A 56,954-nucleotide genomic window follows, 5' to 3' on the forward strand; every position below is an offset into this window, starting at 1 on the left:
CATATGTATTATTGATTGATTGATTGTTGGGGTTTAACGCCCAATCAGCAACATCTCACCCGTATTAAAGCGATAAACATGAACTTGATGATATAATGAACATGAAATGATGATGAAATGAAAAAAAGGGATCGGTCACAAGGATAATAGGGTCGACAAATTTTGATGCCACTACAAAAAGGGAGGGATGGGTAGGGTCGGGCAGTTTTGCCTCCTGTGGCGGAGAGCAAAGGTTCCTACTCCTATCGAATACCACCACAGCAGTGTTTTTGAACGTGCGAGGAACGTGGCATCTTTCCCAACACGGTGCACCATGATTTGCGGTCAGGTTCTCCGTATTATAACCTGACAACCCCAGCATGTAACACGCCAGGGGTACCACATTCCACCACCTGGGGCACACAACCCAGTTGCTCTGTGGGCAGAGCGCCCTAGCACCTGGCTAGGGTTCTGAGCACTACTTAGTCGCCTTTTACGACGAGCTTAGCGCTGCCGCGGGCCTATTCTTTTGACACCCGGACCCGTACGGGGCAAAAGTCATATGTAGAACAGAACGTTGGTTAATTAAAATGTAGTTCACCTGTATCACTTTTTTAGTAATAATATAATGTAATTTTAATTTGGCTTTATGTCAATATTAAAGTTAATGTTGTTAATATTGCAGGACCATATTGTATATTAGGTATGTAACTAAATATTTTATCCTGTTTAAATAAAGGATTTTATTATTATAGCTTAATAAACGTTTTTTTTAGATCATTTTTTCAGACATTAAAACAAAAATTGAAAAATCTAGTTGAAGCTTTCGAAACGAACATGCCAAAACCTTCTTTTTATTTGTTTTGTACTTGTTAATCAAATTCAAAAATGCACTTACACAAGGAACTGAAAAGAAAAATTATAGAGCATGACTTAACAATGCGTCTTTTTACCCTTAGACTTCCACAACCATTTGTGTACCGATTTCTACATGTCTGTAATAGCTGTTTCTTCACAGGATATTTTCAGATTCTAAATGGGCCCACATGTATGAAAGGAACTGCTTCAATGGACCAATTGAAGGTAATTGCTCTCTTCCAACTGAGAGAGCTTCTGTTGCAAACATTTTAGCTGGAGCAAAGGTATCTACACAATATCCTGACAACCACCACTTACTGGACACAATCCATCGCACAAGAATGTTGTGAGAAGGTAAACAATGGTTGTTACGAACCTTACCAACCTGTTGCAACGGATCGTTATCCATTTCACGGAAACTGCATAGGACTCTACCTTCCCTGCAGTGGAAGTTATCTTTCAGAAACCATTTATATGGAAATAGAATACCTATGTATTGATGGTAAGATTTCAAACTATAAATAAGATTAGTTTATTGCGTATTTTCTGTAGTCTCATAAATGCTCGTTTGTCTTGAAATCGGAAATCGTGTTTCAAATCTCTGCCGAAGCGCATACGTTACATAAATTTCATCGCCTAACACGCAGGATATAACAAATATAGCGAGAAATAGTTGTTATGGAGTCAGCCATCTATAACTGTGGGCTTTTTAGTCTAACGCATCAAAGAATTAAGTAACCGTATTGGAAAGGAAAATTAAAAAAAAAGGTCTGTTCGATTGATGAAAAGAACTAATACTGAAATCTGTCATAATTCTATTACTACAATCAACTAAAGTGTAGTCACCAAAACATGCTTCATATACATTAAATATCAAAATAAGATCAAAACATGCGCATTTTCACTTTTTATATTTACATTTATATGTGAACTGGGCAATGTTATTAATTTACCTTAAACGGACCTTTTTATATGTAAATAGCATTTTGTTTTAATATAATTATCTTATGAAGAGACTTTGATCTTCCTTTTAATATGTTCATTTTGTTAAATGTTCTTGCCGTGATATGGCCTGACAGGAAGAGTATTTTATTCTTATATTTATGATACAATTTGTACTCCAAAAATATTATTTCAAAACTTCTTACAGTGAGTAAAATAGCATCATTGAACGGTGATCCAAAGAGCAATGATGGTCAGCGTTCTACACTCTACCTATGGAGCGGTGATGCGACAACCTACCAGCCTCTCACATCAACAGATAATCAGTGTTGTGATGATACTATCAGTGATAGACCGACGAAAATTTGACATACATTCCAGAAAAACTTTTGAACACATCTGAAGATGGTCAGTCTAAACAATTTGACTGTACCACCACCAACAACTTCACGATAAAAACGTTATATAATAGTATTTCCAACTATATCATACTCTCGTGACAAAATGATGACGTCGGTGGACATTTATGGCTTGCTTTTCAATGTAAGTTTTTATCATACAATATGTTTAATGATGTTAAAATGTTTCGGAGGCAAAATGATAATACACCTTTTTCTATGTACGCGTTATGTCCTATTTGAAAATGTTTAACAAACGACTCTTTATGATTGTATACAAAACATATGTAATGACACTTCCTGAGTTTGTAAAATAAAGCCCGCGACGAATTCTAGAGGTCTTAAAGTGATATTTGTTTTAAAAAGTGAGTTCACACACAAGCTGCAGTAAGAAAAAGGAAATCGTTTTTGACAGAATCGACAAGATACAATGCATCCACCATATAAAATGTTTTAATATTTTGGTATTAATGTACATGTATTTAATAATTTAAAGTAGCAATATTTTTTTTTCATAAAATTACACAAAATTAAATAAGTGCATATCTTTCACTGATTACAAACTAGAACATTAATGAGAAATAAAAAGTTTTCGAAATTCAAGACGATTGTCTTCCTGATTTGTATTCCTTTAATTAAATCGTAATGAATAATCAGTTTCATGTTAAAAAAGGCTTTGAAGGTCTTTATCATATCATTATAACTATACGTTATATTTTTTAGCAACATCTAACGGAAATTTGACAATTGACTGTAAATCAACAAAGAGGAGAAAGATTTGTGAAGAAACAACAACAATGGAAGATACAACAACAGAACAATAACAACAACGTATGAAATGACAACAGATAATTTTACCACGGTAACCATGTCAACGCCAACAGAAGAAATGACAAACTATACAACAGGAAGTAAGGTTACAGTCAATGATACAAGTGCTGCAACCTCAAAGGCGTCAACGAATTGTACGTACAACCTTAAAGATTGACCAAAAAAACTAATATTGGTCCATTATTAAAACACGTCAAAATCAAGATATAAAATTCATGACAAAACACTGTAATGACACAAAATATAATAAATGTACTAACAGATAAAATTACTATTTATGATAACCATAAAAGTGAAATATGTAATACAAAACATCATATGAAAAACCATGGAAACGGTGCCAGAGAGCATGGTAGGATAATAAATGTCTCATTCGTTTTACCCTGTATGGAGTATAAACAAATATTTAACTTTACAAATCATAACATATAAGAAAAAATATAGCCCTTTCTCACTTTTTTCAGTATTTCTATGTTTGATTTAGCTTTTTCACTTTAGTACCTATAATTCTTGGTATTGTTATTGCCGTTATTACTACAGACATTGTGAAGTCAGCCTCATATCTTGACCTACACTTAGAAATCGATGGTAAAGGAATACTATTGACCAAACTTTACGACAAACGTGATGACTTTTCATTCATTCAGAATTGTCAACTTTCCTTTCATCTGTGGCAACATCTCTTCGGCTCCTGCATATGGAGTGTTCATATCACAACTCGTACGTTATGCCAGAGCTTGCCGAAAGTAAGCAGACTTTTTGTATCGCGCTAGAACTCTAACAAATAGGCTTCTGGAACAGGGTTATGTTGCTTCAAGATTGAAGTCATCACTACAGAAGTTTTATGGTCGTTATCATGAACTTGTGGATCGTTATGGTGTATCCATCGGCACCATGGGAGCTGATCTATTCAACGGGTCATAGTTTTCCTTCCCTTGTTTGTCTACCCCGGACTTGACTTTTTATGAGCAACTCGGCGAGTGTTTCTAGAAAAGCAGAGGACGCTTACCCAACCGGTGCACCTGGTCCATGCTCCCAGTTTTTAGTGGAGTCGAGTTGCTCATTTGCTTTTGTTACTTTGTATGTATGATTTTAGTTACTTTATGTTCTTTGTATGTCTGTTTACCATGTCTGGTCTTTGTCCCTAGATTACATTATTTTGATTACCGCTATAACCTTGGTTCCCTTGATTACTCTGTGATTGTTGTTGCTGCTATTATCGGCTTCATCATTTGTTGGAAAAGATGTAGGAAAAGAAAGCAGAAGGACCAGGTCAGTACTTCAAAATCAAAAAAGTTTTATTGCATTATTAAAGACAAAATGTATTCCAGTTTCAACGTGACAGAAATTAATCTTTCGCGAATAGAATGTGAGATACAAAGAAAAAACCCTAACAATAACAAAACAAAACAACAACAGAAAAAAAAAACAAATACAAACATACAAAAACACGGTATCAATGTGACAAAAGTTTGAATTTGCCATCATTTTCATCAGTAAATATAAGTTTATTTATTTTTTTCATGAAACTACAATCAAACATAATGTAATCCTATTTGAATTACTTCTATGATGTGGATGTTGAAAATTTTTAAATGATTTTCACATGTCTAGCTATAATTGTGCGTTTTTCATAAAGTGTTTGAACTATTTAATGAATGAAGGAACTGAATACTACGAATGTATTGACTAAGCAGGGTATCAATTACCTATTGTATTCGTAGTCCGATACCCAGGAACAGAATACTCCAATTAGCGGTGATAAAAATGTGCCTATTGTACCTCCTTCACGTCATATATTGAACAAAAACCAGGTCGGAACAACCACATATAACGATTCATCTCAATATAATCGTGACAATAGCATCATGAAAGGTAAATTACTTTCTTCGATGAATAAAATTTTTTTCTGATCAAGGCAACAAAACTGATGAAACAGTTAACACTGATAAAAAAAGAAGAAAAGGAATAAAAAGCATTTACGATATCTTTGAAGGAAATAAAGAAATTGAAAATGATCAGGAACAAAAAAAAAAAAAAAAAAAAAAAAAAAAAAAAAAAAAAAAACGGAAGAAGAACGAGCGCGATGATGGTACCGACAATGATGATCTACGAAAAACAAATGATAAAGATTCTTACGAGGTAAATGCAGACCTTGGATAGGAAACATAAAAAAAGAAAAAGGAAAAGAAAAAGTAAAACAATTAAAAATGATGTAATTGATGGAGAATTAAATTATCAAGAAACTAACGAATGAATTGGTAATTTAAACGACGAATACTGGTTAAATCTTTAGAAGGCATTAAGTAGGCAGTTCGTGTCAAACTTGTTTACCAGACTTTTATTTTTAGATATACAGTTAAGGATAAGACATGTTTAAAATCATGAGGCAGAATATTGATAAAATTGTAAAATTACGATGTTAAACAGGCTATACAGTATTTGTTTTATATATCAAATTATACATGTATGCATATCTAATGGTATCACATATTTTGAATGTTTAACCTATATATCGTATTATGCCACATGTCACAGACAATTTATATACAACTTTGAGTTTGAAGTTAAGACAAAGTTTTTTCATCATATACTTTTGTGTTTGTTTACTTGTTATTTTGGTTATTTCATGTTGTTTGTAGTGAGTGTCTATTTTCCCTATCTTGTCTTTGTGGTGTTGTGTCTATTTTCCCTATCTTGTATTTAATTTTGAATTATTCATTGATTACTGTTTGAGTCCTCGTTGATTAAATTTTCCGTCATAAGAAGTAAACAAAAATGTATCTTAACTTAAATTTTAGGACAATTGATAAGAGTTTGACATATTTCCCCCGCTAGATCGCAAGAAAAAACATTTTGCAATCTTACCTGACAGATAGATTTGTTTATTTTTTGGTCACAAAATTGGGCTATCAAATTTAATCCATACAAGACCGAATCTATGTTATTCTCTAGAAGAAATATGTTTGATCATCCTGTATATTTTGCGGGTCCGGATAATCAGGTAAAAGATGTCAAAGTACATACACACCTTGGTTTTGACTTCCAGAACAATCCAAAATGGAACAATTACATCAATAGAATTTATATGTGTATGAAAGATTGAAGTTACTTCGAATGCTGAATACTAGAATATGGGGATATTGTATGTGATAACGGTATGTTACATGAACCGAAACGTCTTGTGAGTGTTCAGATAGAAGCTGGTATAATTATCACCGGTCTAGGTGTTAACTTCTTAAAATAAATGATGCATGCTGAACACGGTTGGGAACAACTATATAAGCGCCGTGAGAATCATGGGCATATTCTGATGTATAAGATAATTAATGGACTTGCTCCAGATCACTTGTCAAATCTTATGCAACCTTATATTGTTAATATTAATGATTATAACCTAAGGCAGCAAACCAATGCTAATATGTAATACCAAATACAATGTCTTACTAATTGAGCTTTATTCCTTCTACTATCAGATTTCGGAACCAGCTTCCAACATCAACTATAATTCTTTTGATGTTTTCAAAAAGAGTGTAAAGAAATAAAGCCATGGAGTTCCTGGATACCTCAGCATTAGTAACAGAAAGGAGAATACATGGTTCTGTCAGTTAAGGTGTGAGGCTAACAATTTAAATAATCATTTGCACCATCTCCACTAGACTGAGGCAGACTATTTGCTTGGAACTACTTGTAGATTATAACGTACAAAACCTGCTTTATGGCAACGAGAGCTTCTGTCAAATAACGGCAATGTAAATATTGTAATAGCTGTAAAACATTTTATAAAAGATATGAAAAAAAATCAGCTGTACACTTTAATACTAAGCATGCACATGTAGCATCTTTCATCTATAATTTGGTGGTAATAATTTTTGTAAACTTACATATATTTTTTATTGCACTGAGATAATTAATTGATTTAATAATTTAAATTTAACAGTTTCCGCTAAATAGATGACGTATTATCTTTAAAATATTCTAATTTCGGGGTTTTGATACATTGCATCTACCCAAAAGAACTTGAGATAAAGGATACTACAGACACTGTGAAGTCAGCCTCATATCTTGACCTACACTTAAAAATCGATGGTAAAGGCAAACTATTGACCAAACTTTACGACAAACGTGATGACTTTTGATTCAGGCAACATCCCTTCAGCACCTGCGTATGGAGTATTCATATCACAACTCATACGTTATGTCACAGCTTGCCGAAACTAAGCAGACTTTTTGTACCTAACAAATAGGTTTCTGGAACAGGATTATGTTGCTACAAGATTGAAGTCATCACAACAGATCGTTATGGTGTATCCATCCGCACCATGAAAACCGATATATTTAACGGGTCATAGTTTTCCTTTCCTCGTTTGTCTACCCCGGACTTGACTTTTTATGAGCAACTCGGCGGGTGTTTCTAGAAAAGCAGAGGACGCTTACCCTACCGGTGTACCTGGTCCATGCTCCCAGTTTTTTGTGGAGTTCGAGTTGCTCATTTGCTTTTGTCACTTTGTATGTATGATTTTAGTTACTTTATATTCTTTGTTGTGTATGTCTGTTTTCCATCTCTGGTGTAAGTCCCTGGATTGCATTCTTTTGATTACCGCTATAACCTTGGTTCCATTGATTACTCTTTAATATCCGTATAAATCTTCTCGATAAAAGATTGTGCTACATTATGATTTACTTTTGCGTTCCATGTAGTATAAAAATGAGAAGCTTTAAATAAGCTCGTATAAGCATTGGTGTATAGAAACCTGTAGCTCGCTGTCTATAGATAATTTTGTTTGTAATAAATGTCGCAACGCATGTTTTTTTTCTTTAAACTTCGACTAAGTTTGAATCACTGTTATAAAATCAAGCGCGAATAAAGCTTTTTACTCACTCCTGTGTTTATTCTGAAAGTATGAAAATTAAAAGCCATTTGCTTTGTTTGCCTGTAAAAAATCTCTGTGTATATATCTATTGTAATTATTAAGCACAGTTTTACATTAGAAAGGTCTTTCGACTGCTTTCTCTATCCGGGAAAAAATCTTCAATACATAAACATTTACAACCAAACATGTCTCTACATGTACAAGTGTTCTATATTGCAAAGGTAATATAAGCAAATTGTTTGTTCAATTTAATGCATTTTTGTGTGTATAAAATCCTGTTGCTTTAGTTTCTTGTATATAAACTAAATTTTCCAACATTTCTTTCATATTTAGTGAATACGTACGCCAAAAAAAAAAAAACAAAACAAAAACAAAGAAAAAAACATATAGACACTTAGAATAACCGTATTTATATGCACCGTTCTGGAGGAGCATGGATGTACATGTAATTTCTTCTTGTTCAGGTGTAAATATCTTTGTTTAATAGCTTACATTTAGTTTTAATATTTGTTATGACTGGTCTAATATAATATTTGTGCCAAGCGGTCCTGTTGTGTTAATTGTTGTTCATCTTTTTATCATTTTTTCGAATATTTAATGAAAAGTTTTATTTCAGTCAGCTGCATCATGTATTACGTTTGTATGTCCACTTCTCCAAAATTTTGTTATCCGACTCTTGAAAAAACAACAAACAAAAAACAAAAGCAGACGCGTCCTGGGTGGTGGATTAGATGGGGTGCAATAATGACTTATAGGTTGTCAGGGTATACAAATATGGCCTTACCGTTATATATCTGAGGTTTAGTGGTATGAACATCCACGTGACATTTATTGAAATTAGTTTTTGAACTTGAATTTTAGATATACTAAGCTTTCATGCATTTTAGCGGAGATATGGTTTACATTGGTGTTAATCTTCGGAAACTACAAAAGGAGATCCCCTGTTATTTTGATCAAAAATTGAAGTTGGTTACTTCTGGGCTTCTTAACTTCCTTTTTCATTCCCATCATTATGACTGTTGAATAGCGAAAATTTCGAAAATGACAGTTTTTAAGCTGCCACCTGGAGACGGATAAGACCGTTGGAGATTTCGGAATGTATGATGAAATGTGGGGAAGCTCATGCCGAGGGCAGCCGAAAGCAGGAGAGTTTATACCTATATAGATGCATTATTTCAAACTTTCCCACATTAATTTGTTACTATTCGTAATAAAAAATTCTAACGAAAAAGTTTCATTTTTATTTTTCTCATTTATTGTTTGAAAAGTTTGCAAATATTTTAGGAATTGTTGATTTAACTAAAAGATACTGATTAACAATGATTTGTGCATGTACGAGCTTATAATGTTTCAGCTATAATTTTTCTCTAAAAACATTTAAAACATTGCGCAGGGATCTTTCTGTTTTTCTATATGTCTGTATTTAAGCACGAGAAACATTAGTGACTATTAACTGGTTATGAAGATATGTATATAGTCACTCATGCAATGTTATCATGTAGTTGAGGAAACGGCAACACATGATTTGTATATTTGCTCAAACTCTGTTTTCAGAGGAACATCCTCTGAGACTCGATGATCACCGAATTTTATATAAGTTTGATTCAATAAAAAAAGTAAAAGTGAAGTTACGAATGCAGATATTCTTTACAGGGCTAAGTGGCGACTGCACCAATTCGACACCACACAGCGAATTATTACATCAGGCACTGAAGACATAATCACTACATAAAACATTTCTCTGGTCGATTCTAGAACGGAAAACTATGAAATATTAACATTACATGTATGATATGGTAAAATATTGTTTTATAGGAAGTCTATTCATATCACATAGTAATAAAAAAAAACACACACACACTGACATAACAGATCAGCACTAAACAGAAGAGAAAGAAATAAACCCTCATACTCTTTTGCCTCTATGACCAGGTTTCCCTTTACTCCTTGTTTCTTGAAATGTAAAACAAATAGTGTAAAACGTAACACTAAGGTGTAATTGTTTTTTACTTTATTTAACATATACCGACTGAATATGTACATAACTTTATTTATTTCTTTTATAAACGAAAATATTTTTTCTTTCGATTGTGTTTAAACGAAGATGAAACAAGTTGTTTTAATTTAAAAATGGAACAATTTCGAATTTTAAAGGGAGATCATTTTATTTCGTCTGGTAGTCATTGTACTAGGCGCTACAGCAAAAGAAAAGAAAAAAATATCTTAAAATGTAATCATTAAATTTATTGATATTTGCAACCTAACCTTAAAGGAGCCAGATAGAAGACTAAACACATTAGAGGTTAAATTGGTCGTACTGACTGACCTTTAGCCATATATGGGAACGTCGTAATTTTAGTTATGACGATCAATTTAACACCAATATTTTTCTGCCAAATCAAAAACTCCAAAATTAACGTGAAATGAGCAGTTAAAAACTGTAAAGTACTACAGATATTTTATGGTCATCATAATGAACTCATATCGCGCCTGTTCCATGCTTCCAATTCAGTGAATTCCGGGTTGATAATTTACTTTTACCTGTCTTGTCTTTGTCCCAGAATAGCGTTCTTTAGATTTCCCCTAGAAATTGTGTTCCCTCGATTTCTCTTTTAAATTATGGAAAATTATTTGCGCTTTGCGAACATACTATAAAATTAGCAAAAATAATATAAAGTTGTAATTAGTTAAAAATAAAATTAATGCCCTTTGTAGTTTTAAAATTGAAGAAGAGTTCAAGAAGATAATAACGAAGTTGATTTGGAAATTTATTTGGACAACAATCAAATTTAAAAAAGGGTTTTTTTGTTTACAAATAATAGAGTGGAAGTGGGCATGATCGACTTAGAAATATATGTCCAGAGTCAACAAACAAAACTTATTTATCGTATAAATGAACCAATTGATAGCTGGAATGCTACTGGCTACGTAAACTAGACGCATAATATAGCGACCGAAATATACGTAGATACTGTACGGATTTAGCCAATATACAAGAGTGTTTATAAATATACAAAAAATAGAAACAAATTTGAGTTAAATGTCTTAAAGAAAGTTAATTATATTGATGGTAATTTACGAACCATAATGAAAAGGGCATTAGATTATTGATAGACTTTCATATTAATACATCATTACATGTACAAGTATGTTGGGTGGTTCTTGTTCGTTTTTACTTGTTTATTTAGATAATATCTACAGGTATATATGTATGTTTATTTTATATGACATGTATTATGAAAACATTGTTGCAGTTATGAAATGAGTGTAAACACTTTAGCTTCATATACATTATGTGAAACATGAATGGTGAACGGGTATTTAAACTTTATATGTCTACAAATTAGAGTGTAAATGTGTTTAGAATAGTTTTTTTTTTATTATGTGTGTAACCTCATTTTCCCTGTAAATGCGGATTGTTATTTTTTACAGGGACACCTAATTACTTTTCCTTGGACTACTAGGGGAGATTGACACAGCATGAAACGTAATGAAATGTAAATATTTGAAAAAAAATATGATAATATAAAGTTTGTGCCGGTGCACCTTCTCCATAATCCAGGTTGCTCATTTACATTTATTTCCATGTGCGTGTTATTATTTTTTTATTTATGTTTTTGAAATATGTGTATTGTCATTATACTTGTATTAGACTTTTTAAGGTTTCTGTCCGTATCCCTGATGGTATAGATAAAAAATCAGGAAAAGAGTAATCAATGGAACCAAGGTTATAGCAGTAATCGAAAGAATGTAATCAGACATACACAACAAAGAACGTAAAGTAACTAAAATCATACATGCAAAGTAACAAAAGCAAATGAGCAACTCGGACTTAACTAAAAACTTGGAGCATGGACCAGATGCACAGGTAGAGTAAGCGTCCTGAGCTTTTCTAGAAACGCCCGCCGAGTTGTTCATAAAAAGTCAAGTCAAGACAAACGAGGAAAGGAAAACTATGACCCGATGAATAAATCAGTTTTCATGGTGCATATTTTTTTTTTCATAAAAAAAATATATTTATGCAGATCAAAGATTAAAATGAGTAACATGCAAATATGAGAAGAAAAGGTATGATGTATATGATGTATATGTCAGAGACCACAAACTCACCGGGGTAAAAATATCAGCCTAAGACAATCCATCGATCTTCAATGAACGACTAGGAAACCTTCATACTACGGGACAGGCTGCAACTTCCATAAAAGCATCTCGTCTGAATATAGCTGAAATATTGCTGCTCGGACGTTGAACCCCAACACACAAACAAACAAACAAACCAAAAAGCATCTTTATACACAGGTACAGCAAAAGAGTTGTCCCTATATACTCAAGTAACATGAAAATAAAGTAAAGGTGAAAACGAAACAAGACATACAGAGGCCAGAAATTTATGACTTCGGACAGGCGTAAAAAATGCAGCGGGGATAAAGTACTTTGATAACAATCTGGCCCCAATTCACAATTACACAATAAAGAACACCTGAAATCAGATAAAAGAAGGTCTGAATCCCTTGTTACAACGAAAATAAAGAAACTGAATATTAACTACACAAATGTTCTAACTAAGGACTACTAGCAGTTAAATGGCATGCAAGCTCCAGACCAGTTTAAACCTTCAAAAACTTATGCCCCTAACAAATGTAAATACACAATCATATATTGTTCGGAAACATCCTCATTATGTATCATACAGAAACAGGTTTGTATCGAATGTGTATGTAGATCGTCTTTGTTTCTTGTTTTGTCTTTTTATGTTTTTTATGCCTTAATGTGCAGGCATTTATTCTTTTAACTTGTATATTATATAAGTACAATATTAAGATTTATTCTCTCTTGAATGAATCTCAAACAATCTGGAATTTCATGCTAGTGTCTCCATTTCATCTTTTATCATAAATATTCCCTCTGTAATTAAAGACTTTAAAATCCTACACATAGTCTTGATCTTGAGCACTAATCGTGAAATTTTGAAAGTGATTTGAATTCAGTAGCTTTATACATATTTATATAAATATATTTTCAAGCCCATTGAGGGAAAAAGTTGATCTATATATTCTAACGAATGCCAAAGTCCACTTTTCATCGGGAAACCATTCAGAGGGAAAATTCTACTATAAAAAAAAAGAAGAAAAACAAAGACTAGCAACGAAGAAAGCACCAAAAGGGCTAAAGGCACAAACGCAACAGCGTTTATCCATGAAAAAAATGAGCAAGAGCTAAATATGGTTGCAAATGATACAAAAAAGGGGAGATTAATTACAAGGGAAAAAAAGAAACATCATGACGTTGACTGTGATTTCTCAGTTGTTTTTTCCTTTATTCAGATATAATGACTTGAGATATCTTTATAAATATGATATTATATATAGAGAACTATCTAAACGTGGTTTAACACATATTTTGAAATATCCAAGATGGTTTCCATTTTAAAATGGCAAAAATTCAAAGTAAGGTGCCCAATCATAAATCTTTTATGAAACTTGGTATTTAAGCTTAAGATTATATGGAAATTAAATGTTTTTGTTTCTGGGACCATTTGGAGAGCGCGAGGGGGACTCATATGACTTGCTTGCAAACACAACTTTTAAAACTTGTTATTATTAATATTTCGTGAAATGCCCATCTTGTTTGCAGAATTCCTCAGAAACGGCTGAACGGATTTCAACCAAACTTGGCACAAAAATAGCCTATGTTTATTTGCGCAAAGATTTTGAAATTTTTAAAAAAAATCATTCTATCATAGTTTATATAAGATAATAATCACAGCAAAACAAACATAACACATGCGAATAGATTAAAATAATGATCCATGATATAGAGGTAATCATTCGTATGAAGCTCCCTCATTGAACAATTTAAATTGAAATTTCGATCAGTATTTTTAACAATAAACTTCTATTTTTCAAAGATACATTTGAAGAGATAATCCCAGTGTTTAGTTTTGTGAAGTTTTTTTTCTTTCTTCACAAGGCGAGCTCTTTGCGTATGTTGGACTATGTTCAATAATGCTAAAATTGGATGTAATCCGTTATCATTTGTTACAAATCATTTTCTTCGTACTTTTTTTTAGTTCAAAATGAATATGTAAACTAATATACCACAAACGTAATCATTTGATTTTAAGATTACTGACATTTTATCTTTCAGCAGATGATAGCAAACAATGACTTGGTCGGTAACGCAGTAATAAGCAGTATACTTGTCAAAACCCGCGAAGATTGTTAAACGAATATCAGGATTGAAGATCATTGGACTTTGGTCAATTATACCATAAGATTATCCAACTAAAAAAAAACTACTGCGATAAATAAATCAAAATATGTATATTTTATACATGCACCGTTTAAATACCGTAGTTTTAATTGCTTCCCATCTATAATCAAACATACCGATAGACTCAAGGACACAAATAAATACAATGAATACATATACCAATGTGTACGAAGTCTGTTTATGTCGATATTTAAAGCTAAATGTAAATGACATTAAGTGCACTATGACAATAAAGTGTGTATGCAAGTTTATAAAAAAATATAACTATTAAAAGCAATGAATATATTTAAAGGGAATCAATAATACTAAAGAAAGAAAATCGTATTGGAAGAATTATATTCTTCGCGGAATTTATACTTCCTTCTAGTAAGAGTGGTGTCAGGAAGGTGAACTATGGTTTTAACAAGAAGGACACATTCACTATATATCTTGCTGTTAGCTGTCACCAAAGGTATTGTTGATAATGCACATTTCTATATTTGTAGAATATGTGAAAACTTTTTAAGTTAGAATTTTATTTCTTTTAATTTCAATATTAAACAAAACATTTTCATTGGTATTTGTTTTTATCAGGGTTCATAGATTTTGAAAAAAATATAATTCATAAAGTGAAAAAAACCTTTTTGTTTTAACATCGTTTTTCAACCATTTGTACAAAATTGACTTTTCAGTCACTCATTTTGATCGCTCCAAGCGTTTATTATTTCTCCTCCTCAAAAAATATTCCAAATGATTCCTGACATTGATTAAATACATCTCATAGATCATTGATTATTCTTTCTGTTATGCCAAGTTTGTGAAAATAGTTACCTGGAAAGAGAATGAAAAAAAAACAACCATGTAATCAATTAACCTTGAAATAGACTGATGAAGATATTTACAAAAGCAAAGTAGTTTTTTTTTTGTTTATTGGATTAGTAACTCTTAAAGTAATACTTTATCTGTATGTGTAATGGCATTGATGTCATTCAATAGAAAAGCAAATCTTTAAAATCCGAACAATACAAGCTGTATCATAATTTGAAGGTTTAAAAGTACACAATTTAAAGTTAGTGCAAATGTTTATGTTAAAGAGGGTATACGGCTGTATCATATATCAATAGAAAGATAAATCAATGTAGTTTTTGAATATCGTATTTATCAAATTGAAAAACGTTTTCTCCTATTTTGCATTAATTTTAAAGGGATCAAAGATCAATCGACCCCAATACATTCTGATAAGTGATTTAAATGAAATCGTTCATTGTAAGTATCGGACAATATATGTAGTGTAAATGTCAATTTGGCTTTCCATACATGCAGGACATGATATCAGCCTAAGTACTCATAAATATAATCACAGTATTCATACAACTATCATGACGATGACAAATGGTTTAAACATACATCTATAATGCAAAAATGTTTTGAAATACACACTTCAAAATAATTGTAAACTGTTGACAAGAAACGTCTCTATTCGTTCAGAAGATAGTTGTTCTATTTGACACATACATGCATGTAAATATAGGCAAAACTAGTGACCGGATTAATATCTAGCACGTTCTTTTGTAAGATAATATACGCACTGATACAGATTTGCTCTAACATATTTCAATAGTAGCATGTATCACATCATTTACATTACTATCTATATCGTTCATTCATCTGTTCTTGATAGTCATGAATTCTCGATAGCGATGCGCATAGCCAATATTACATAAAACGCAAAATTGCATATGTGGTCTATTCACAAATAATTAACCTACTGAACATTTCCTTGATTCTATTGCGTATAAAGGTATGTATAATACCAATAAAATTTAGTACCCCTTTATTTTACCCTTCTCTTAAACCCCCAAAAAGCTCATATTTTAAGCGCCCACTTGTCCCAACACACATTTTGAATGTAAACAAATTTTATTGAAAGTGGTAGGTCATATATTCAGCGGTCATGCGCAGTCAGGATATAGGCATGGCTATGTCAGTAAAAAAATGTATGGTGCGCAGTACAGGTTGTATCTTAATATTTCTTACCAGAAAACGTTAAAAACATCATGACGTTATAAATGTTTTAAGAGATATAGAAAAGCAATAATATGAAAAGCCTATTATTTTTGGGCGAATTGTAATAAGAATAATCTTGTATATCATTGCTTCTATGCTTGGAACACTATATTACAGCAAATTAAAAAAATACGAGATGTTATTTAAAGTTTTAAGCCATATCAAAATTAATTAATGATAACATTCACTGGAAGTAATTAATGGATCCTGAAAATATGAAATATCGATAAAAATATATTTAATTATTTCTTTATTTTCACTTTCCAATTATGACTCTCATGCCCTCCATACAGAAAGTCATATCCCTATCGAGAACTGATGACGTAGTACCCATAAAGTCATTGATAAGTCATCTAACTAAAATGTGTTTTGCTCGCACTGTAAACATGCAATCTCCCCAATCTTCTGAGAAATAAATACAAAGGTCTGTTCTTATAATGACTTTAAAATTGTAGCTATTTATTGTTCAGCAAACAGGTAAACAACATTGATATGCTATCAAAAACTGATGACACCAGGATATAGAACGTTCTTTGTGACGCTCAAAATACACCTATTTGTACAAATTTCGGCAATATAAACATATCAATTAATTCATTGAGACAGTTATCTATCATAAGAATTGTACTTACATCTTGTTGGACAGATCCAGTTCTGTAAATCGTCTTCACACGTGTGTAGGATAATATGCACACTGATTTGCTCTTACCTGTTCCAATAGCAGCATGTGGCACACCATTTATACTATTATCTTATTATTTCCATTGAGATGCCATCATCTATATATCATCGATGATACTTAATTAAAAGACAAGGACAAATTAAGAAGACTAGTATTACATGTACATGTATAATGCATGTATATAATGCATATGTCATGATGTAATTATATATATAGCCTCTGTTGTCTCATAGTGCTAGATTATCATAATTTTTATTTTATGGATTATTTATTTTATTCTATATTTGATATTTATGAGAAAATTGTTTTTTAAATATGTAACTTAAAATAGTTTAGAAACATTTTCTAAATTCGTTTTAAAACGTTCATAAAAAATAATGTATTAAAATGTTTTTCTTACATTTCTACAACTATTTATTGAACATTTCAGAAGACCATATTAAATCACATCTGGAAATGTTTTAACCTGTTTCAAAGGAATGCAATGAAAACATTATCAGAAAATATTTTTTCGTAACATATAGGAAACATGTTTTTAACATATCCAAATAATGTTTAAAAAATAGATCCAAAAACATTACAGTGACATGTTATCTAAACATTTCAAAAACATTTCAATGAACAGTTCTGAAAACCATTTTCAAACTTAAACTGTAAAATGTTTCAGAAATGTTACCAAGACATTTTGAAAAAAATCAAAATGTATTAAACGGTTCTGTTTTAGCAAACTACAAATAAACTCTTAATAAAATACTTCGAAAAAGGTTCGTGCTATCTGGGTGTCCATGTGACGACAACGCTAGTAGCCAATTGATTTATGTACATAACATTAGCCATCACAGTCTAATCCAACAAAATGATTAGGATACAGGCTCTTATTAGTGACTAACTGAATTGTAGCCAATACAACTCTGAAAGTCATTAAACGTAAAAATGATGAAAAGAAGTGCAAGCAGATGTTTAATATGTACTTATGATCTGGTTAGATATGATTTAAATGCTTTGAATATGCACACATTGTCCATCTCCGTTCAAAATTCAAACAATCAATTCCTAACAAATACGTTCCTTCCCTAATAACTACAGAAATATTACTTAAAAACAATAACTTTTCGAATTTATAAACAAATGTTAGGACTGATAATTCAACATATCGCATATACATGTATCATTATTCTATCAAGTATATATACTTGATAATATGTCTGCATGAACATGCCAAGAAAACTAAGATCTTCAATCTTGTAGCAACATAACCCATTTCCAGAATCCTAATTTTACGAAATCTAAAAGTCTGTATAGTTATGGCAAGCTCTTGCATCGTTTAAGTTGTGATTTAAAAACTCAATACGCAGGTGCTAAAGAGGTTTTGCCACAGATAAAAGTTGACAATACGGAATCTCGTATAGTATAGTCAGAATTTGTCTTGTGTAGGTCAAGATATGAGGCTGACTACAGCGTCTGTCATATCCTTTATCACAAGTTCGTTTGGGATAGATACAAAGAATGAAATATCCCCGAAAATGAGATCAAAAGATCTTGCTAAATGATGTGACTTCCTTTGGATCACGTTAGATATAAAGTCAGCCTCATGATCATCTTTTTCTCTACTTTTTAAAGTTCAAAATAAAAAAAACAATTCACCAGAAACGTCTCATATCTTTTAACCATTTAATTTCAGGATAACTGACATTTTGTCTCTCAGCAGTTAACAGCAAACACAAAAGGTCGATCAAGCAATAGTAATCATTATATCTGTCATGTCCCGTAAAGATTGTTAGATGAATATCCAGATTGGAGATCATTGGACTAAAGTCAATTGTATCATAAAAATAGCCTACTATATATACTCTACTATTCAAACATACTTATAATACGGTACATAAATCAAAATATGTACACCTTATATATGCACCGTTTTGAATACCTTAGTTTTACTTGCTTCTCATCGGTAAGCATGCCAACAGACTAAAGGATTATACTAAATACAACAAATAAACCAATGTGTAAGCATATCAGTCTTTTATTGTCGATATGCAATGCAGAATTTAAATGAATCACAACATATGCATTATGCCAATACTGCGTATAAGAATAAAGTGTATATGCAAGTTTCTGTAAAGTATTACAAATAAACGGTCCAACAAAGGCACTGAATATATTTAAAGGGAATCAATAATGCTAAAGAAAGAATATTTATTGGAAGAATTATACTCTTCGTGGAATTTCTACTTCCTCCAGGTGAGAGGGGTGTCACGAAGGTTAACTATGATTTTCACAATACGGACACATTTACTATTTGTCTTGCTGATATTTGTTACAAAAGGTATTGTTAATAATGCACATTTCTATATTTGTAGAATATTTCATCACTCTTTTGAAAAGTTTTAAAGTTCAAATTTAATTTCTTTTAATCAAAATGTTTAAAACAAATGAGTAACTTGTTATGATTTATAGTTTAGAATTTGAATGCGTCTATACTATGTCTTAATTAATTTCCTGTGTCAGGATAAAGACAATACATTTCAATACTTGTTATTCTAGCTGCATTCTTCATAGTAGGCAAATGGTATACCATAAAGCATCAAAGATGTATTTTCAATTCTGTGTTTAACTTACTTAAGTAGCACTCCAGCTAAGAATCATGCAAAATGTGATTCATGGGTAAAAAACCTACATATTTTTATTATTGATATTTTGTTTGAAATAACATAGTAAATAGAAAATAACGTGGTTTTTCATACAACTCGTGCTCTTAGGAGATAAAAATTGTATAGAATGCACTGTAGATTTCAAAATTAAAGGAGATAACTCTGTAAATGACGCTCAAATACAATAGAATCTACTGGATTTTCAATGTTGATTATCTCCTAAGAGCAAGCAGATTTGAATGAATAATTACTCATTTCATAGTATACACACATTAAACAACTTAATTACAAAAATAAAAATATGTAGCCTTTTTTGGGGTGTATCACATTTTTCAGATTTTGCATGATTCTTACAAAGACAGCTACTTAAATGTAGTAGGAAGTAGTTGTTTTTAGTTTATTGGATCAATATCTGTTACGGCCATACTTTATATGTGTGTAATGACATTGATGACATTCAATAGTAGAAGCGAATCTTTTAAGTCCGAACATGCTTTTAAATAAAAGCTATTTTATAATTAGAAGGTTAAAAATAATTAAGAACTGTACAATTTAAAGTTAGTGTAAATTGTTCACTTTGCCTTTTGTACTATACATCTTTTTAAAGTTCCAGTATATATAAAGTTCAGACACTGCAAATGGTAAAGTGATTCATGGTGTAGAAAAACCCATCAAATAAACGATGCTTTTTCAGTCTACATATGCTATATTTTTACATAACAATAATTCATTCTGTATTTTAATATGTATTTTTGAGAAAATCATATATTCATCTTCCATTTAAATCAACCAAATCAAATCTAATCAGGAACGATAACTCTTTGAAAGTGCCAATTACATGTACAATTTTTTGCATTTTTTTCCTCCAAACCGCAACAACTGAATGAAAAAACCTAAGACTGGTTATGTGATCTGTAACTGTTTCTGATCAAGAAATAAAGGTGACATTGGTGGGTTTTTGACATGCATGATCACCTGCTGTCAGATTAAAAAAAAAAGACTACTACTCAAAAGTATTTTGTATGACTGATTAGAAGATATAATGACTTCCTTGATGAAAAAAAGATGTGTTCTAAGGAGATTAAAATGTATAGAATTCGCTGTAGATTTCAAAATTAAGGGAAATAACTCTGTAAATGACACTCAAATACAATAGAGTATATTGGTTTTTTTTTTAATGTTTCTTTGTTTCTTTTCTTCTACGAGCAAGCAGATTTGAATGAATAATTACTCATTTCATAGTATAGACCCATAAAACAACTTAATTACAAACACAAAAACTTGTAGCCGTTTTTTGGGTGTATTACATTTTTTAGATTTTGCATGACTCTAACAAAGACAGCCACTTAACTAAATAGGTTCAGTCCCGAATAACTACATTATGTATAAATATAAAAAAAACAATAATGTTTTACTCTAATTTATAATCAAAATATGGGACTCATTTTTCCACATATCGCATATATCACTATTCTATCCAGTATATATACTTGATAATATTTTATGTCAAGAAAACTAAATTTACACTGTGTATTGTACTATAAAAAGATAAATAACGTGAAAAACTAATAATACAGAACTATTACAATACACTATGGTATTTCAATATTGCCTATCTATACAATCATATAGTCAAACTTCATTGGTTTTTATGTTTGACATGTAAGAATGACATTTAAATATTACGTTTAACTTAATCTAACAGCTCGACTGTGCACCTATATTATTAATAAGATATTTTAGATTTCTTACTGCTTTGCTTGAGACTTATGTTCTGCGTGAATATTATACTATTTCAGATCATAAATAAAATTCAAAAGAAGATGAGCATGACCTGCAAATATTAGTGATTCAAAGCATATGGTGGTCATGTTGCTACATTTTAGGCAGACTTGTTGAGGACGTGTGAGCTATTACCATCACTCGTCGTCGTCCGTCGTCTGTAACAGTTTTTCGAATATCTTCTTCTCGGAAAGAACTGGACAGAATTTCTTGAAATTTGACATGATTGTACCTTTAAATTACCTTAACGAAAAAGCCAGTTCAAGATTTCATTATTGACTAGGATTATTATCGGATATCTAAATATCGTTGAAGACCAAGAAATAGTAAAGTTGTTTTTTTAAAAAAAGGACCTAAATATTGTCTTCCTACTAAAATTGATTAGACAGAATGTCGCAACACCAATGAAGACCCATTAAATGCTTTCTGAAATCAATGAATAAGAAGAGATATAATAAAAAAAATCCAATTTATGAAATAAGGTAAAGTAAATGAATTTGGAAATATATTTGTTTCTAATCCGTAACTTCCCAGAAACCGCTAAATGGAATTTGATGAAACTTTTACAGATTTTTTAATACATGATGCCATTGTGGATCTCCTATTTTGTTTTTCCATCTGTGTGACTTTTAGTGTTTCCTGTTTTAAACTATCGATTTAGTCATTAGCGACCAAGGGAGCACTTCCTTAATCGACAACCCCTCTGATACCGCTGAATGGAAATTGATGTTACATTTTCAAATTGTTGAATGCATGATGCCATTGTGCACCTATTTTTCCCCATCTGAATGCTTAAATAACCTATGGGGTGATTATATATATTTCTAGTTGTCATCGATTATCATTTATAACAAGAGGCTCCCAGGAGCCTGAATCGCTCACCTGGTTGAATTTTGCCTTTCAAGGGCAATAAATCAAACAAGAAGTTGTCCAACAATTTTGACTCAAGAAAACTTTGGTAGGACTTATCATAGGATCAAAACAGCAAATGGAAGTTTAAATCTATCATAGTTTTCATTGGCTGAAAACTGTAAAAAAAAACTGTCATTTTCCCATGTCAAGGGCAATAACTCTAATAAGGAGGCATCTGACAACTTTGACTGAAGACTTTTGTAGTGCCAAAAATAAGGTCATTTGAGCTTTTGAAAGAATTTTGCTAAACCTAGCGATTTTGGAGATATATGCGAAAAACTACTGTCTGACCTCTATATTCTATTTTTAGTAACAGCAGCCATGCTTTTCGACGGATAACATAACAAATATCCATATCAGTTCTATGCAGAATACTCCAAGGAACACTCATACCAAGTTTTGTGTCAATTGGTAAAATAGTGTCAGAGGAGAAGATTTTTGAAAAAAAAAAAAAAAAACGTGGAAAAAGGGCAATAACTCCAACATGGCTGAACAAATTAATATGAAAATTTGACCACAGACAGATCTTATCATGCTAAACACTTTTACTTCTTAAGAATTTGACTTAAACAACCACCGAGTTGCTCATAAAAAGTCAAGTCCGATGTAGACGGAAGAGAAAAAAGAAAACTATGACACGGTGAACAAATCTCTTATGATACATCGTTACAATCCACGAGTTTATGATGACGACCATAAAACTTCTCTACTGATGACTTTAATCCTGTAGCAACATAACCCTGTTGCAGAAGATTTATTGTATAAAGTCTAGCCGGGTACATAGTTATGGCCAGATCTTGCATGAGGTATGAGTTGTGATATGAAAACTCCATACATTGCTGAAGGAATGTTGCCACATATGAAAGGAAAGTTGACCATACGGATTGAAAAGTCTTCGCGTTTGTCGATAATTTTCCTGAACCATCGATCAAGTGTAGGTCAAGATATGAGGCTATATCCCAAGTTCTTTGGGCAGATGTAATGTATAAAATTCCCTATGATTGTTACAGCGGAAACTGAGATCTTGCTAAACGATGTTTTTTTCATTGAATCAGACACGCTATAAAGTAAGCTGCATGAGTGAAAGAATAGGTCACAAGTAAAGGAGCACAATTTGTTCCCATTGGAATACCGACCGTTTGTTGAAAACGCGTCCGCTACATTGAACAAATATGTTGTCGATAAAAGAATTATGAATTAAAAAACAGAGACCATTAACTAGTGGTTAAAACTAATCGAAGGGGAAATCAATAAATTATAAATGAATTGTGAATCATGGTTTAGCAATGCTTCTTTCCACCTTTTCCTAGTAAGATTGATATCTGCACTTTGTTGCGTACCGAATGCATTCTTCATTATTAAAATGGCTATTTTGTCATAGGATATTTTCAACGATTAAGTGAACCAATCGGTACAGAGGGCAACTGCTTCAATGGAATTGTTAAAGGCAATTGTTCCCTGCCAACTGAGAGAGCTTTTGTGACAAACGTTAACGCTGGTGCAAAGGTATCTATACCTAACATACACAACTGTACTCCTTACTGGACGAACGCAATAGCGGAGGAATGTTGTCAGAGAGAAAACAACGATTGTTACGGACCTTACCAACCGGTGGCAACAGATCCTTATGCGTTCCACAGAGACTGCATAGGAAAGTACCAGTGTAGTCCACGAGCCGCTGCTAGAATGGATACCAGCTACCATTCCCATTGCAATCATTCGAGTTATCCTCTACAGACGAGTTATATGGATATAGAGTTTCTCTGTATTGATGGTAAGACATCAAACTGTGTTTTTTAAATTATATTTTTTGTTGGTATTCTACAGTGCATTATAATGAGAAAATACTATTCAGATCACATAAATGTAATCATGCTATTATATAATGTTTAGTAATAATATGATGTCATTACATTTTGTCAATATAGATACATGTACTACATGTAAAACTGCGCAAATATTATTATGATAATTCATTACCACGTTTAGATAATAGCAATCACTCTGGGGATATATTACTCATTAATAAACCAAATTTCTGACTGAAATGGTTCAATGTATCTTTTGAAAGGTACACATATCCTATAAGTACAAAACTGTATAAGTTTTCCCACAGAAAACTTAAAATGGACGGAAGAAATGTCTCGATTTGGGATTATTCAAAGACATTCAATGAGTATTTTGCTAATATAATACATAGATTAATAATTTTAATGTTATTTTGCGTAATGATACCAAATATAACTTTATCTAATGATAGCTCCCATGTATGGCCAAAAATTGTTTGTCTACCCTTTTCGCTAGTGTCCGAAATATGTTTTGATTTTACACATTCGATATATTTGTGATCAATAGTTTCAAATTTATTACATTTGTCACACTTATTATAGGCAACATATCTGAACTGCTTTCTGCCTTTACATAATCTTCTAAAAGTTTCCAAGGATGCGGAAAAACTCCCATAACAGATCTAAAACGGGGGCGTTTACTTGATATTGTACATTAAGAGATGTATGTGAAAGGAATTCTCAAGTATCACTGTCTACTAGTATATCATTTATAAATCGAAAACCCTTATTGTGCCGATGTTTGTCTTCTTAGCTACATTTGTAATATATTTCCCATTTTATCAATACAATTGTCAAGGTTTTTACAGTATACATTTACCATTTAATTGGTAAATAACCATCTGTATTATGTGTTTTTTTTCCTACCGATACATATAGCCTCTGTCTTTTTATCCTGAAATCATTTAATGCTTTAAGACAAATTTTAGCTGACTCTACATCCTTAAAAACATCTATGTCATCGACTAATTGTAATGTCTTAATCTTTACATCTTCAACATGTATTCCCGATTTGTCTTTATTTTCCGTAATGTTGATCGCCAAAATTAACAAAATCAAATGAAAGAGGACATCCTTGCCGTACATCTCTTTCAATATTAAAGATATCTGAACTGAAACCGTTGTTTACAACAAAGATAGGAATATCAGTGTATAGTAGCTTTACTAATGTTTTCAAACTTGAAAGGCAGACAGGGATTTGTATAAAATGTCAGTCAATAGTGTCAAAAGCCTTGTCAAAGTCTACTGGAAAAATGAGACCTTGGTAATTTTCACGCTTTTCATACCATATAACGTCAGCAGTTAGTCTCAAATTCTCACCAATATATTTATTGGAAATTTAGCCCGTTTGTTCAGAGATGATAATATTGAAAGATGGGGTTTCATACTCCCAACAATTATTTTTCCGAGTACATTTAAAAGCGAGAGGATGCCAGTTTCCTAAAAGGATGCGATCCTTGTTCCTTTTTGGTATTAGTACCAAGATACCACGTCTCTGATCAATAAAAAGTTGTCCCACTGTAAAGGAATGCTAAAAGCTATCTATGATAAATTTACTAATACTGATCCAAACAAATTTGTAAAGCTCGGCTGACCATCTGTATCTGGACTCTTATCATTTTTGAAAGTCTTCGGTACGTTTTCTTGACATTTAGACATTTTCTAATACCTAGGTGTACACTCGTTATTAAAGAAATCAGTCTCACAGAACACATACTCTACATATTTAAATTGTTTCAAGTTAGAACAGAAGTATACTTATTCTGCTAAAATTTCGTTTTGAGTGGTAACATTTTTGTCCCTAGTACAGAGCTAAGTAATACATTCATTTTTATAATTGCGCTTTTCATGTATAAGAAAGTATTTGCTATGTTTTTTAACTGTCATTATGTTCAGCATGAGATCGTAAAATTGACCCTTGTTTGTCTGTCCACTATGTCCTCTATCTCATCTTTGACATTAAAATTTGTTCTTGGACCAAATTTACGACATTACATCTATAAAATGTTAGTCAAAGAAAGTCTAATTTTTGTACAATTTCTGTTCATGTTCGCCAGTTTTGCTCTTTTGTTTTGAGAACATAATTATCGCACCTCTGATTTCACATTTAATGCGTCCCTTTCAAATTTTATATCAAGAACATGTTAATACTTATAGTTGCAGTCAGTAATAATTGTCTAAATAAACGTTGTATGTTAGAAGGTCTGAAACTAAGACCTTTAGAGTTAAATTCATTATTATCGATTGCAAAGAGAGTTTTACTGTGAACACTTTTGATTGAGGGTTGGATCGAAACCTTATCTACACAACCAAGCAAGAATTCAGAGACCAACCAAAAGTCAAGACGACCATTGAATTGAGTTGTTTGACGCCATATCAACTTGTTTTCATCTGATAAGTGTATTATCAAACATCGCAAAGGAAGGAAATCACATAACCTTATTTAGTACATTTTTTTCTGGCGGATTGTTCTGAGTAACACCTTTTTTAAACTGTTATACAAAAATGATTTAAGCAAAGCCTCGGTAGTCTCGTGGAGGCATGTTCACATTGAATTGGAAATGGTGATTTGATCTTCGGCTTAGACATACCAAATACTCTAAAATGTGTAGTCATGGCTTCTTTCCAATGCACGGGGGTTACAATAGATATAGACACGAACCGATGTTAGTTCAAAGTCCGAATGAAGTGCCCTAGTTTGGTGTCACGTTTACTTGTGGACTTTTGCTTCTGTTGGCCATCAAACAGCAATACATATCCATAAGGACGTCAAACTACAATCAATGAGTAAGTTGATCAATCAATCAATCAATCAAATGTTTGTCGTCTATTCAGACATTGTAAATAGTATACAACAAGAGAAGTATGCGAATATTTTATTCATATACAATACATGAACAGGGAAGTGGTTAACATAGTAAAAAACAATAGATAAATATGTGTTTTTTCATCTAGGAGAAATTTATCGGCTAGATAGCAAAAAAAATGAAAAAAATATCAAATAAATTATTCTAATTTATTTCTAATTAACTATCTACCATACCCATTACAGTCATTCGAGTTATCCCGTAGAAACGACTGATATGGATAGAGTGTACATCTGTATTGATGGAAAGACTTGATACATTTTTAGAAATAGTTGTAATTTTAAAAAGGAAAACTATCGACCAATATGTACGACAAACGCGATGACTTCATTCCGTATTGTAAACTTTCCTGTCATCTGTTTCATCTATTCAGCACCTGCGTATTGATTTTTTCATACTTCATGCAGACCTTGCTGTAACTACGCAGATTTTTTGTATCGCGGTTATGAGATTGAAGTGATATTTTTCCTTTTTCTCTTTCCGCTGCTCTGGGCTTGACTTTTTATAAGCAATTTGGTGGATGTTTTTCGAACAACAGAGGACTCTTCCGGTGCACCAGGTCAACCATCCAGTTTTTAGTGGATTCCGAGTTTTGTTTTAGTCATTTCATCTTTTATGTTTTGTATGTCTGTTTTTCCTGTTTAGTCTTTGTCCTTGGATTGCGTTTTTCTGATTTCTGATTACCCTTCAAATAAATGTATATTCTTTACTTATCTTTTACAGTGAGTAAAATAGTGTCAATAAACGGTGATCCAAAAACGAATGATGGTCAAGGTTCTACACTCTACCTATGGAGCGGTGACACGACTTACCAGCCTCTCACATCTACAGATCATCAATGCTCTATCGAAACCGACTGTGATGATACTATTAGTGTTATAAGTGTTGACTTCAGATTTGCTACTAACGATGCAAATATGACATGTATTCCAGAAAAGCATTTAAACATAACCGAAGATGGTCTGTCTAAACAATTTGACTGCTCCGACAACAACAATTTTACGATTAAAACGTTATATAATAGTGTTTCTAACTACATCATACTCTCGTTGGAAAATGATGTCGGCGATGGACATTTATGGCTTGCTTTTGAATGTAAGTTTATATGTGTATGTTTGGCGCTGTCAAAATGTTTTGTAGGGATAACCTTGATGAGCATTTTTGAATGTGCGTTTTTTCGTGATTAGTATGTTCCGATAGGAATAGATTCATTGCTGAATAAACTGTGCTGGATATGATTGTATAAAGAGTTTGTGTTAAGGAAAATTTTGTCCTTGCCTAATAAAGGTCGTAAAGGATTCAAATTGTCTAAAAATATTGATTCTTGGTTTAATGGGAAAACGGTCTGATACATATATATTAGTGTTATTTTTTTATATTGCATCAGAATAATAGAAGTGCTGAAGATTAATATGGAACATTTATTTTCTACAATTGTTACACTTAATAGGTGAAATATCACACACACACAGGATGCTGTAGTAAATATGAAAGAGTAATCAAGGGAACCAAGGCCATAGCGGTAATCAAAAGTATGTAATCCAGGGACAAAGACCCGACATGGAAAACAGACATACACAACAAAGAACATAAAGTAACTAAAATCATACATACAAAGTAACAAAAGCAAATGAGCAACTCGGACTCCACTAAAAGCTGGGAGCATGGACCAGGTGCACCGGTAGGGTAAGCGTCCTCTGCTAATCTAGAAACATCCGCCGAGTTGCTCCGGGGTAGACAAATAAGGAACGGAAAACTATGACCCGTTGAATAAATCAGTTTTCATGGTGCAGATGGATACACAATAACGAGTTCATGATGACGACCATAAAACTTTTGAAGTGATGACTTCAATCTTGTAGCAACATAACCCTGTTCCAGAAGTCTATTTGTTAGAGTTCTAGCGCGATACAAAAAAGTCTGCGTAGTTTTGACAAGCTTTGGCATAACGTATGAGTTGTGATATGAACACTCCATACGCAGGTGCTGAAGGGATGTTGCCACATATGAAAGGAAAGTGATCACGTTTGTCGTAAAGTTTGGTCAATAGTGTTCCTTTACCATCGATTTCTAAGTGTAGGTCAAGATATGAGGCTGACTTCACAGTGTCTGTATTATCCTTTATCGCAAGCTCTTTTGGGTAGATTCGATGTATCAAATCTCCGAAATTAGGATTGTTTAAAGATAATACGTCATCTATATAGCGGAAACTGATATTGAAGGATCTAGCCAAACGATATTCTTTCTTTCTGATCAGATCAGCTATAAAGGCAGCCTCATAAGAGTGAAGGAATATGTCAGCTAGTAAAGGAGCACAATGTGTTCCCACTGGAATGCCGATCGTTTGTTTAAAAACACGTCCACCACACTGGACAAATATGTTGTCGATTAAAAGTTCCAGCATTTTGTAAACATCTTCCTCTGTATATTTGGAAGATGATTTGGAATTATTTCTTACAAAGTATGAGGAATCTCTACCAAAAAACTACATATTTGTATCTAGGTGTACCATCTTTTTTGGAAAAACAACGATGTATAATGTTTTTAAGTCGGGATTTTAACTGAGTATGGGAAATATAAGTTTACAGTGTTGAAGTAAGGTTTTTAAGGAAACGCACACATACAATGCATCAATATTTTTATAGCGTTAAGTATTGATTTAAATCGATTGACTACATCGTTATTGTAACAATAAAGATATCTGGTCATTGAGTTTCAAAGTATTCTCTCTTTAAATACAATCTTAAATTCTAGTAATAAATAAAAAAGTTTTAATTTCCTTGGGATTTGTATTTCTTTTGAAGAGCATTCTGAATGGGTTTTAAGGTTTTCACGAAGCTTGAGAAGTGTTATATTATATCATTATATATAAATGTTTTGTTTTTACAGCAACTGCAAACGGAAATTTGACAATTGACTGTAAATCACCAAAAAGGAGAAAGATATGTGAAGAAACAACAACAATGGAAGATACAACAACAGAATCAAAGACAACAACGTATGAAATGACAACAGATGATTCCACAACAAAAGCAGCTATATTAACATCCACAGAGGAGATGGCAAACTCTACTAACAGTTCTACGGTTAAAAGTCCGTCAACTTTAAAGTCGACAAATTATTGTATGTCTTAAATATGAATAACTGATAAGGTTAAACTGATCTATACATGTCAAAATTACATTTTTCGAACCATGCAAATCAAAATAGTAGATTGATAACAAGTATCTATAATGATCTAACATATTGATAAATACATAAACAAGTACAAGATTTATTAATTATAAAAAAACATGCTATAGAAACGGTAAAACAGAGCATGTAAAAAGTGTTATGGTAGACTAAATGTTCTAGCTGATTTTTTACTTTTTCGATAAAGAGTATTATTTGATACAAATATTTATATAATAAAGAATGACATATAAACAATATAGACCTTTGATACATGTTTCAGTTATTTTTGTTTGTTTTGAATTTGCTTTCCATTTTAGTACCTATCATTCTTGGAACTCTTATTGTGTTGATTGCTGCTATTATTATTATCGGCTTCATAGTTTACTGGAAAAGATGCAGAAGAAAGAGACAGAACGATCAGGTTAGAATTTAAAATTGCGAAGTGTTATTGTACGATTAAATACAGCTTTTCACTAATTCCAGCCTGTCCAGTCTTCACAAATGATTGTGCAGATAAATAACAAACCTTATCTGATTTATCGGTTGACATATTTGGAGAAGAAAGGGTGTGATATACAAGAAAAACAATTTTAGCACTGTACCAATTAATTAGCCATTGATTTGACAGGTAAAACCAAACGATTATTATGCAATTACAATAATACATATTGTAATCTTTTTGTAGTATTGTAAATACATCGAACATGTGAATGTTGAATTTTAAAACGCTTTCTTATTTAAGTTTCTATAGATTTTCACATTTCTTACCATTAATATGAATAAATAAAGCAATACACAACTATGACGGTATAGCTTATGCAGGATTTTAAATACCAAAATATTTTGTAGCCAGATAACCCAGAACAGAATGCTCCTATTAGCAGTGGCAACAATTTGCCGAACGTACCTCCTACACGTCAAATACATCTAGTGAGCAGAAACCAGGTTGGAACAACAACTAACAACGACCAATTACACTTTAAGCATGACAACGGTAGATTAATTTCTTTGATGAATAATGCTCTCTTTAATCAAGACGAAAATACCACAACGACGAAGTCTGTACATTCACCACTACCACCAATTTATTCTACCACTGCTGAGAATGAAAATGAAAAACAAACAGAATCAAGCAAAAAAAAGAAAAAGAATGTAATTGGGGAGATAAGAGACGAAAGTGTTAATGAAACAGCCAATACTGATAAAAAGAAGAAAACGAAAAAACGCAAAAATATCAATAATGATTTCTTCGATGAAAACGAAGAAGGAGGAGCGAATCAGAAACAGAAGAAGAAAAAGAAAAAACGAAAAAAAGACATTAACGATATCTCTGCAGAAAATAAAGAAGAGGAAGATGATCAGGAACAGGAGAAGAAGAAGAAGAAGAAGAAGAAGAAGAAGAAGAAGAAACAAAAGAAGAAAGAGCGTCATGATGATGTCGACAATGATGATCAAATAGAAACAATGGACAAAGATCCGAACAATGTAAATACTGACCTTGGAAACTACAATGTTTATGAAGAAACAGAGGAAGGGAAACATAAAAAAAGAAAAAAGAAAAGAAAAAGTACAAAAGTTAAACTTAATGACATTGAAGGAGAAGAAATAAGCCATGGGGAAACTAATGAAGGTATTAGTGATTTAAACGATTATTCTCCATGAAAAAATACTGGTTAATTTATGTAGTAGGAACAGTGAGGGTATTACAGCAGCAAGAAGACATTTCTTATCAGAGGTTATTTTGTTAATAGAAGAGTAAACAGAGTTTTATTCTTAGATATTAAGTAATTGTTGAAACACCTCTAAAATTATGCGCACGTTTAGACAGAATGTAGACAGAGTTATAAAATTATGATATTGAACAATTTAGACTATGCAGTAGTGGTTTTATATATCGAATTATACATTTTGAAATATCCAACAATATCGCATATTTCGCATGTTATACCTATATATCAAATTGTATCAGATGTCACTGATATACGATGCATTTCTATAAAAGAGGATATCACTATTCACTAGAAAGTTAAAACAAACGAAAAAATGATGTTTAAGCACGTAAGCGAGAAACACAGTAAGTATGAAACCTAACTCACTAATATGCATAAACAATAGACATGTGACAAAGGGTTTTACTTGTGGTATTGTAGTTTTCATTGCTGTATATTGAACTTTTAGGTATCGTTTAAATCTTGAACTAAAGCTACATTTTGCGTTTTAAAGGATTTTCTTTGGGTTAAAACAATCAATTTGCATTATGCTTGTAGAAAGTTATTATTATTGTGAACTTCAAATAGTGTGAAAATTTATGATAGAATATGGATGTTTTTATTCTATAAAAAAAAATGAATGATAGTTTTGTTATACTTCCTTAAATTCAAGGTATGCTTTATGTATTACTTTACATCTTTAGAAGACAAGTAAATTTAGAAGTAAGAAAAGGCATTCCTAACGGAAATCGAAAAACGAAATAGTTTTCAAAATCGAATAGAATAAGTGGCCAATGCTGCATGCATAGCAAAAGTAGTCAAGGGTAATTTAGATTCGAGCGGTAATCAAAAGAACAAAATACATATATAAAGAAAAAAAATAAATAAAAATTAAAAAAAAAAAAAACAGAGAAAAGAGATACATACAACAAAGAACATAAAATAACCAAAATAACACGTACAAAGAAACATATATCAATGATCAGCCTGGACTCCACCTTAACCTTGGATTACAAACATAGAACACCGGTATGATAAGCGGCCTCAGCTAAGTCCGGGATTGACTAGGTTTAATTAGGTAAAACCTAACATCGGAAACTAGTAAAAAAAAAAAAAAAATGCATGAACTATTCGTGTAAGAGTACAAATACATATTGCACAATTTAATCATGAAGAATGTAACAGAGGATGAAAACCCATTAGTTCACAAATTTATGTGAATACGAAAATTAAAAAAAAATAAATTGACGAAAGTGACCATTTAGCAGTTCTATTGGGTGTAAGTAAAAACTGCATTCATGTACATAAACACAGTTATTGAGAAATGTAGCCTTAACCGGCTAGACCATTCTCTCAAAAGCGTTTAATTTCCCAAAGAACTTATCGGTATGGAGTTAATTTACGATCAGAGAGTGCATGAATAATACAATTACATAAGAGGAAAACAAGGGTACCCCCAAAATATCCTTACAATTTCGTCATGTGTGTTAATTAGATAAACGTCGTTACCTTACTAAATTTGCCAAATTGAGGTGCATTTAAACGATGTAAAAACGTTTCTTTTAACCAGATGAATTACACTTATATATTCTTACGGCCATATTTAGTACATAATACTGACTCTACAGCATCCTTTGCAGACAGCGTGTGAGGGAAAAACCAACAACATCAACAACAACAAGAACTACAATTAATGGCTACTGAGAGAGAAGACTTCTAAGATGATAACTGTTTAATATGTATTAATAAAAATCAATCGAGAAAAAACGAACGAAAGGACCAGCAACCCCAAATTCTTTTTGAAGAAATGATAACCAATGCATAATTGTTTGGCCTCACTTTGACCGATTTCTGAAAGAATTGGACGTACGATATCCTTTGATACCACCAACAAATCAGAGTTCTTATGGTACTGTCGAAAACTGGCAATGTGTATCGGAAGAAACATACAAACAACGATTTATAGCAAAATCTTCTTGTTGTTCTTCTAAACCTCTTTCGAAACTATTTACTTCTATGCAGTTGTCAGAGAAGTTATACAGTGTTACCACCACACTCGTATAATGGTGTCAATTCAACGTGGATCCTGAGAAATCTTATGGAAACCATCAATACTAAATTATTATCGAAATATATTAGCATCAAGGCCTATGATTTTTCAACTCTTTATATCACTATTCCAAACACTCAGTTAAAATCCTGACTCGAAGGCAATATGCATCGTTCTTACTCTAAAAAGATGGAGCACTAGTATACCAAGAGATTCTTTATAATTCGAAAAAAAAAAAAACGATTTCAAAACATCTTCCAAGAATAACGAGGAAAATGTATTCAACTGCTGGATTTTAGTGTTTAGTATGTTGATGCGTTTTTCTGCTAGAATCCTACTCCTATTGATTAATCTTTCAGTATACATTCAGCATTCCAGTGGAAACAAATTGTGCTTATGAGGCTGACTTAATAGCCTATCTTATCCAAAAGAAGAAACATGATTCAGATACTTCTATCTCTGTTTCGGATAAAAAGCTAACGTTTTGTTTTTAAACAATGCTACATTCGGGGATTCTTTCTATGGCATATTCCCGAAAAACTTGAGATAAAGGGCGCTAAATACACTATGAAGTTAGCTTTATATCTTGACTACTTTTAGAGATTGATGGATAGGAAACACTCATGACAAAACAATACGAAAAACGTTATGACTTTTCATTCCGTATCGCCTGTTTTCTTTTCATCTCTGACAATATCTCTTCAACACCCGCGACATGGAAAACACACATGCTCAACAAAAACATGAAGTAACTAAAATCATACAAAGTAACAAAAGCAAATGAGCAAATCGGACTCCATTAAAAACTGTGGACATTGGCCAGGTGCACTAAATTAACACTTTGTATTTATGTATGTTTTTATTGCCATCCGTCTCATAAACAAATTTAAATAACAATAGAAACAATACAGGCAATTTCAATAATCTGAGTTAAAAAAAGATGTTTTTGCATCTCTATGCTTCACATGCATTTCCTGAAATTTTCGTTTCGTCTTAATATTTATGTAAGAGTAATCAAGGGAACCAAGGTTATAGTGGTAATCAAAAGAATGTAATCCAGGGACAAATACCAGACATTGAAAACAGACATACACAACAAAGAACATAAAGTAACTAAAATCATACATAGATTTATTCTCTGTTTTTTATGTTCAGAATTCTATTAACTATCTTGTATGATTGACTGTGTTTGGTATGTTTTCTTGGTTTAGTTTTGTTTCTGGATAATAAATTCATATATCATGTTTTTTTTTATTATTTAATAATGACCCTCTTGCATTTACTTATATTGTAGCATAAGTTGACTCATTTTAAATTGGGCTACATGTACTTTTGAGAGAATAATTTTTTTCTTGTATTTGTGTTACTAGTCACCATATTTACAAACTGTCTTCTTCTTTAGGTGTCTGAATCATCAGGTACAATCCAACATGAGGAGCTTATATTGTTGGTACTTTATGTAACATTTTGTGTAGGGATCAGGCAATGTGTGGCACACCATTTTATTCTCAATTAAGTTCTTTTTGCCTAAAACATATTCACTACATCTAGAAAACTACATACAAGTTATCTAAACTCATCTTGAAGCATCTGTGACATAACTTCTTTTTGACTGCTTAAATAGTGAAAAACTGTGGAAAAATGCTAACGCTATTTTTCCTATATGCAGTTCAATATCATGAACATGCAACTTTACAAATAGCAATCAAGGGAACATTCTGATGGTTATTTCTGTCGATTTTGAGGTGAGAACACTTAGATTATGCAATAATTTTTGTTTATCTTTTTGATTTATTTTCTTCTTGCACCACACCGTATACACATATTGCCTGATTCTTAGAAGGGAAGTCCTTAGAAACGTTTTTGACCAGACAGGGTAGACTCCAGTTTAATAAACAAAGGTCCTTATAATAATTTAGTCATTTCCATATGCCTTTGCTTATATCTATGCAACTTTGTTCAGTTATGAACGAATGGATAAGTAAATGCGTCAAGTACCCACCGCGGCAGTTCTCAACCTGAAAGTGAACAAAAAGGACCATAAAGATTTCCTGTATTACATAAAAACATTTTTTTTTAAAGAGAAAAAGGCCAATCTCATTAGAACAAAATGTCAAATGGCAATATTCAAGTTGCAGTTTCCTGTCATGTTTTAATTAAACAACTTTGTAAGATATTTGTGTAAAACGAATCTCTAATACTGTACGACTTTCATAGCATATCCTTAAAAATTAAACATTACTTTTTGTAACATTATTTATCCATTACAAGATTCAAAAGTTTTCAAAATTGTTACAGGACTAATTATAAGATCAAGAAAATAAAAGCCAAAAAGAATTTGTTATGAAAGAATATGTGCTCAATATGGACATTTTAATTGACACTAACATTGCTTAAAATGATAAAATAATTCTTGCAACAGACAGTTATAGTGTACTGACTTGACATAACACTGATATACTGATGAGGCCAGGAAACGCGGCTGTACCGAGCATATTGGTCGGTTCGAGCCGAATTCGTATATCAAAATTATTTAAAGCATGATTTCTTTTTATTCGTAGTGACATTTCTTCAAAACAATTTGTGTATAACGTCACAGCAAAAAGTTTAGTCGGTGATCGTATATCACTAGTAAAGGAGTATGTTAAGAAAATATCAAAATCAGCCTCAAAAAACTAAATTGTTTCAAATAAATTTGAAAATTTCATTACTCATTAATTTAATTTGTGCCTTCGCTAAAAACAAAATTTCATTGATGTTAATGCTTGTGTTGCACTAAAGTTGTAGATTTAAATGAAGCATAATTAGAAAATTTAGCCAAATTGTGTTTAAATGGCTTATTTTGTGAGAATTGTATGTAGAAAAAATAGAAGCGCATTTGTTGAACTTTTGGATATTTAGACAAAAACAGCCTTCTGTACCATCACACCATCCCGGTGTTGTATTGTACAACTACTCCCCTTGTTTCCACCCTCGGTATTCTTACCTCTTCTAAGAAAAGAAATTGATGTCTTAACCATAGAACAGTTGTCACACATTCATTGAAATAAATTTTGCATTTAGTTTTAATTACTTCTTGCATCATCTATAACTAAGTAATCAAAACATATTTTCTATATCAACGAACCTTTAATAACAATCTTTCATTGCGAGGACAGCAATTGAAGATAATATTATTTTAATTTCTTTAAATATCAAATCATCTCCAGTGCGTATATAAAACTAATGCAAGAATAAAACCGGATGTTAGTTGATAGCATATCCGCTAAATACGTCATTTTAAAGTTGATTTACATGACAGTTATTTGATATGTAAAGAAGTGGATCAAATTTATCCACAACTCTCATGAAAATTATTAACACCGAATAAGTCACCGCCTCTTGTTGTAGAGTTTTGTCTAATTTTCCTGTAGGCCAAAATTTCATTTAGATAACGCAAAGTTCGTCGTGTCGTTTGCCTTATGCTCATGCATCATGGTGATAATTAAATTATTATTGCCATGAAATATTGAATCCGACCATCCCGGGTCATTTCTGTGAAAAACGTACTCAGGCAACGGTAATTACATGTCTTCATTATTGCTTTTATACGTGTAATTAAATGTTAAGTCAATGATACACATATCTTTAATCGTTAAACAATTTGTACGGTTATAAAGTCAATAAATGTTTATTCATATAGTGCCAGTTATATTTCAACGATTCAAGATCTGGGCCCAGTTCCACAAAACTTGAAAAACTACTAAAGTCTGAGAGTTCTTAAATGTTTGTGACGTCATCAATTTTAAAGAGTTTGATGGGCTTGTCTTCATTGATCAATTTTAAAATCAACTCAAAAGGGACCTATAAAAGAACTTAAAAAGTTTGTATTACTCTTATTGATAATTAGGAATATGCTAAATATAAACACTACGTCTTTTTACATGATTAACAAGTACTATCTTTAAAAAAAGATAGCCGACGCAGTAAAAATTTCTTCTTTTTTATTTCTAAGTTTCCTACATTTCTTTCAAGAAAATAACACATGGTACGCAATTACAAAGTTTCGATAATATTTTGTTATTTGTTATCAGTATTAGGCCAATCGGGAAACAGAATTGCGTTTCCATCGAAATGCATCATTAAGGTCAAAGGGTAAAAAGCGAAACTACATCGACTGCGTCGGGAAAAAACAGTATTTTATTTACATTATTACTATAACTTGAAAGTCTGATTGCGATTTACATAAAATGATGTATGATATTGTCAAGTGTGTTCGTTCTGTTTGTGCATTTACAATATCAATTTTGTTTTTCTATGCAGTTTATTTTACATAAGATAAAAAGGTATTTGTAAAGGAATTATTGTTTATTCTAACTCACGTTTAATAGTTTTCTCTTGTGCTATTTCCGGAGAATAAATATGTGTGTTCATATTATGCATATGCTTTAATAGATATAATTGCGCGCATTTAAAGCTGGTTTTATAATATTCAGTGTTATTCTGCGTTAAAGGAAACGTTGTATTACTGATGAGATCTGTTTTTTGTTTTTTAAACCAGTAAGCTCTTTCTGTCTGATACTTAGTCCGATGAAATAAAACAACACAAAAAATATTACGATGCTGCAGATATTTATACAAAAGAAAAAGAAATAAGTTTCATTTATTTTTTATGATTTCTTTACCATTAGGACGTCATTAGTCGAATTAGCTGCCTCATTGAGCCGAAGTCCCACACTGAATACAAAGATTGTCTGGAGGAACTAGAGATGATGATGCACCCTTGCTTAATGTTTGTTGGGGTTTAACGTCCGAGCAGCAATATTTCAGCTATATTCAGACAATGAACATGAAATGGATGATAAAATGAACAGACGACGCTTGCTTAATGATGAAGACGACTGTGGGTAAGTGTTGCTGATGAAGTTTTGAATCAATTAGTAACTGAAGACAAAAACTCAGTTTGATTTTATATTCGAAGATTGTTTATCAATATCAAATTAGTAATAAGGTAAAATTAACGGAAATCAGTACAATACCATAAGTTATTTTCATATGATACAAATTCGAATATTATATATATAAGTTGATGTTGCTTTGTATTTTGCAGACAATCATAGGATCATTTATGAAAACGTAATAAAACTTTTGTTGATAAAGTTAAGTGAATATGTTAGCTTTTTATAAAATCTATTGCTTTTTTCCGGAATTTATACGGGAAAGTTTCTCCTTCCACATATGCGATTTAATGTCTGAAGCCATAAAACATGTACTTTATTATATACATACAACATTTAAAGGATATACCAGGTTAGTCTGAGCTAAAAATCCCATCTTACGCGTATCACATTAATCAATTCCATGTGTTATTAAGTTAAAAAAAAAGTAGTTTGAATGTTTACAGTTTGATTGACTTTGTCATGACATGTAACAAGCATCTGTCAGAATGTGATTCAGCGGCAGTCAATAATTTTGAAAGACTCGTTCATGACAACAAGTACGATATCTGTATACTTTTAGGCGTATCGTTCCTTCTTAATAAGACATAACGATGTGAAAAATGATGTTCAGTTTGAAATGAATTTGAAAAAAAAGTTATTGTTTAATTCTTCAAAATAACAGATGGTTCAAAGATTTAAGACTATTCTCGGGGTATTCTATGCTTACATTCCATTGTTTAGGTGTTTGCTTGCTGCAGAAGATGATACACTAAAATAACCATTTATTTTCTCATAAAAAATAGTTTATATATTTATCAAATTTCAGTATGAAGTACACATGCTTTAAGAATAACCTCTCATCATCAATGTTAGAACCAAATCAAATAAAGAATGTAGCACTCAGAACCAAAGCTGTCGAAATATAAATCTAAACTCTGTACCGATAAGTAGTACCATAGTATATCACCCCGTGCTGGTCCGGGTGTAAAAAGAATAGGCCTGTAGCAGCGCTAAGCTTGTCGTAAAAGGCGACTAAACAGTGCTCAGAACCCTAGCCGAGGGCCAGGGTGCTCTGCCCACAGAGCAACTGGGATGTGTGCCCCAGGTGGTTGAATGGGGTACCCCTGGCGTGTTACATGCTGGGGTTGTCAGGCTATAATACGGAAAACCTGACCGCAAACCATAGTGGTGTACCGTGTTGGGAAAGATGCCACGTTCCTCGCACGTTAAAGAACCCTACTGTGGTATTCTCCCGGAGTAGGAATCATATGGCTCCGCCACAGGAGGCTAAATTGCACGACCCTACCTACCTCTCCCTATTTCAAGTGGCAATCAAAAATTGTTGACCCCATTGTCCTTGTGTCCCATCCCTTTTTCGTTTCATCATTTCATGTTCATTTTATCATCAATTTCATGTTCATCGTCTGAATATAGCTGAAATATTGCGGCTCGGACGTTAAACCCCAACAAACAACAAACAAACAAAATCCATAGTATATCAAATCAGTTTGACAGGTGTCAATTGGAAGAGAGGTAATGAAATTACACAAAAATTGGATATTTTAAGAAATAAATTATGAAAAGTATAAATGCGTAACACAACAAGAGGCTCTAAAGAGCCTGAATCAATCGTCTTGCTTGATAAGCAACATTCTATTTTTTTATAAATGTGACTGTGTGTTTTCTTAGAGAAAAATTCCTAACACTCATATCTAAGGTATATTCATATCAAATCATATCAATTTCATTGAATTCAGTCCAGTGATTACATTAAATAGTGAAATAAACTAACATAGAAAAAAAGGCAGTAACGCTAAAAACGTTTCACAAATTTTCACAGAAATTCTGAACATTTTTTGCCTCCGTCGGAATCGGGCTAGACCTTATAGTTTTCGATATATTTGCGAAAATCTACTGTTTGACCCATATGTTCTATTTTTAGTATCGACAGCCATGTTTTTACTAGAAAAAAAAAACAAACATTTTGTGCATGATATCCTAAAGAATAATCATGCCAAGTTGTGTTTGGTTCGGTCAAGTAGTTTCATAGGAGAAGATTTTTATTATAACAACAAAAATTGCAAACAAATACGGAAAAGTGCAATAACTTCTTAATAAGTTAATGGATTATTGCAAAAATTTGTATACAGATAGATATCATCATGCTAAACACATTTGTCAAGTTGTGACAAAATCTCACCTCTAAACGTCAGCTAAAAAGAAAATAAAAGAGTGAAAAAAAAACACCATTCATGCATAAATGTTACCAAAGTTTAAAAAATGAAAAGAAAACTTAAGACAATTAACATTTCATTTGGACATTTAACTATTTCTTATGTACTAACGATATGTTATGAAGACAAAAAAGGATACTTATCAGTAACTTGACACCTATAAGTTTTTAAAAAACAGATATAAATGTAGCCTCAATTAAGAGCTATACCTAAAAGATTTAAAAAGGTTTTATCTTCCATCATAAGCGATACTCAAAAAGGATTTATTTAAAGTAAATTTATAGGGGAGAAAAAAAAATTGTTATATGACGTAATGCCTTATGAACAAATTCTGGATAAAAAAGGTTTGCTTATATCAGTTCAGTTAAAAGGCTTTTGATTTAATAAGTTGGCATTTAAAAAAAAAAGCGTCAGAGAGTTTCAACTTTAGCCCTCCAGTCAACAGATGGTTTAAGACTTTTACCTTCATGCTAAAATTTGTGCGATTATCAATAGGCATTTATCAAATGTCGTCAATATAGAGAAATGATAAATATAGGGAGATTTTTGTCTCCTTATCTTTTTATTATTGGAGAATAATTATTATCTATCAACCTGAAGTTAAATTCCAAACATCATGGAATCAATATTAATGATAAAGAATCACTCTTAAGCCAATATGCAATCTGATACATTTCTTACTTTGGAAGGTAGTAAAGAATCATTAATCGAAACTTTTTCTTTCTTTGATTCTTTTTTTCCTTCTTTTCGGACTCAAATTTAACCTATCAAAGACCAGAGCTATTTGGATTAGAAATGCGAAATCTTCAGATATTATATATTGTTCTCAGTTAAAACTATGCCAGTCAAAAGAAGATCTTTATTACATGACAGATATTAAATGTGCCAAAAAATAAAAATAAATAAATAAATAAAAATAAATAAATAAATAAAAATAAGTAAATAAATGAATAAAGTAAAAGAAGTTTCAGCGGTTTTTAAAAAGCTGGCAACACAGACATTTGAGTTTATTGATAGGAGGAATGACAGTGATCAAGGCTCTAGCATTACCAAAGCTTGTTCATATATTTACTGCATTAATTATCAAAGTTACAATTGAATAATTTAAATACATTATTTTAAAACTTCATTTGGGATAGGAGAACAGTTTGGGAATAAACGTAACACACTTACAGGAGACATATCACAGGGAGAGTTAATGATGGTTCATTAAGACTCTTTTAACGTATACCTGAAACTGACTTGGGTAAAGAAGTATTACCGCAATCAGGTTGGCATCTGGTAGCATTTATTATATGAACTTCGAAAAAAATTGTGGTGATAGAGTCTGCATTCAAAAGGAAAAGTTTGGGGGGGGGAATATCACATTGAGTTAAGAACTTATTTTGGAACGATTTTTGTACGAAATGAGCAAAGCGAAACCTATTACCAAGTTAGAAATGAAAGATATATTGTCTTTAGACATTTTAAACATTGTACCTTTGTACCATTGTCATATTTTTCTGTCTATAGGAAATTGGGAAAACACTGGTGTACAATATGAAAAATGCATTTTTTGATAATCACTAGAACTTTTTTGTCATTTAAACAAATCAAACAATATGGATAAATGTTTTTGAATGTGCCTATTGTCATTTTTGAATATATTCCTCGTGTAATAGATACATTGCTGAAAAAATATACTTGACATAATTGTATTCATGGCATTTAGTAACAGATATGTTATTAAAAGCTTAAATCATACATCAGTTGAACTCTATTAACCATTGTAATCTTCTAATCAAGAATTATTTCCTTAATCAAAGAACAATACCTTACTTATATATCACTAACTTACTTCTAGGTACATGCAATTTCTATACATATAAAATTAAATATAATTCACTTCTCTTGTATGTTGTCAAAATTTACAGAAATTATTGGATAAAAACTAGCAGCTGTACTGATTAAAAGTGCATTTTCTTGCAGAATGATTAAGCAAGATTAATGGCATTGGTTGCGCACACCAAGTAAATTTTCAATGATTAACTAGGCGTCAGTAGATCCAGAGAGAAATAGCCTAACCCTTCACCCAATCACGTTTCAAACAACCCATGCTGTAAACTTGTTAAGAAATACTAACCTCTCAACTGGGACCAATTTATCAAACAGAACTACCTTGAACATTAAGAAGAAACCGCGTAGAGATGTAAAAAAAACAACAGAAGTTCCTATTCTTCATATTTGCTTACGTAGAATGTGACAACACGATCCATCCATCTTGCCCATTCATATGAGTGAAACAAACTCAATAACTACCAACGAAAATTACATATTATTTTTCTTGTCTGTGATTATTTTTACATCAATAGGGTTAGAAAAATAGAAAAACGAGACAGCCATTAGGCCCCTGGAACCAATTAATTGAACCTAATAGGCTGTCTTGATACCGTGAAAACAAGTGGGATCCATCAAAACGATAAATCTTTTTAACTATTATATCTGTTATATATTATTCTAAGTTCATATTCTATACAGGATGCTTGTAACAAGAAGTATGCAAGACAATATAATGACTATAGTTGGGTTAGCATATGGAAACGCAATAAGTCATATGTCCTTGAAAAAAATTTGGAGAAAATAACTTTAAGGTATTAGATTGTAGCTATATCATCATGTAATTTGGATGAGTGTGTCATTTTGTCATCATAACTATTCTCAATTGGGCCTTATTGTCATGTTTGATTGCAATATTATGTAGTTTAAGCTTTAAAAAGATTACCTTTAATTTCATTTTAATTGTTGTGAAACGTCTGACATTTTTGTATTTTTACTATTATGCTTCTTATTGCATCCCGAACTTATGATGTATATGGTAGCCATCTTTAATTGACAGTTTAACACATTATCTGAATATGATTTTTCCTTTTTGTTGTAAAGTATATGAAGTTGAAATCCTCATCCAGACTGATGAAGACGTCAGTCAACAACTAAAAATTGATTACGTTTGTTTTTTAATAATGAATGTTAATTTTTTTTTAGTATGTTAAAACGTCGACTACAGTACATTTATATTGAAGTGCGCTAGCGCTTCATGTCCAAAATTTAAGTCTTTCATTTACATTCCATGTAATTCTCCTATCTTATTTCTATTTAGATTTTAGCTATACATAAGAAAAAGGCAACTCTAAGCAGTCGATGCATTTGGTGCATTTGCAAATGTCTCGATGATGTGTCAAGTTCATCTCAATAAACTTAATATTTAAAGTCGAGTATGCAATGTGATAAGCGCATTTAAATGATATGTGCATTAAATGTTTTGACAATTAACATTTTCACTAAATATCGTTTTTCATGATGTCTTCATAATACGGTTAAGAACTTAAACACATTAAGAAAAAACTTAGATTAGGTAAACATAACCGTATCTACCTAAAAGACCTTGAAATCAAAAAACACTGCAGAAACATTTTAGGCCTCTTATCAAGGCACGCATTTCAAAACTCTACGACAAAGATTGTCACATTCACTTACTCGAGCATATAGACTATTTGTTAATCAACTTATACAGTTTGTAATTAATTGAAAAAAAGTTCAGACCCTTCTGTAAGTTTATATTATCTTCCCTGTATCAATTTGATCCGATGGAGCAGTGTATCAAAAAGAGTCGTGACATTCTGAGACGATATATACATATAAATATATGAGTTTTATAAATTGAATTGCAGTAAAGTCGGAGAGTATTAACGAGGAGGATTGTATTCAAGAGAACATGTGTGCAGATCCTCCCAACTTCAAAACCATTGCAGCTTTATATAGAGCTACCACCACCAAAAGGGAAGCAGCGGTCATGGAAATAAACAATAAAATTGCACAGGATATTTGCAGGTAAGTGGACATGATTAGAATAATTTGATGTGTATATTACATACATTATAAAAATTGTTAAAACATATAAATATATTTAGTAAAATATTCTGGATAACATTAAACAATTATTTCCAAAACTAATATAGTACTATGTTGTTATAATTTTGTGCTTATGAAACTATCAAATGACATAACATATATATCTATTTACATAAGTTCAGTGAAATAATCTTCCATTTACCACATTACTACATGTATTTATGTTAAAAATCATAAACGGTAGCTCTATTTTGTGTTTAAAGAAGTCACCATTTTATTTCATATATTTTTTTAACTTTATTGTTAGATGAACTTTCCTTACAACAGAGCCCCCTTTGTAAATTAAAAAAAATATTATGGATGAAAACATGGAGGTGTAAAATGCAAATGTCATTGATATTTTATGCTTACATATAGGTTCATAGCATTTACATGTTTTGTAACGATTACTTCATTCATCTATGAACTTAAGTTTCCATAAACACGACACAAAAACCATGGGTGGGGGGAATAGAATGGGCTAATTTCGTCCAAGAGGATAAAATTAGAATGAGACTATACTCTAATTCACCGAACTTATTCACAGTTTTTAAAAATTATTTTTAGGTTTAGATCTCGGAAGTCAGAATGAAAAATAATTGTATGAGAGTTGTAGTACGGAAAGACATGAATAAAATGAATAAAGTTTTTGAAGGGAACTTCTGAATAATTGTAAGAATAATCTAAAAAACTGTGAAAAGGCTGATGTGAATTCGCATATACAAATGTTAGATAAATTAAATAGGAGGGACGCAGTCATTTCATTTGTCGTTAATTTTCATTGTAAGTTTGTACCCTCTCTATTCTTAAAGACAGCAAGTTATCATGTAGATATAGTACAGTCTGTAGTGCTCCTTCAACAAATTTGTTGAGAAATGTAATTAAAATGATCGCCGAAAAAGTTCTGTTGTAAAAGTCATCAAGGAAATAAAGATTCTAGCGGGAACAAAAAGATTGCAACCCAGGGACAGTATGTTATCAATATAGCGGAAACTGAGATCAAAGGATCTTGCTAGACGTTATGCCTTTCTTTGGATCACACCATCTTTAAAGTTAACCTCCAGAGAGCAAAAGAATAGGTCAGCGAGTAGAGGAGCACAATTTTTTCCAATTGGAATGCCGACCGTTTGTTGAAAAACGTGTCCACCTTACTGGACAAATATGTTGTCGATAAAAAAAAATTCTAGCATTTGAAAACATCATCTTCGGTATATTGGAAGATGATTTGGAATCGTTTTTAGTGGAGCTCTGAGTTTTTTTTAATTGTCAAAACCGTACAGTTTGGTACGTTACTATGGTGCTTATATTTAAGTGTACTTTACCCTCACTATAAAATCAGTTATTATGATAATAGTTTCGTATCTTAGTCTGTCTAAACATAGTATTCAACTACTCCAAGCCTAACCCATCAACGTTTTGACGATAATGATTTGAAAAAAAAAGATTTATTGAATACAGCTAAATGCATTGATGACTCAAAAAACTACACTATCATTTGCCCATCAGGAATAAAGAGAAAGAGACTCATAGTTTTGCTTCCCTCGTTTGTCTACCCCGGACTTGACTTTTTATGAGCAACTCGGCGGGTGTTTCTAGAAAAGCAGAGGACGCTTACCCTACCGGTGCACCTGGTCCATGCTCCCAGTTTTTAGTGGAGTCCGAGTTGCTCATTTACTTTTGTTACTTTGTATGTATGATTTTAGTAACTTTATGTTCTTTGTTGTGTATGTCTGTTTTCCATGTCTGGTCTTTGTCCCTGGATTACATTCTTTTGATTACCGCTATAACCTTGGTTCCCTTGATTACTCTTTCACTGCACTTCAGAGGATTGTTAGGAGTGACTGTACATCGTTTGTCACCGGTAAAAATAATATCAAGTAATGATTAATTCATCGATAGCTTATAATTACATATAGAATGCATTTCAAAACCGTTGCAAATGCTTCCAAAATGTTTACATAATTTTTAATTGAAAATAAGCCGTTCTGTGGTTGTTTCATGTATTCATAAACACATATTCTTTATCTCAGTTTTTGAAAATGAATTTCCCCACTTCTCAGCGTTGAAATCCACACCCTCAGTATTAAATATCTATTTTTAATCTCATTTCCCAATCATATTTTTAGTATTTTTTTTACGTTACAATTTTTTTCTTAAATTTTAAGCGTTTTCCTCATGTTCATTTCTTCACAGGATACTGCTGTTTGGATGCTTGCTGAATTTATTCATTCTACTAGTTTCAGACATGATTAATATTCTTCAAAATTACTTGGTCTTAGCAATAGTATTAAAGTGACGTATTATAATTGAGTCATTCTATTTTCCATGGCTTGACTTTGTAAGTAAGTTAATTAAAACATACTTCATGTAAGTCCGACGAATGAGACCGGTGCTGTGAGAACAACTGCCATTCTGCACAGATTAAAACATAACATCCTGTATGTAAGTCTGACGAATGTGAACGACTCAACACAGATTAAATTGAAGACAAAAAACCTTATAATTTTCTCAGAATATTTCTAAAGTGATATTAAGGTAGATCATACCTAATATTTGCAGCAGATAGATTATCCTAGTTTTTATGAAAGATGACATTGAATGAACATACTTAGGAATGTCAATGTAAAACAAAAACATAGTAACCCGAACTTGCTTTCGATATAATTGAGTCTTAATAAAGGATATTATTTACAACATTTTATATAAATCTTCTTGAGAATTTTTCACATGTTTATCAATTATATCAGTTAACTAGTAAGGTATGTACAAACTAGGTAATAAGGACCAATATTTACATATTTTTTATTTCGGTTTGTTGAATTGAAATTGATTAGCATACAATCGTTTATTGGTAAATGGAAAAAAAATATCATTTTCATCGATAAATGAAAATATTATTGAATGAGTTTTTTGTTTAAAATAACTGAATCGTATATGGTACTCTGTGAGGTCAAAATTTTGATTGGAAGGATTCAGTATTAATCTCATTTCAGGTTCATCTGAATAAAACAGGAAAAGTTTCGCTCCGTCCTTTTTCACGGTTTCTGCAATCAATCATTTTTAATGTTCTCCGTAGGAAATATCCACGACTGATACATGTCTTACTACTAACATATTGAAAATAATAAAACAGTCGCAAAAATGTGACGGTACACAGTAGTTATACTCTGTGTCACATACATAACAAAATATTCAACTCAACTTTATTTTCAAGTTCGTGTGTAATTAATATTATTGTTTGGTCAACACAGATATTAAAAAAAAAAGCCATTATCGGTATTTTGTCAATCGGCACTCAGCAACAAAAATGGTGGAATTACCATGGAATTTCTTGTAAGGAATTATAAAATTCTTTTTGATGAGGCAGAATATTCACAAGTACTGAAGTTTAGTTTTAACCAACTGAGAAACAAATAAAAAGAACGACAATAATAGAACGGCCGAGGAAAATTATGGTTTAATCAAAAATGTGTTATAACTGACAACGAATATAGCAAAGAACACGTATCATATCAGTCGGTTTTAAGAGCTATGAAAAGGACTTGGTTTGAAAATTACAATTTACAAGACATTTAACTTTATTGTTGCAGATTGATTTACCATGCCATGAAATGCTATGAGCCCCTGTTAGTGTGTAATTCAGCCGCAGTACAGAAGACTGAACGATTCGTTCAAAACAAGAAAATAGATTTCTGTACGCTTGCAATGGAAACTGTAGACTTTGGGGAAGGGTAACAATATACCGAGCGGTTGATATTGGAAATAAAAGATATTTCAGTTATCACCTTTCTTATTTATTTATTCCACACAAATACAGAGACTGCAAATATCTTGGACCAAGGTAATGTTATTTTCTAGTTTACGTTCCAGACTTGGACTTATGTTTGCCTTTTTATATTTGTCGACATTACCTATATCACACATAGTTCGTATTGACAAAACAAGATCATAAATACTTTAATCGTTATCTAGTAAGACAGCTTCTTATTTGGCTACGGGTCTTTATATTCCTCCTTGCGAGGTATACAGGCCAGTCCGTGAGTAAATATACTGATATTACATTATACCCAACGGTGAATTATCAAATATTGACAGAGCACAACATTGTACGAAATCCCACTGACTTAAAAGTATCTACATTGAAAGAGCACACCATTGTATATTGTACGAAATTCCTTTGACTTAAAAGTATTTATATTGAAAGAGCACACCATTGCATATTATACGAAATCCCACTGACTTAAAAGTATCTATACTGAAAGAGTACAACATTGTATATTGTACGAAATCCCTTTGAGTTTAAAGTATCTATATTGACAGAGCACAACATGGTATATTGTACGATATCCCACTGACTAAAAAGTATCTATATTGAAAGAGCACACCATTGCATATTATACGAAATCCCACTGACTTAAAAGTATCTATACTGAAAGAGTACATCATTGTATATTGTGCGAAACCCCATTAAGTTTAAAGTATTTATATTGAAGGAGCACAGCATTGTATATTGTACGAAATCCCACTGAATTAAAAGTATTTATATTGAAAGAGCACACCATTGCATATTATACGAAATCCCATTGACTTGAAAGTATCTATATGGAAAGAGCAGAAAACTGTATATTGTACGAAATCACATTGACTTAAGTACCAGTACACATAAAATACAGACACTTCCAACTGTGAAGTTATTTATGCTGTAGAAAAATCAACGTCTATAGAACAGGGTATAATTCACAGATTTCTCTAAAAGCGATGTCATCCATTTTTAAATACCAGTAGACATGAATTTCACTAAGGTTTAAACAAAAGTATAATAAAGGAATTTATCAAATTGATCAAAGAATTTAATCAAGGAACAAAGGCCAGACATGGAAACATAATACATACAAAGTATCCAAAGTAAATGGGCAACACGGAATCCACTAAAACCTGGGAGCAAAGTAACCCTATATACAATACTTTGTTATTTCATTTATTGGAAATTTGTTCCTTTATTTAAGTTTAATATATCTGGTTAAAACAAACGAAAGGTTTTCGTGTTTCTATTTGAATTACGATATGTCTCCTGCACTAAATCATGTGTTATTCTATATGCCCAAAAGACGAGAAGGAAAAAAAATTCCTGAAGTTAAATTACTTAGTAATTCCTCACTTTTCTTATATTCCCTATTTACCCAAAAGACGTAAGGACGTAAAAACAATGACAAGCTAAATTTTATATCAACACCTTTAGAGTAATTCCTCTTTAGATATAAATATGGTGTTCGGGGATCGCAAAAATTACATCAAACGAAAATATATCATCCATTTTCACAATAAACAAAAACTTACAACATATACATGTTCACCTTTGAAACAGTTCATGTGGGAGATTAGCCCCAATTGGTAATGTCTAATTTAGGAGATTCTTAAATAAAAACATTTTTTTAAGCAAAAAAAAATAATTACTTAGTATATGTTACAGTAAAAATCGTAATTTTATCCAAAGACTTTCTTTAATTCTTACTTCTATATGGAAAATTTTTATTTGTTTATTCATTTTATGGGAGTACCCTAATATAGGGGGTTTACAGATATGAAAACAATCATAATTAAAGCTGTTGTTATGCAAACGTTCTTGATTACTTTATTACGTTAATATACCTACAAACATCCTGCGCAAGTTCAGTTTTTAGTTTTAAGAATTTTTCCATACTTTCGTTTACAAAAGCAAAATCACAATTTACATATTTATCGAAGTCTGGAACATCCGTACAAAAATATCTTTTTGTAAGAATGTTTGATTTAACACCGACACAGATACATCATTACAAAATAATCAGAATGATCAAAAATGAGAAATATGTTCTTTAACAGCCATAGTTTGATACATTTTGCCGTTAAGCTTAGGAATATAATTTTAATTTTCTGGCATTGACAAAATATGTACAAAGAAATAAATTGTACAGAGATACATAATAATCGTATGACAAGTTTGTAACTCGACGATCACTTGGCTGATAATATCTGAACAAACAGTTATAGGTTTTAGTAAAGCTGGGATCTAATTTTCTTTAAAACTTTATTAAAGTTCGTTTAAAATAGCTGTTTGTATGTTTGTATCAAGGATACAGAAACTTACCTTGACACAGCATTAGGGCAGCAGTTGAAAGGTACAACATTGCAATCTACTTTTTCCATCAACTAATAGCCGCTTATATACTTGCGCTAGTTTTTATACGCATTGGAAATGAGTTGATATTTAAACTATCCTTACATTAATGGATTATCATTAACCTTGATTTTTCAGTAATGAGTTTCAATTAACTTGTTATCGGCAAAGTGTCGATCAAATGGGAGACCACAAAACCTTGATAAGTCTGCAAAATTGGTATAAAACTTTACATTTATATTTCCCATTTTTAGGCGTTTGTTTTGTATCTTTTACTTAGGAATACGGTATAGAAGGTGCTTTTCTTGGCATTCTGGCGATTATTGAACAGCCATAGTTCATAACGGTTTGTTGGTGTAGAGAATGTTTTTGATTGCTTTAATATAAAATTACAACACCACTGTATTATTCATCTGTAGATTTGATAAACGCTCTTGTCGCAAATCGGAGTGAGGGACGAACTAGCGTGGGTCCTGATAACTCATACTTAAACAAATGTCAACTAATCTAGAAATTGTTCAAACTTCAGTACAAATATATTTAAAAACTGTATTAAAAGACTATGCCATCTGAACGACAAACCTAGCTACAAAATTAGTACAGAAAATAAATATTTTATTATTGAAAACATGCCTAAAAATGACTAAATTCTTGACGTATGAAGAAAAAAACACAGAAAGTAATTATACATCATAATCTCCAGAAATAACCGTCAAAGTGTTTGTAAAAATTGCATTTTAAAGATATTGATAGGTCAAATTACGCTGAAATGCACTACTGAAAAATGTCTGAAACATTTTTCCACACTTTTCCCCTATTTAAGCAGTCAACAAATATCTATGTCACTGATGAGTTTAAATTACTTTTAGTTTTTTTTTCTAGATATAGTGATTTATTTTAACATAAAGGGCTAAATTGAGAATAATGATTGCCTGATCCTTACATAGAATGGTACTTAAAGTACTAACAGCAGAAAATTTTCGTGATAGATTGTACCTGATTAAAATATTCACACACTCAAAGAAGTAGAAAGAATGTTTGTAAATATGGCGACTACAAAGGACACAATTTTATTCTCCCGAACAGTCTTAATTATTACAAGAGGCAGACAACTAACATATTTACATGATTAAAGCAAACAGTCAGAGTGATACACACAAAATAAAAGTACATGTAGCTAATTTTAAAATAAGTCAACCTGAGAACACTATATTAGTAAAAGCAAAAGGGCCATTACTAAATAATATATATATATATAAACGTCTTAGAATGTGACAACTCTATTTGCTACACTGCTTCCTTGGATCAATTTGATCCGATAGAGCAGTGTAGCAAATTGAGACGTCACATTCTGAGACATTTGTAGATTATTGATTTGTTGTGACATGCATCATTAAATTGAGCCTCTATCCTACAGAAAAAAAAACACATAGACGAGGTGTTCCGTACTGACATACATTGTGCACTAAGTTACAGCCCTAGATTAATCCTACGAATAGGAATGACCTGGCCAGTGAAAGGTTTATTGTTATATAGCCAAACTGGCCGAGTGGTCTAGGGCGCTGGACTTTGAGCAGCCGGTGTTGCCATAGATGTCACAGCGGTACGAGTTCGAGTACCGTCGACGGAACGACCAAACATTTGCTTTGCAAGTTTGACAGATCTAACATCGTTGGGAATTTTTCAGACCCCTATAATACATACAATCCAGAAAAAAAACACTAAACCAAGACAACAGGTGCAACACAGTCAATTATACAAACACAAACACAGAAAAAAACAAAAAAGAATAAATCAGCAAACTTGACATCACAAAATGAGGGATGCTCTTAACGAATTGTTTACTAAGTTATCAAAAGAATATTCAGACACCTCAGGAATTAGTTATGTTGTGCATATGATAATTAGAAAGTAATTAAAATCTAGAACGATTACAAAGAGAGGGTTTCAATAAATTGAGGACAAATATCCACCTAATAAATAGACAAAACATTGTAAATAACAGCGCTTTATAACTATAAGAATATGCCCAGAAACTAAAAATTAAATAAGGCAATGCGAAACTCCACTAAATTCGGAAATTTTAAACATATATTTTACCGGTTGAGTTATATTTGAATATTCAAATAGCCTTTGAAATACCAAGGTTATCACAGAATTGCCAAGTGATATTTAATGAAGTTCATTTGTTTGGGTCCTTTCCTTTTTGAAACATGGTATACAGATCCAAGTGTATTAACCAACGCAGTGATGCGTGCAAATTATTAAAAACAAATGTGTTAAACGTCGATTTTATATTGTTAAAATTGTTTCAAAGAGTTTAAGTGACAATAACAAGCATGATAATAGATGTTAATTGGAGTCAATGTTGAAAACTGATTTTAAAATTATATAAAATAGGATGGTTATTGAGCTATTTGAAAAAAAAAGTATGCATGCCAGTGTAATTACGTGGGAAAAATCAACTAATCTACAGGAAAGAGTACAATGGCATAGCTATCTTAAAGTAATACTGCTTTTATTTCTACAGTAAATCACTTTCTGTTTTCTTTTTATCACATATTAAAGCAACCTTATTACGATTCATGTCAGCTGTACCCGCGAGCCCGTGCTGAAATCGCTATCCAAAACATTTATTTCTTAGCGCAAAATGTAATGTTCTTTAACTGTTCCATATAAAGACTGGAACAAGAAGATATGATATGAAATGATATGTTCATCTAGTATAAGATAAGGAAATGCTTCTTTTGTGGAGAACCATGTACTGTTTTTTTTTGAAGATTGTATAGGAACAGTTGGTCAGTCGGTGTCCTTTACTCGGATGAAGCAAAGTTTTTGTAAGGGTTACTTCAGAAAAAAAAGATGCCATTACAATCCTGTTTTATTTCATTTAAAATCAGTTTAAAGCTTTGACTCTAATAAAAAAAATCTTTTTCTATCATACTTGTTATAGTTACTTAAGTAGCAGTCCGCCTAAGAATCATGCAATTTTCACTGAAAGTGATTTATTGATGTCAGATATTTTATCCAAATTGACTTTAAATCAGTTGGATAAATAAGAAAAACAATGAATAAAATGAAAAAATGAAAAATGTTTTCACCGTTACCATAGCAACAACCACTCCTTAGGAACTACCAATTTAGGGCCTAATAATCAGATAAATGTCACAATTTGAATGTATTTTTTTTTATATCTAATGGTGGCAATTTACCCAACTAAATAATTATATTAATGAAGTTTGTCTTATGGAAAACAATTAACAATAAAGTACAAAGAAATCTGGTTGGTTTAGATCTGGTTACCATGGCAACCAAAATTCTTAATTTTAGACAATTTGAAATATACAAAAAAAGAGGCTATGTTCAGACCTGTTTTGCTAACAAGAGCAAGAAGATATTAATTAAATGTATGCATTAGATGCTCTCCACTGAAACATATCAAAAATAAAAATATATAGCATATCTTTGTTGTTTGCTCATTTTGGACCTTAATCACCCCCATAAAGACTTTTCTTCTTCTTAACGCTTTTCATATAAACTTTGTCCAGACCATAACTTTTTTGTCTTTTGACCTAGACTTCTAATATTTGGTATGTATTTCCGGGCTATAATTTTCTTTTGTCTTTTTATTTAGACATCTGATATTTGTATGGGGTTATGTTTTCTCAAGGTAGGCGAGGCGCCTCGTACTAGATTGTTTGACATTTGAACTTGACCTTTGACCTCATGGTCAAATAACATATCAACTTTTGACTTGATGAGTGTTGATGAGGACAGATGTCATATGACTGATACTAAATTGTTTTCATTAATTTCTGTATTTTGAGAGAATTCCATCGGACACAAGAATTATATTTCTTGTTTTTGTTGATCAACTCTTGACATTATATCCCATTTCCATTTTTAACTCCTGTTTTACTGAAATGCACATCTTCTTAACAAAATGTCCCAGGATTACATTCTTTTGATTTCCGCTAGAATCTTGGTTCCCATGATTATTCTTGTAAGCATGAACATGTAGTTTCTTGTTTACAGAATATTTCAAAATATTTTATAATTTTGTTGTTTTAACATAATGTCACAATACTGTGACTTACTCAACATGGAAATTTGTGCCAGAAATTTAGATAAGAACAATTAGAAAATCAACATTAAATTTTGTAATATATCATAGAAACATTATAAATGGATAACTAGAGGCTTAAGAGAGCCTGAATCGTTCACCTGGTTTACCATTTGCTTATTAGAAAAAAAAATGGCATTGAGACAGGCTAAGTTAGAATTAACTGAATAGTCAAATGCAGGAAATGCTTTTAATAGCATTTTATGACCTGAACCAGAATTTTGATGAAGGCAACAGTTTTTGAATTATTTTAAAGAAACTCTTCTGACCCCTATGTTCCATTTTTAGTATAGGCAGTCATATACATTTTTAATGGATTAAAAACAAGTCATTTTGAGCACAATACACTAAAAAATCAATATGCTTTATTTCCATTAACTGATCTTAAATGGTTTTAGAGACGATTTTCAAAATGAAATTGCAAATGTACATGTGAAACAATTAAGAATTGTTTCAGGAGTCATAACTCCTACATTAGTAGACGAATCGTTTCGAAAATGTCGGTATTGGTCAATCTTACGATGCTGACTATATAACCCTCCAAAAAAGGGCAACAAAAACTTGCCTTCTGACCCCTATGTTTTATTTTTAGTAACAGGGGTTATATTTGTGTCATGGATCAAGAATCCCAACATTTATTTTGTGTGGAATACCATACAGAACAATTGTTTTTGAGGAGAATATTTTCAAATTTGTACATACGAGGAATGCCAAAAAAAAAAACTTTTATAGGGGTCATAACTAATACATCAGTTGTAAATATCATTTGCAGAATTTCGGCATAGGTAGTCTTCTCTTAATCCTGGACAATATTATTCCCTGCCAGATTTACGCTAAAGGCAACGGTTTTTTTTTTAGTTATTTAAAAAAAAATGCCTTTAGACACCTATGTTCTATTTCTAGTAACGGGGGCTATGGCTATGTTTTTTTCACGGATCATAAATCCCAACAGTCATTTTGAACAAAATTATCTAGAGGAGGAGAATTTCGAAAATTTGTCGATGAGGAGGGACGCCAAGTGATGACATAAGCTTACTTGGCCGTTGGCAAGGAGAGCTAAAAATAACAAATGTTTGTTTACTGGCCTGTTACCCTACACCTATTACCTGTAGCTGTCTAGAAACTATGTGAGAACCAAACATGGGTAACCTGAAATTATACATTTCATCTTGTCGTGGCTTTTAAGAATAAATTGCATAATTGTAAAATGTGAACTACTTCAATTTATAGTCAACAAGTTTACATGATCTTTCTACTTATTATTGTCCATACATGAGATCAGAAGTAAACTTTAATCCAGTCAATGAAATGTAAAATATAGGTTGCAGACTTCGTTTGGATGCTGATTCAATATCCTAATGTATCCGTATATGACTTCAGTTATATAATCCTGCCTTTTATATTTAATGAGGTATGATACCAAAAGTACTAAATCATGATGTTTTTACAAAAAATTAAGTTTTTTGTCTTCTTTGGCATATTTCTTTATATATTTTCCTCTATATTCAACTATGCTGGAACACTGACATAAACATGTAGGTAGATTAATAAGAGAAATACATTTAGAAGGACGTGGATAAAAAAGGAATTAGAGTGTTAAATCAGGTATAGAAAAAGATTGCAACAAAATTGAAATTTAAAAAAGATTTTTGAAAATGATTTTTATAGGCATTAGAAAAGATTGCAACAAAATAAAATTTAAAAAAGATTTTTGAAAAA

The 56,954-nt window shown here is 31.7% G+C and overlaps 1 protein-coding gene and 2 long non-coding RNA genes across 10 annotated transcripts; all 3 read left to right on the forward strand.

Annotated features, from left to right (window-relative positions):
• The first annotated feature begins 945 nt into the window (after positions 1 to 945).
• Positions 946 to 9,105, forward strand: LOC148615208 (uncharacterized). Of its 3 annotated transcripts, none has more exons than XR_015923844.1 (4): positions 946 to 1,339; positions 1,988 to 2,322; positions 2,901 to 6,760; positions 8,744 to 9,105. It is a non-coding gene; the product is annotated as an uncharacterized LOC148615208 (long non-coding RNA). The 3 variants fall into 3 exon arrangements; XR_015923843.1 differs by having other exon boundaries at positions 2,901 to 4,280; positions 6,485 to 9,105; XR_015923842.1 differs by lacking the exon at positions 8,744 to 9,105 and having other exon boundaries at positions 2,901 to 5,086.
• A 5,274-nt stretch (positions 9,106 to 14,379) lies between these two features.
• LOC148615209 (uncharacterized) lies at positions 14,380 to 35,121 on the forward strand. 6 transcript variants are annotated; one of them, XM_088589899.1, is made up of 8 exons: positions 14,470 to 14,606; positions 15,340 to 15,400; positions 18,565 to 19,209; positions 23,610 to 24,002; positions 27,666 to 28,037; positions 29,832 to 30,065; positions 30,434 to 30,537; positions 30,966 to 35,121. In XM_088589899.1, exons 3-8 carry the CDS (start codon positions 19,062 to 19,064, stop codon positions 31,776 to 31,778), a joined length of 2,064 nt encoding a protein of 687 aa, XP_088446025.1. In that variant the 5' UTR covers positions 14,470 to 14,606; positions 15,340 to 15,400; positions 18,565 to 19,061; the 3' UTR covers positions 31,779 to 35,121. The 6 variants fall into 6 exon arrangements, with proteins under 6 accessions (XP_088446027.1, XP_088446030.1, XP_088446029.1 ...); XM_088589902.1 differs by lacking the exon at positions 23,610 to 24,002; XM_088589901.1 differs by lacking the exons at positions 15,340 to 15,400; positions 18,565 to 19,209 and having other exon boundaries at positions 14,380 to 14,606.
• A 9,538-nt stretch (positions 35,122 to 44,659) lies between these two features.
• Positions 44,660 to 48,699, forward strand: LOC148615210 (uncharacterized). Its single transcript, XR_015923218.1, has 2 exons — positions 44,660 to 44,895; positions 48,546 to 48,699. It is a non-coding gene; the product is annotated as an uncharacterized LOC148615210 (long non-coding RNA).
• Positions 48,700 to 56,954: the final 8,255 nt, after the last annotated feature.

Source organism: Perna viridis, chromosome 6, assembly GCF_037379345.1.
Source record: "Perna viridis isolate PV_CMFRI_1.1 ecotype Kerala chromosome 6, ASM3737934v1, whole genome shotgun sequence".
NCBI lineage: Eukaryota > Metazoa > Mollusca > Bivalvia > Mytilida > Mytilidae > Perna > Perna viridis.

What these genes read in the sequence shown, in the direction of transcription:
- LOC148615209 (XM_088589899.1), top strand. Translation starts at nt 19,062, where the DNA reads ATGCTAAAGAAAGAATATTTATTGGAAGAATTATACTCTTCGTGGAAT. An exon ending in TTTAAAGTCGACAAATTATT is followed by an intron (nt 30,066 to 30,433) that starts GTATGTCTTAAA and finishes TTTCCATTTTAG; the next exon opens with TACCTATCATTCTTGGAACT. An exon ending in GAAAGAGACAGAACGATCAG is followed by an intron (nt 30,538 to 30,965) that starts GTTAGAATTTAA and finishes AATATTTTGTAG; the next exon opens with CCAGATAACCCAGAACAGAA.